The 65,912-nt window shown below is 39.8% G+C and overlaps 3 non-coding genes across 3 annotated transcripts; all 3 read left to right on the top strand.

Annotated features, from left to right (window-relative positions):
• Positions 1-3,438: 3,438 nt before the first annotated feature.
• LOC112780261 (small nucleolar RNA R71) lies at positions 3,439-3,542 on the top strand. Its single transcript, XR_003191110.1, has one exon. It is a non-coding gene; the product is annotated as a small nucleolar RNA R71 (small nucleolar RNA).
• Positions 3,543-21,136: 17,594 nt separating this feature from the next.
• On the top strand, positions 21,137-21,244 carry LOC112780490 (small nucleolar RNA R71). Its single transcript, XR_003191323.1, has one exon. It is a non-coding gene; the product is annotated as a small nucleolar RNA R71 (small nucleolar RNA).
• Positions 21,245-38,012: 16,768 nt separating this feature from the next.
• Positions 38,013-38,120, top strand: LOC112781658 (small nucleolar RNA R71). Its single transcript, XR_003192422.1, has one exon. It is a non-coding gene; the product is annotated as a small nucleolar RNA R71 (small nucleolar RNA).
• The last annotated feature ends 27,792 nt before the right edge of the window (positions 38,121-65,912 follow it).

Raw genomic sequence — 65,912 nt, 5'->3', positions numbered from 1 at the left:
AAGGATCTACTTGGATGAATAAGCTCTTAGGGGTGCTTTATCACCTGGTAACTTGAGTTAACTAACCCGGGATTATCAGCTGAAAGTCCATTATCAAGAGTAACCCTCACCACAGAGCATTTAGTAACCCAAAGAGGTGCTGGACACCAAGGTCTCAAGAAGGAAAATAAATGAACTATATGCCTGTGGTGTGTATGTATGGGGGAGAGACTTGAGGGAGTAAGTCCTTAGGGGTGCTTCAACACCTAGCACCTTGAACCAACTGGTTCGGGAGTGTTGGCTGAAAGCTTATCTTAAAGAGTTGTCCCCTTACAGAGCACTTAGCCTAAGAACACCAATAAACTCTGAAATGACAATAAAGGGATCAATGAATAAAAGTCTCATGGGATGTAAGAAAAGTGAGTGTTTTAAGACATGATAAAGGTCTGAAAGCCAGGAATGAACCTAAGTTGCTATGCATGAAACCACCATAAAATCAGTGACATGACTTCCACAAGAATGACTCATTGCTCTTGGCATTCCATTCATCATTCTCTTGTTCTAGTACTTGCTTAGGGACAAGCAAGCTTTAAGTTTGGTGTTGTGATGCCAGGACATCTTGGCCAGTTTCACTGACCTTTTCTTTACTGTTTTTAGGTTAGTTTCATGCATTTCCTTAGGAAATAAGCTAGTTTTGGGTAGATATTCACTTACACCTTGATTCAAGCATACATTGTGCATTTTACATTATTTCATGAGGATTTTGCATAAGTTTAGTGACAAAATTGTATGTTGCATTGCCCATGACTTGGACTAGAACTTTGATGCGCTCTATTGCTTGATTTCAGGACCAAAGGAAGCAAGGAATGGGAGGCAACTTGCAAAGTTAATGAGAAAAGTGATTGCCAATAACGCTCTCAAAGCCACATTGACCACGTTAAGAGTCACGTTAACTAAGTTAATGTGAACTCTAACATGGAGAGGGGAAGTTGAGCCAACGTTAGTGACACTTAACATTGTCACTAACGTTGGCAAATGCTCATAAGTGGCCACGTTAGAGTCCACGTTAACTTAGTTAACGTGGCCTCTAACGTTAGAAAGGGGGAGAAATGCCAACGTTAGTGACATTCAACATTGTCACTAACGTTGGCCTAAGGAGCAACATACCACGTTAACTCCCACGTTAACTTGGTTAACGTGGGAGCTAACGTAAGAAGCAAGCATGGTCGACAACGTTAGTGACACCCAACATTGTCACTAACGTTGTAAGCAACCACACAACCCCCCAAGGAGCCACGTTAACTTCCACGTTAACTTAGTTAACGTGGAAGCTAACGTTGATGAGTGAAAGAATGGCCAACATTAGTGACACTCAACATTGTCACTAACGTTGGGGATGGCTAAGCATGGCCAGGTTAGAAGACACGTTAACCTAGTTAATGTGGACTCTAATGTGAGGCATAGGGGCACCTTGGAACGTTAGTGATAATGTTGAGTGTCACTAACGTTCTCGAAGGATGGCAAGCCCACGTTAAAGAGCCACGTTAACGTGGGCTCTAACATGGGAACAAAAGGGGCTTTTCAAAGTTATTGGAAATGTTAAGTCTTAATAACGTGTGCGAAGGACTTAGAGGCAACGTTAGTGGCAATGTTAATGCCACTAACGTTGAAGTTAACGTGGCTTTTACTTAGTAACGTTAGTGAGAAAGTTGATTGTCACTAACGTTCTCGAACTTATATTTTCACTAAACGTTAACACCTCTAACGTCCTGAGCTAAAGTCTCTGCCCACTTCACATTTTCTCTCTGCAAGTAAAGCCAAGCCCAAATGAAGAAGAGAACTGCTTCAAACTCAAGATCCAAAGGCCCAAGACTTGAAGAGCCAACTAGAAGCTGAGAGAAGCAGTATATATAGGAGTAGCTTTGAATTGTTGAGGAGTTCTGAAAAAGAGGGGAAAAAAGAGAACTACTCTCTGTATTCTCTGTAATTTCTAGTTCTATCATGTATTCTCCATCTTTGTTTTCATTTTCTAGAGCTATGAACAACTAAACCCCTTTCATTGGGTTAGGGAGCTCTGTTGTAATTTGATGGATCAATACTAATTTTCATTATTCTTCTTCTATCTTTTCTCTTGATTTTACTTGAAAGCTTTCGATCTTCATCCAATTGAGTAGTTATCTTGGAAAAGAAGCTATTCAAACTTGGATCTCTTTTGAACCTTGAAAGAGGAATGAAGAGATCAAGCTAGAAATGCTTTCTCATGCTGGACCAAATTGGGTTTGGATGGGTATGTGACTATAACCCTCTCAATACTTGATTTGGGAAATGCATGTGGTATAATCAGTGACCATACTTCATCTCTTCTCATGAGCAATTGACCAAGGAATTGGCTATTGATCAAGATTTGAGAGATTGAATTGCAAGAAATTGTAATTCAATCAATTAAGATTGCCAAGGAGATCAATGAGTGCATTGATTGAGGAAGAGATGAAAATGAACTTGATCCGGAGAATCGCAACATCTCCTAAGCCCAATGAACTCCCCATCTCTGATCTTTCCCATTCTCTTTAATTTCTGCCATTTACTTTTATAAGCAAATCCCCCATTCCCATTTACAATTCTGCAATTTATTTTCAGTCATTTACTTCCAGTCCTTTAATTCTAGCATTTACTTTTCTGTTATTTACATTCCCGCCATTTTATTTTCTGCAACTCTCAACCCAAATTCTGGATTCGCTCAACTAGAAGATTCTTCTAATTAAAGTTGCTTGATCAATCAATCCCTATGGGATTCGACCTTACTCTATTGTGAGTTTTTACTTGACAACAAATTCGGTACACTTGCCGAAGGAAATTTGTTGAGAGACTATGGCTGCTAAGCTAGAGAGACTCTGCTTAGAATTCTCTGTCTGTTGCTGAGAAGATGATGGAAAAGGCTTGCTATTGCTAAACCTATTTCTTCCACCATTATTGTTGTTGAAGCCTTGTTGAGGCTTCTGTTGGTTCTTCCATGAGAGATTTAGATGATTTCTCCATGAAGGATTATAGGTGTTTCCATAGGGTTCTCCCATGTAATTCACCTCTGCCATTGCAAGATTCACAGGATCATAAGCTTCCTCTTCAGAGGAAGCCTCCTTAGTACTACCTGATGCAGCTTGCATTTCAGACAGACTCTGAGAAATCATATTGACTTGCTGAGTCAATATTTTGTTCTGAGCCAATAAGGCATTCAGAGTATCAATCTCAAGAACTCCTTTCTTCTGAGTTGTCCCATTGTTCACATGATTTCTTTCAAAAGTGTACGTGAATTGGTTATTTGCAATCATTTTAATGAGTTCCTGGGCTTCTCCAGGCGTCTTCTTCAGATGAAGAGATCCACCAGCAGAGTTGTCCAATGACATCTTGGACAGTTCAGACAGACCATCATAGAATATGCATATGATGCTCCATTCTGAAAGCATGCCAGAAGGACACCTTCTGATCAATTGCTTGTATCTTTCCCAAGCTTCATAGAGGGATTCGCCTTCCTTCTGTCTGAAGGTGGGGACTTCCACTCTAAGCTTACTCAATTTTTGAGGTGGAAAGAACTTTGCCAAGAAGGCATTGACCAGCTTTTTCCAAGAGTTTAGGCTTTCTTTAGGTTGTAAGTCCAACCATGTCCTAGCTCTGTCTCTTACTGCAAAGGGGAAAAGCTTGAGTCTGTAGACCTCAGGGTCAACCCCATTGGTCTTGACAGTGTCACAGATTTGCAAGAATTCAGCTAGAAACTGATAAGGATCTTCCAATGGAAGTCCATGATACTTGCAATTCTGCTGCATCAAAGAAACTAATTGAGGCTTAAGCTCAAAGTTGTTTGCTCCAATTGCAGGAATTGAGATGCTCCTTCCACAGAAGTAAGAAGAGGGTGCAGTGAAGTCACCAAGCATCTTCCTTGCATCTCCACCATTGTTGTTGGGTTTGGCCATGTTTGTTTTGTCTGCTTCCTTTTCAAAAATTTCTGTTAGGTCCTCTCTAGAGAGTTGTGCTTTAGCTTCTCTTAGCTTTCTCTTCAAGGTCCTTTCAGGTTCAGGATCAGCTTCAACAAGAATGCCTTTGTCCTTGTTCCTGCTCATATGAAAGAGAAGAGAACAAGAAAGTATAGAATCCTCTATGTCACAGTATAGAGATTCCTTAAGGTGTCAGAGGAAAATAAGAATAGAAGGATGAGGTAGATAGAGAAGAATTCGAACATATAAAGAAGGAGAGCGTCTGAATTGCTAATTGAGGAGGAGTGTTAGTCCTTAAATAGAAGGAGGTGAGAGAGGAAATTTTCGAAAACAAATTTTTAAATAAAATTAAAAATTTTAAAATAATTAAAAAGAATTTTGAAAAAAGTGGTTGATGGTTTTTCGAAAATTAAAAGTGAGAAAGTGGTTAAGTAATTTTGAAGAAGATTTTGAAATCAGCAATAAAAAAGATATGATTGAAAATTATTTTGAAAAAGATATGATTGAGAGGATATGATTGAGAAGATATGATTGAAAAATAATTTAAAAAGATTTGATTTTTAAAATTAATGACTTGGCTAACAAGAAATTTAAAAGATATGATTCTAAAATTCAAATATTGAACCTTTCTTAACAAAGAAGTAACAAACTTGAAATTTTTGAATCAAATCATTAATTGTAGCAAGGATTTTCAAAAATATTGAAAAAAATTTAAAAGATTTGATTTTGAAAAAGACATTATTGTTAAGAGAGGATATGAAAAAGATAAGATTTTGAAAAATTAGTTTTAAAACTTTCAAAATTGAAAAAGATTTGAATTGAAAACAAATTACCTCCTTGCTGCTATCCTGGCGTTAAACGCCCAGAATGGTATCCATTCTGGGTGTTTAACACCCAAAATGCTACCCTTTTGGGTGTTTAACGCCCAGCCAGGTACCCTGGCTGGCGTTTAAACGCCAGTTTTCCTTCCTCACTGGGCGTTTTGAACGCCCAGCTTTTTCTCTGTAATTCCTCTGCTGCATGTTCTGAATCTTCAATTCTCTGTGCTATTGACTTGAAAAGATATATTTTTTAATTTTTAATGATGAGAGAGAAAAACAACAGAATGAAATTAAACATGAAAAACTAAGGTTAAATAAACAATGCATGCAAGAACACGTTTTTGAAAATTTTTCAGGAAAACAAGGACATGCAAGACACCAAACTTAGAAGTTTGTATACTAGGGACAATAACAATTTGAAAATGTATATGAAAAATAACAAAAGACACAAAACAAGAGAATTTAAAGATCAGACCCAATAAAATCACCAAGAACGACTTGAAGATCATTGAAGAACCTAATGCATATATTCAAAAAATACAGGAACATTAAAAAATTAAAAACATGCAAGACACCAAACTTAAAATGTGACACTAGACTTAAACAAGAAACATAAATTAATTTTTTTTATTTTTGTGATTTTATTAAAAACATTTTTTTTTGTATTTTTCAAAAATTATTTGGTAAAAAGAAAGATAAGGAATTCAAAATTTTTAATGAGAATTCCAAGAATCATGCAATGTTAGTCTAAAACTCCGGTCCAGGATTTAGACATGGCTTATTAGCCAGCCAAGCTTTCAGTGAAAGCTCCGGTCCAAAACACTAGACACAGCCAATGGCCAGCCAAGCTTTAGCAGATCATTACGTTCAACAGCAAGATTGATAGAAATCAACAAGCTCTTGTGATGATAAGTTGAAACCTCGGTCCAAAAGATTAGACATGGCTTCACAGCCAGCCAGACTTCAACAGATCATCATGAAACTCTAGAATTCCTTCTTAAAATTCCGAAGTCATAGAATAATTTATTTTTTTGAAAATTTTTCGAAAATAAAAATAATAAAAACAAAAAGCTTAAAATTAAAATAAAATTACCTAATCTGAGCAACAAGATGAACCGTCAGTTGTCCAAACTTGAACAATCCCCGGCAACAGCGCCAAAAACTTGGTACACGGAATCGTGATCGCACACTTTTCACACAACTCCGTGCAGCTGACCAGCAAGTGCACTGGGTCGTCCAAGTAATACCTTACGTGAGTAAGGGTCGATCCCACGGAGAATATTGGCTTGAAGCAAGCTATGGTCATCCTTGTAAATCTCAGTCAGGCAGATTCAAATGGTTATGGAATTTTGATAATTGAAATATAATTAAAACAGAAAATAAGATAGAAGCACTTATGTAATTCATTGGTGGGATTTCAGATAAGCGTATGAAGATGCTTTGTTCCTTCTGAACCTCTGCTTTCCTATTGCCTTCATCTAATCATTCATACTCCCTTCCATGGCAAGCTGTATGTTGGGGGATCACCGTTGTCAATGGCTACCGTCCGTCCTCTCAGTGAAAATGGTCTAAATGCGCTGTCATCGCATGGCTAATCATCTGTCGGTTTTCACTCATGTTGGAATAAGATCCATTGATCCTTTTGCGTCTGTCACTACACCCAACACTCGCGAGTTTGAAGCTCGTCACAGTCATCCCTTCCCAGATCTTACTCAGAATACCACAGACAAGGTTTAGACTTTCCAGATCTCGGGAATGGCCGACAATAATTCTAGCCTATACCATGAAGGTTCTAATCTTAGATTAGAAACCCAAGAGATATGCATTCAAGCTCGTTTTCAGGTAGAACGGAAGTGGTTGTCAGGCACGCGTTCATAGGTGAAAATGGTGATGAGTGTCACTAGTTCATCACATTCATCATGTTAAAGTGAGAATGGATATCTTAGAGAAGAAGTAGGCATGAGTTGAATAGAAAAATAATAGTAATTGCATTAATTCATGAAGAACAGCAGAGCTCCACACCTTAATCTATGGGGTGTAGAAACTCCACCATTGAAAATACATAAGTGAAAATAGGGTAGACATGGCCGAGTGGCCAGCCTTCCATGGAGGTCTCAGAACATAAAAACTACACAATGTGTTCCAGAGATGATCTGAAGATGAAAATACAATAGTGAAAAGGTCCTATTTATAATAAACTAGTAACCTAGGGTTTACAGAAATAAGTAATTAATGCAGAAATCCACTTCCGGGCCCACTTGGTGTGTGCTTGGGCTGAGCATTGAAGCTTTCACATGTAGAGACTTTTCTTGGAATTAAACGCCAGCTTTGGTGCCAGTTTGGGCATTTAACTCCAGCTTTTATGCCAGTTCTGGCGTTTAACGCCAGAATAGGGTAGAAAGTTGGCGTTTAAACGCCAGTTTGCGTTATCAAATCTCGGGAAAAGTATAGACTCCTATATATTGCTGGAAAGCCCAGGATGTCTACTTTCCAAAGAAATTGAGAGTGCACCAATTGGGCTTCTGTAGCTCCAGAAAATCCATTTCGAGTGCAGGGAGGTCAGAATCCAACAGCATATGCAGTCCTTTTTCAGCCTCTGAATCAGGTTTTTGCTCAGGTCCCTCAATTTCAGCCAGAAGATACCTATAATCACAGAAAAATACACAAACTCATAGTAAAGTCCAGAAATGTGATTTTTATTTAAAAACTAATAAAAATATAATATAAAGTAACTAAAACATACTGAAAACTACCTAAAAATAATGCCAAAAAGCGTATATATTATCCGCTCATCAGCGCCGTTGCCGGGGATGCAATTGAGTGCTATCTTTTGGTTGTTGTAAATATGTTGATAGTATAAATATCTTACTTCTTTGGTTGTTTGTTTGTTTTTGTTAATATTTAAATTCTTTTTTTTCTTGTTTACTCATGTCTTTTGCTTTTATTTCCTACTTTCTCTATGAGCTATCACCCTTGTTGTTTGGAACTTGGTTGTAAGTGTTTTGTAGGGTATGATGAATTCCAATTGGGATTGCTTCATGGAGTGAGAGAATCAATTTAGGGAGGAACCAATTGCGTATGAGCAACACTCATGGCTAACACCTCCTTTGTACTACAACGAGCCAAGCCCTCCCCTATGTGAATATCAAACCCATGGATATGAGAGATACCCCATACACAATCCTCAACCGCCAAACCTTCAAGCACTACCCTATACACCTCCATGGAATCAAAATATTTATACACCTTGTTACCAACCATATGAACCATCACTCCCTTATACAGGACCTCAATACCCTCACCTACATGATACACCTTCCCACTATACAATCTTTCTCCCACTCTTTGAACCTTCTTTTCCATCAAAATGTGATATTTTCTAACCCTTGCCCCAAGAACAACAAGACCTTCAAGCATTCTTCCAAGAGCAAAAAGGGTTCCGAAGGACACAAGGGGAATTCATGGCTATCATAGCCGAAGCGGTGAACCGCTTAGCCTCACTGCGCTCAAACAATCAAGACATTGCCCTTGTGGAATGTGAAGGAGCAACGAAGAAGTGTAGAGAGGAGGAAAACGTGGAGCCTCAAGAGAAAGAAGAAGAGCTAGGACAAAAATTGCAACATCAGGAGGAAGGTAGAGATAGTGTACCGGAAGAGGTAAATGGAGAGTTGAGGAAATTTGATCAAGAAGTGGATTGCATCAACAATGATTTTTTGTCCACCTTGGTCAACCTCCTCAATGATCTTGAGGAACCTTCCACTCTTGTGTTTGAGAGAGAAAGGGAAGAGCTAGAAGAGAGTGGTGAGCAAGAGGTAATCACCTAAGAAGTGGAAGCTTCCATGCAAGGGCTTGATAGGATAACTCCACCCCAAGGACAAATTGAGTGGGTAACAATAACCTCAATGAGCTTCATAGGCCCGCATCAATTTGCTCCCTTGGAAACGGATTATCAACTAAAGGTGCTTCTTGGAGTGTTAAATGGTGAAAGATTGGGTGTTAGTTGCCAATGGAATTTAAAGCACAATAGGTACAAGGTCCAATTGGGAGGATCACAAGGTTTCATTGGGCGCGTCAATGGTGATTCAAGAGGTTGTTCATCTAAGGGTACAAGTGAAAGTCAACAAGAGGATGATAAAGAAACCAAAGTGTGGGATCCGAGCATACAATTCTACAACCAAGAATTTTGGTTCCCAATCATTTGCTTGAGGTTGCTTGAGAGCTTGATGTACTTTGTATGGGATCCCGGAGGATTTCTAAAGAGCAAGCATGGTTAGCAACTCAAGGATGGATGGAAGCACAAGCCTCCTTTATGTGAGCTTCAACCAAGAGTCCAAGTTGAGGACTTTAAACCAAAGTGCTAGGTAGGAGACACTCCACCATGGTAATATCCTTTCAATCCTTCTTTCTTTTACTTTTTAGTTATTGAATTTTGTCACTTTACTTAGCTTAGTTTGATTAGATTCTATGTTGAATTTAGTTGAATTTTATGTTTGATCATGTGTTTTTAATGAATGATATGTTTTGGGCTTGAAAAACTTTGATTGATATCATGGTTGGTGCCTTAGAGGCTTTAAAAATTTTGCAGAAATAGTTCTGTACGTGCGCACAGCCTCGTGCGTACGCACAGTCCCCCTATTTTTCACAATCTGTGCATGCACACAGTAGTGTGCGTATGCACACCCGTTGTAACACGCTCTATTCGCAGCGCTCGCACCCTCTATGCACGCGCACCCCACCCATTTTCATTCTGTGCGCGCGCACGCTCGTCTGTGTGTACGCACACATGGTCATTTTACTATGTTAAAAAAATCATTTTCTATGCGTGCGCACAACCCTGTGCGCACGCACACTTCTTGACACCCTCTCTGCCAGCAGCGCTCGCACATCTTGTACGTATGAACGCCCCCAATTTTCGTTGGTGTGTGTATGCACACTTTGCTGTGCGTATGCACGGGTTGCATTCTAAGCGTTAATAAGAAAGGGTGCCCTGTTCAGCCAGCACTCTTCCTCTCTCTCTTCTCCTTGCTGTTGCTGCTTCTTTCTTCTTCTTTCTTCTTCTTTTTCTTCTTTCCTTCCTCTCTTTTTCCGGTGAAACTCCACCGTCGTGAGCCTCGTAGTGGCTAACACAAGTGCCACTGTTGCATATCCCTTTCTTTTCCATTTTTCATCTTTTTAATTTTCTTGATTTAATCTTCTTTGTTATGTTTAGTTGCTTCCTTAATTTATGTTTTCTTTAGTTAACTTTGGTAATTTAGCTTTACTTTTGCTTAATTGTTTGTTTGTTGAATTGCAAGTGTTCTAATTTTTGACTTATGGGTTGTTCATGCTTGAAATTTTGGCTTGAATTGATGAATATGTGCACCGCATACCATGTGTTTGTTTAAATGCCTGAATGAACTTTTTGTTTAATTCATATGTTGTCATGACCATATGTGTTAGACCATATCCTTGTTTGGCGTTCTAATCAAGAATTGTGCACTTTTGAATGATGATGATGTTATTTGGGATTGAAATTTCAATAATGTACATGTTTCTTGCTTTGAGTTGCTAGCACCAAATTGATATGAAAAGTGACATTTGACTTCTTTTTTGGTGCAATTTTTAACAAGTACATATTGAATTTAGTGAATTGAATGGAATTGCTTGTTCATCATGGTTTTTAAGTCAATACAATCACATCATAAGGTATTTGCTCCTTGTTAATGCTTTGCATTTGTTTGAGTTGACTTGACTTGATTTTTTATCAAGACTTGTCACTTTTTGTAGCAAGCACCTTCCCATGTGATTATTGCCTTATTCTTAAGGATGAATAAGTAGTTTCTCTTCATCATTGCATTGGTTATTGTTTGTTGTGCAATTTTATATAAATTTTGCTCTTTCACTTGTATACCTTCAATATCCAATATTTCCTAAATTCAATTCACTCTTGTTGTAATTGCCTAAGCTTGCTTCTGTTTAATTGATGCTAATCTCTTAGTTTCATCTTAGACCATTTAACTAAGGAACTCATTATTACTTGTGATTGTGTGGATGCCATTTTAACCGGCCGTTGCGTGTATTCTAACCGCGCACATAATTGGAAAATACACATGGATAATCCATTTTCATCATACCACACCACTATGTAAACTTCCTCAATTAGATGCTTATTTACATAACCCTTTACCTTTATGTGCTACTTGCCCTATGCTTCCTAATTATACTTTATTCATTCTTTTTGAAGATGAGACCTGAGGCAAGGAGCCGGGAGAGGAGGAAGAAACCTTGGATGGAGCTGTCGAGCATACATTGGACTTGGCAATTTCCACACAACCCAAACCCCCGCATCCGCCAACCAGGTGGAGGAACTTAGAGACACCCTCCCCGGATCGTGTTCGTGCACGGAGGACCGTGCAACGCTTAAGTGTAGGGGAGAATTCGTCATTTTGGGGCGTAAACTTTCTTTTCTGAACACTTCGCACTTTATTTTTGTTTCTTTTTATTATGTTTCTTGTAGATATTTAGAGTGCTTTTGATTGTTGCATTGCATTTTCTTCTCGTATATATATCTTAGCTTATGCATACTTTATTTCTAGTTATTGCATGTTGCATTTTTGCATCTTTTTCTTAGTATATATTTTATAGATAGAAGTTGTGATTGGGTGATATGAATAGTATATCACCTAGTTCAATTTTGTCCTAATTGTTCATGTTAATTTTTTCTTCTTGAAAATTAGGAAAGAACTAGGAAATTTTGAATTTTGCATCCATCACAACATCATACATACATATAGGAAATAATTTTGGTGAAAAACAATAGAAATTTTCAAGAATTTTGTTTTTAGGGCATTCTATTGAATTGATTTGAAAAATTGTTTTTAAACTTGCTTGAATGATTTTTGTGGAACATAGAAGAGAGAAAGAACAAATACCTTGTGAGTTGTTAAGCTTATATTGAGTGGTTACAATTTTTAACCACTATTTTTGTTCATTGTGTGCTATGCTCCTTCTATGATTGTGATCTTGGTTTTGCTTGGTTCTTTATTTCCAATATTTGATGTTTGAATGCATTTAGCATGATTGAGGCCATCTTTGAATTAAACTTACTCACCCATATAGCCTTACCTTTGCATCTACCTTTGTTAACCCCTTTGAGCTTTTTAATCCCCTTTGTTCAAATTATAACCACATCAAAAGCCTAAGCGTAAAACCATAGAATGACCTTGAATTTCATCTTTGATTAGCTTAGGATGAGGTGTGTGTGTCGTTTAAGTGTGGGGAAAATCTTGGGAAACATTGGTAGTGAATGAAAATATTTAATTTGGGTATTTCGTTGAAAATTTTGGAAAATGGGAACAATCATGTATGAACTACCAAAACCATATGCATTTTACTCTAAAAAAAAAAACACAAAATACATCATCATCATAAAAAGGGGATGAAAGTTACCCCTAAGAAAAATGAATAAGAGATGCATATGTGCTATGATTGAAAAAGGCATACATGAGTGTTTGTGAAAAAGAAGTGATGGAAGGTTAGGATTGCATTTTGTTTTTATTTGGTTGATATAGGTTGAGTTGGATACTTAAACTAATCAAAGATTCAATCATTTTAGTCCACCTGGCCATATCTACTCCACCTTGACCCTAACCCCATTACAACCATATGAAGTCCTCATGATAATTGCATTCATGCATCACTTGTTGTTGATTGTTAGATGAAAAGCAAATCCGTGAAAACATGATTAGAGGAAATTTGAGTGAATTGACCCTAGACACGGAGTGATTAGAGTGTATACACACCTAGTGAGGGTTCAATTACTCAACTCTATGTTTCCATATCTCTTACCATGTATTCTTGTGAGTTGCTTCATTTTGATGTCTTGAATCAATTCTTTAGATTTTGGTTGCATTGGATCATTTCCTTGCTTAGCCCTATTTGTATATATTTGCTTGAGAATTTGATTTTTTGTTTTCACCAATTTCATATAGATACTATAGATAGATATATAGGTATAGATAGTATATACATACTTGCATACATATAGGTAGTTTTTAATAAGTTGATTACCCCTTTTTGATTATTCTCCTTGTTGGTTTAGCATGAGGACATGCTATTGTTTAAGTGTGGAAGAATTGATGAGTCCATATTTGATGGTATATTTTGACTCAATTTGGATAGATTCTAGCACATGAACTCACACTTAAGCACCAAAATAGCATACTTTTGTGTTTTGTCCTCAAATTGATCCTAAATGTAAAAACATGCAATTTTGTGCTTGAAATGAGCAACTTAATTCCACTTTATCCCATTTGATGCCATGACATGTTTGCTGAGTGATTTCAGACTTTGTAGGCAAGAATGGATAGCCAAAAGTAGAAAAAAGCATGTACAAGAGAGAAAACATGAAAAAAATAAGGAAAAGCACACACAGCGAAGTGTGCGTGTGCACAAGTACTTGTGCTTACACACAGGTCAACATTCAGCCAAGTGTACGGACGCATACATCTATGCGTCCGCACAGGTCCCTGCACGTGATTTCAATAATGAAGCACGTGTTTCTCGAATTCTGAGGCCTCTTGGCCCATTTTGGAAGGCTTGAATGCTGAATTGGAATGCTATATCAAGGGGGATTGAAGCCATATGAAGGCATTAGAGTAGAGGTCACATTTTTACAATTTTTTAGCATAGTAATTAGGAGTAAGAGTAGTGTAGATAGTAGAATTCTCTCTTAGGGTTTACTTCATCTTCAATGTAGTATTTTATAGCAAGCTTTGATTTTGGATTTTGCTTCTTTAATTGTAAGTACTCTTTAATTCCTTTTTAATTACATTGTCTTTATTTTCAATTTCCTTTGGTTCAAGTTACTGTGTTCATATTTGCAATTTTGAGTTTCTTGAAGTTTTGGTTGATGAATTTTATGTTTCATGCTTCCTTTATGTTTGATTGCTTGTTTATGTTTGGTTTTGTTGATAGTTGGTTGTAGTTTTCCATTTTACTTTGTAATTTTCCATGTTTTACTTTTATGCACACAAGGTGTTTGTGAAAATGTCAACTTTAGATTTTAAGTAGATTTCCACACCTTGGCTTGGGATTTGAGTTTCTAGGATACTAGTGTCATAATGTCCGACATTTAGTGGTAATTCTTGGGTAGTTAGTTGACTCTTGTTTCCATTGACGCTAGCCTTTTATCAACTAGTTTGGTAAGTTGGCTAGGACTTATGGATTAAGGTCAATTATGCTTGCTTGACTTACTCCTCGATGTTTGGGGTTAACTAGGTGAGATTGACTCATCATAATTACCATAGTTGTGGTTATGGCAATGATAGGATTCTTAGACTCTCATTCCCAAATCAAGGCTTTCATTGCATTTATAGCATTTTCACTAGTTTTGATCTTGTTTTCTCTTTACTTGCATCAATTCCCAATTTTGATCATTGCTTAGTTCTTTAATTTTTTAGTTCTTTTAATCTTTTATTCTTTGATTGCAAAGCCCTTTTTGCCTCTACAACCGAAAGCGTAACACTTCCAATTGCATCCAAGGGAGAACGACCTGAGGTTTAACTACTCTCAGTTTATATGTTTTAAATGTGAAAATACTAAACATTGATTGAGAGAATTATTTGTTGGTCTAGGCTATACTTGTAACGAACCTATATATATGTGGTGCACGAAATTGTGATCTCAGGCAACGGCGCCAAAAACTCTGCACGCCCGTCTTAATAAATCATTTTTCATTCACAACTTCGATACAACTAACCAGCAAGTGCACTGGGTCATCCAAGTAATAAACCTTACGTGAGTAAGGGTCGATCCCACAGAGATTGTTAGTATGAAGCAAGCTATGGTCCCCTTGTAAATCTCAGTCAGGCGGATATAAAATAGTTATGGAGTTTTCGAACATAAATAATAAATAGATGGAAAATAAGGATAGAAACACTTATGTATATCATTGGTGAGAATTTCAGATAAGTGTATAGAGATGCTTTCGTTCCTCTGAACCTCTGCTTTCCTGCTGTCTTCATCCAATCAGTCTTACTCCTTTCCATGGCTGGCTTTATGTAAGGACATCACCGTTGTCAATGGCTACTTTTTATCCTCTCTGGAAAATAGTCCGATGCGCTGTCACTGCATGGCTAATCGTCTGGAGGCATCACCCTTGTCAATGGCTGCATCCCATCCTCTTGTGAAAATGGTCCAAATGCTCTGTCACAGCACGGCTAATCATCTGAGGTTCTCGATCATACTGGAATAGGATTCACCCTCCTTTTGCGTCTGTCACTACGCCCAGCACTTGCGAGTTTGAAGTTCGTCATAGTCATTCAATCCCAGAGTCCTACTCGGAATACCACAGACAAGGTTTAGACTTTTCGGACTCTCATGAATGCCGCCATCAATCTAGCTTATACCACAAAGATTCTGATTAAGAGATCCAAGAGATACTCATTCAATCTATGGTGGAACAGAAGTGGTTGTCAGGCACGCGTTTGTGGGGGAATGATGATGATTGTCACGTTCATTACATTCAGGTTGAAGTGCGAATGAATATCTTAGAAGCGGAGTAAGTTGAATTGAATATAAAAACAGTAGTACTTTGCATTAATCTTTGAGGAATAGCAGAGCTCCACACCTTAATCTATGGAGTGCAGAAACTCTACCGTATGAAAATATATAAGTGATAATGGTTCAGGCATGGCCGATTGGCCAGCCCCCATGAAAGTCTAAGATAGCATAAAACTAATCAAAGATGTCTAATACAATAGTAAAAAGTCCTATTTATAATAAACTAGTTACTAGGGTTTACAGAAGTAAGTAATTGATGCATAAATCCACTTCCGGGGCCCACTTAGTGTGTGCTTGGGCTGAGCTTGAATGTTACACGTGTAGAGGTCAATCTTGGAGTTGAACGCCAGTTTGTAACGTATTTCTGGCGTTCAACTCTGGCTTGTGACGTGTTTCTGGCGTTTAACTCCAGACAGCAGCGTAGAACTGGTGTTCAACGCCCTTTTATGTCGTCTAAACTCGGCTGAAGTATGGACTATTTTATAATTCTGAAAAGCCCTGGATGTCTACTTTCTAACGCAATTTGAAGCGCGCCATTTTGAGTTTTGTAGCTCCAAAAAATCCACTTTGAGTGTAGGGAGGTCAGAATCCAACAGCATCAGCAGTCCTTCTTCAACCTCTGAATCTGATTTTTGCTCAAGTCCCTCAATTTCAGCCAGAAAATACCTGAAATCACAGAAAAATACACAAACTCATAGTAAAGTCCATAAATGTGAATTTAACATAAAAACTAATGAAAACATCCCTAAAAGTAACCAGATTCTACTAAAAACATACTAAAAACAGTGCCAAAAAGCGTATAAATTATCCGCTCATCACAACACCAAACTTAAATTGTTGTTTGTCCCCAAGCAACTGAAAATCAAATAGGATAAAAAGAAGAGAATATACTATAAATTCCAAACTATCAATGAAACATAGCTCCAATTAAATGAGCGGGACTTGTAGCTTTTTGCCTCTTGAATAGTTTTGGCATCTCACTTTATCCATTGAAGTTCAAAATGATTGGCATCTATAGGAACTCAGAGTTCAGATAGTGTTATTGATTCTCCTAGTTCAGTATGATGATTCTTGAACACAGCTATTTTATGAGTCTTGGTCGTGGCCCTAAGCACTTTGTTTTCCAGTATTACCACCGGATACATAAATGCCACAGACACATAATTGGGTGAACCTTTTCAGATTGTGACTCAGCTTTGCTAAAGTCCCCAATTAGAGGTGTCTAGGGTTCTTAAGCACACTCTTCTTTTGCTTTGGACCTTGACTTTAACCGCTCAGTCTCCAGTTTTCACTTGACACCTTCACGCCACAAGCACATGGTTAGGGACAGCTTGGTTTAGCCGCTTAGGCCAGGATTTTATTCCTTTAGGCCCTCCTATCCACTGATGCTCAAAGCCTTGGGATCCTTTTTATTTACCCTTGCCTTTTGGTTTTAACGGTTATTGGCTTTTTGCTCTTGCCTCTTGGTTTTAAGAGCTTTTGGCTTTTTCTGCTTGCTTTTTCTTTTTTTTTTTTTGCCCATATTTTTTTTTCTGCAAGCTTTGTTCTTTGCTGCTTTTTCTTGCTTCAAGAGTCATTGTTATGATTTTTCAGATTATCAAATAACATGTCTCCTTATCATCATTCTTTCAAGAGCCAACATATTTAACATTCTTAAACAACAACTTCAAAAGACATATGCACTGTTCAAGTATTCATTCAGAAAACAAGAAGCATTGTCACCACATCAATATAATTAAACTAAGTTCAAGGATAAATTCGAAACTCATGTACTTCTTGTTCTTTTGAATTAAAACAGTTTTCATTTAAGAGAGGTGATGGATTCATAGGACATTCATAACTTTAAGACAAAGTTACTAAATACTAATGATCATGTAATGAAGACACAAACATGGATAAGCACTTAACATAGAGAAAATGGAAAATAGAGAATGTAAGAATAAGGAATGAGTCCACCTTAGTGATGGTGGCGTTTCCTTCTTGAGAAACCAATGATGTCCTTGAGCTCTTCTATGTCTCTTCCTTGTCTTTGTTGCTCCTCCCTCATTGCTTTTTGATCTTCTCTTATTTCATGAAGGATGATGGAGTGCTCTTGATGTTCCACCCTTAATTATCCCATGTTGGAACTTAATTCTCCTAGGGAGGTGTTGATTTGCTCCCAATAGTTTTGTGGAGGAAAATGCATTTGAGGCATCTCCGGGATCTCATGGTGATGAGTTTCATGCGTCTCTTGAGATCCATGAATGGGCTCTCTTGCTTGCTCCATCCTTTTCTTAGTGATGGGCTTCTCTTCCTCAATGGGAATGTCTCCTTCTATGAAAGCTCCAGCTGAGTAACATAGATGGCAAATAAGATGAGGAAAAGCTAGCCTTGCCCCAGGAGAGGGCTTTTCGGCTATTTTGTAGAATTCAAGGGAGATGACTTCATGAACTTCTACTTCCTCTCCAATCATGATGCTATGAATCATGATGGCCCGATCCACAGTAACTTCAGATCGGTTGCTAGTGGGGATGATGGAGTATTGGATGAACTCCAACCATCCTCTAGCCACAGGCTTGAGGTCCAGTCTTCTTAATTGAACCGGCTTGCCTTTGGAGTCAATCTTCCATTGAGCTTCTTCCACACATATGTCCATGAGGACTTGGTCCAACCTTTGATTAAAGTTGACCCTTCTAGTGTAGGGGCGTGTATCTCCTTACATCATAGGCAAGTTAAACGCCAACCTCACATTTTCCAGACTAAAATCTAAGTATTTCCCCCGAACCATTGTAATATAATTCTTTGGGTTTGGGTTCTTACTTTGATCATGGTTCCTAGTGATCCATGCATTGGCATAGAACTCTTGAACCATTAGGATGCCGACTTGTTGGATGGGGTTTGTTAGAACTTCCCAACCTCTTCTTTGGATTTCATGTCGGATCTCCGGATACTCATTCTTCTTGAGCTTGAAAGGGACCTCGGGGATCACCTTCTTCTTGGCCATAACATCATAGAAGTGGTCTTGATGAGCTTTGGAGATGAATCTTTCCATCTCCCATGACTCGGAGGTGGAAGCTTTTGTCTTCCCTTTCCCTTTTCTAGAGGATTCTCCGGTCTTGGGTGCCATCAATGGTAATGGAAAAACAAAAAGCTTATGCTTTTACCACACCAAACTTAGAATATTGCTCGCCCTTGAGCAAGAGAAGAAAGAATAGATGAAGAAGAAGAAGAAAATATGGAGGAGAGGGGGGAGGGGTGTATTCGGCCAAGAAAGGGAAGAGAGGGTTGTGTTGTGTGAAAATGAAGAAGAATGGAGGGCTTTATATAGGGAAGGGAGGGGGGGTAAGGTTCGGCCATAAGGGTGGGTTTTGGATGGAAAATTGATTTTGAATTTTAAAGGTAGGTGGGGTTTATGAGGTAGGTTTATGGGGAAGAGTGGATGGATGTGAGTGGTGAAGTGGTTATAGGGAAGAGAGATTGAGGTGATTGGTGAAGAGTTTTGGGGAAGAGTGTTTATGGGATTATGTGAAAGAGGGGTGAGAAGAAGTGAGTGGAGGTAGGTGGGGATCCTGTGGGGTCCACAGATCCTGAAGTGATCCTGTGGGGTCTACAGATCCTGAGGTGTTCAAGGATTTACAACCTTGCACCAAATTAGGCATGCAAAATGCCCTTGCACACAACTCTGGGCGTTCAGCGCCAGATTGGTGCTTGTAAAGGGCGTTGAACGCCCATTTGTTGCCCATTTCTGGCGTTGAACGCCAGAACCATGCTTGTTCTGGGTGTTCAGCACCAGCTCTTCTCCAGGGTGCAATTCTGGCGTTCAAACGCCCAGATGCTGCCCATTTTGGGCGTTCAGCGCCAAAACCATGCTCTGTTCTGGTGTTGAACGCCAGCCAAATGCTTCTTACTGGCGTTTAAACGCCAGTAAGGTCTTCCTCCAGGGTGTGATTTTTCTTTTGCTGTTTTTTATTCCGTTTTTAATTTTTATATTTATTTTGTGACTCCACATGATCATGAACCTAATAAAACATGAAAGAACAATTAAAATAAATTAAAATTAGATAAATAAAAATTGGGTTGCCTCCCAACAAGCGCTTCTTTAATGTCAATAGCTTGACAGTGGGCTCTCATGGAGCCTCACAGATGTTCAGAGCATTATTGAGGCTCCCCAACACCAAACTTAGAGTTTGGATATGGGAGTTCAACACCAAACTTAGAGTTTGGTTGTGGCCTCCCAACACCAAACTTAGAGTTTGACTATGGGGGCTCTGGTTGACTCTGTAGTGGGAGAAGCTTACTGTGCCTCTTTTCCATGTTTACAGAAGGATGTCCTTGAGTTTTAAACTCAAGGGAGTCCTCATTCAATTGAAGGACTAGTTCACCTCTGTCAACATCAATCACAGCTCTTGCTGTGGCTAGGAAGGGTCTTCCAAGGATGATGGATTCATCCTCATCCTTCCCAGTATCTAGGATTATGAAATCAGCAGGGATGTAAAGGCCTTCAACCTTTACTAACATGTTCTCTACTTGTCCATAAGCCTGTTTTCTGGAATTGTCTGCCATCTCTAATGAGATTTTAGCAGCTTATACCTCAAAGATTCCTAGTTTCTCCATTACAGATAGTGGCATGAGGTTTATTCCTGACCCAAGATCACATAGAGCCTTCTCAAAGGTTATGGTGCCTATGGTACAAGGTATTAGGAACTTTCTAGGATCCTGTTTCTTCTGAGGCAATCTCAGTTGATCCAATGCATTTAGTTCATTGGTGAACAGGGGAGGTTCATCTCCCCAAGTCTCATTACCAAATAAATTGGCATTCAGCTTCATAATTGCACCAAAGAACTTGGCAACTTGCTCTTCAGTAGCATCCTCATTCTCTTCAGAAGAAGAATACTCATCAGAGCTCATGAAGGGCGTAAGGAGGTTCAATGGAATCTCTACGGCCTCTAGATGAGCCTCAGAGTCCTTTGGTTCCTCAGAGGAAAACTCCTTATTGATCATTGGACGTCTCAAGAGGTCTTCCTCCTTGGGATTCACGTCCTCCCCTTCCTCTTTGGATTCGGCCATGATGGTTATATCAATGGCATTGCACTCTCCTTTTGGATTTTCTTCTGTATTGCTTGGGAGAGTACTAGGAGGGATTTCAGTGATCCTTTTACTCAACTGGCCCACTTGTGCTCCCAAATTTCTAATGGAAGACCTTGTTTCATTCATGAAACTCACAGTGGCCTTAGATAGATCAGAGACTAAGTTTGCTAAATTAGAGGTATTTTGTTCAGAGTTCTCTGTCTGTTGCTAAGTGGATGATGGAAAAGGCTTGCTATTGCTAAACCTGTTTCTTCCACCATTATTAAAGCCTTGTTGAGGCTTTTGTTGATCCTTCCATGAGAGATTTGGGTGATTTCTCCATGAGGGGTTATAGGTATTTCCATATGGTTCACCCATGTAATTCACCTCTGCTATTGCAGGGTTTTCAGGATCATAAGCTTCTTCTTCAGAAGATGCCTCTTGAGTACTGTTGGATGCAGCTTGCATTCCATTCAGACTCTGAGAAATCATATTGACTTGCTGAGTCAATATTTTATTCTGAGCCAGTATGGCATTCAAAGTATTAATTTCAAGAACTCCCTTCTTCTGAGGCGTCCCATTGCTCACAGGATTCCTCTCAGAAGTGTACATGAACTGGTTATTAGCAACCATGTCAATGAGTTCTTGAGCTTCTGCAGGCATTTTCTTTAGGTGAATGGATCCACCTACAGAAGTATCCAATGACATCTTAGCTAATTCAGACAGACCATCATAGAATATATCCAGGATGGTCCATTCTGAAAGCATGTCAGAAGGACACTTTTTGGTCAGTCCTTTGTATCTCTCCCAAGCTTCATAGAGGGATTCACCTTCTTTCTATCTGAAGGTCTGAACATCCACTCTAAGCTTACTCAGCTTTTGAGGAGGAAAGAACTTGGCTAAGAAAGCCTTGACCAGCTTATCCCAAGAGTTCAGGCTATCCTTAGGTTGAGAGTCCAACCATACTCTAGCTCTGTCTCTTACAGCAAAAGGGAAAAGCATGAGCCTGTAGACTTCAGGATCTACTCCATTAGTCTTAACAGTATCACATATCTGCAAGAATTCAGTTAAGAACTGAAAAGGATCTTCAGATGGAAGTCCATGAAACTTGCAGTTCTGCTGCATCAGAGAAACTAATTGAGGTTTAAGCTCAAAATTGTTTGCTCCAATGGCAGGAATAGAGATGCTTCTTCCATGTATATTGGAATTAGGTGCAGTAAAGTCACCAAGCATCCTCCTTGCATTATTATTATTTTCGGTTGCCATCTCCTCTTCTTGTTCGAAAATTTCTGAAAGGTGCTTGCTGGATTGTTGTAATTTAGCTTCTTAGTTTCCTCTTTAGAGTCCTTTCAGGTTCTGGATCTGCTTCAACAAGAATATTCTTGTCCTTGCTCCTGCTCATATAAAAAAGAGGGATAGAAAAATAATAATAATAGGGGCCCTTTTTACCACAGTATTGAGGTCCCTGTGTGAGTAGAAGAAAAGAAGAAGAAAAAATTCGAACACAGATGGAAGAGGGGGTTCGAATTTGGGTGAGATGAAGTGTTAGTAGATGAATAAATAAATAGAAGGAGATAAAAGAGAGAGAGAATTTTCGAAAATAATTTTTGAAAAAGAGTTAGTGATTTTCGAAAATAGTTTTTGAAAAAGGTTAGTAATTTTCGAGAATTAAAATCAAAAATTAAAATAATTAGTTAATTAAAAAGAAATTTTGAAAAAGAGGGAAGATATTTTCGAAAATTAGAGAGAGAGGGAGTTAGTTAGGTAGTTTTGAAAAAGATAAGAAACAAACAAAAAGTTAGTTAGTTAGTTGAAACAAATTTGAAAATCAATTTTGAAAAGATAAGAAGATAAGAAGTTAGAAAAGATATTTTAAAATCAAATTTTTGAAAAAGATATGATTTTGAAAAAGATAAGATAGAAAGATATTTTTGAAAAGATATGATTGAAATTAGTTTTGAAAAAGATTTGATTTTTAAAATCACAATTAATGACTTGATTCACAAGAAATCACAAAATATGATTCTAGAACTTAAAGTTTGAATCTTTCTTAACAAGTAAGTAACAAACTTGAAATTTTTGAATCAAAACATTAATTGATGATGTTATTTTCGAAAATTAGGAGATAAAGATAAGAAAAATATTTTTGAAAAATATTTTTAAAATTTTCGAAAATAAATAAGAAAAATGAAAAAGATTTGATTTTTGAAAAAGATTTTGAAAAAGATAAGATTTTTAAATTGAAAATTTGATTTGACTCATAAAAACAACTAGATTTTAAAAAGTTTTGAAAAAGTCAACTCAAATTTTCGAAATTTATGAGTGAAAAAGGGAAAGATATATTTTTTTTATTTTTGAATTTTTAATGATGAGAGGGAAAAACATGAAAAAGACTCAATGCATGAAAATTTTGGATCAAAGTATGTGATGAATGCAAGAACACTATGAATGTCAAGATGAACACCAAGAACACTTTGAATGTCAAGATGAACATCAAGAACATATTTTTGAAAAATTTTTAATGCAAAGAAAACATGCAAGACACCAAACTTAAAAATTTTTCATGTATAGACACTATGAATGCAAGAATGCATATGAAAAACAAGAAAAGACACAAAACATGAAGACATCAAGATCAAACAAGAAGACTTACCAAGAACAACTTGAAGATCATGAAGAACACTATGAATGCATGAATTTTTTGAAAAATGCAAGATGAATATGCAATTGACACCAAACTTTCAACTTGACTCAAGACTCAAACAAGAAATATGAAATATTTTTTATTTTTATGATTTTTTTATTTTTTTGGATTTTTGTATATTTTTTTTCGAAAAAACATATAGGAAAAAGAAAATAAGGATTTCAAAATTTTTTTAATATGAATTCCAGGAATCTTGTATTCTTAGTCTAAAGCTCCAATCCGAGGGTTAGGCATGGCTTAATAGCCAGCCAAGCTTTAGTATGTAACTCAGACATGCCACGGCTGACATTCCAATTAACTTGCCTCTATGCTGATGGTTGGAAGCCCCTATCCAAAAGAATTAGACATGGCTTTACAGCCAGCCAGGCTTCAACATGCTTCATGAAACTCTAGAATTCATTCTTAAAAATTCTGAAGAAAAATATATTTTTGAAAAGATTTATTTTTTTTTTCGAAAACAGATGAGAAATTTTTGAAAGGTTTTTGAAAAATTTTTGAAAATAAAACAAAAAGAAAATTACCTAATCTGAGCAACAAGATGAACCGTCAGTTGTTCAAACTCGAACAATTCCCGGCAACGGTGCCAAAAACTTGGTGCACGAAATTGTGATCTCAGGCAACGGCGCCAAAAACTCTGTACGCACATCTTAATAAATCATTTTTCATTCACAACTTCGATACAACTAACCAGCAAGTGCACTGGGTCGTCCAAGTAATAAACCTTACATGAGTAAGGGTCGATCCCACGGAGATTGTTGGTATGAAGCAAGCTATGGTCACCTTGTAAATCTCAGTCAGGCGGATATAAAATAGTTATGGAGTTTTCGAACATAAATAATAAATAGATGGAAAATAAGGATAGAAACACTTATGTATATCATTGGTGAGAATTTCAGATAAGTGTATAGAGATGCTTTTGTTCCTCTGAACCTTTGCTTTCCTGCTGTCTTCATCCAATCAGTCTTACTCCTTTCCATGGCTGGCTTTATGTAAGGACATCACCGTTGTCAATGGCTACTTTTTATCCTCTCTGGAAAATGGTCCGATGCGCTATCACTGCATGGCTAATCGTCTGGAGGCATCACCCTTGTCAATGGCTACATCCCATCCTCTTGTGAAAATGGTCCAAATGCTCTGTCACAGCACGGCTAATCATCTGAGGTTCTCGATCATACTGGAATAGGATTCACCCTCCTTTTGCGTCTGTCACTACGCCCAGCACTTGCGAGTTTGAAGTTCGTCATAGTCATTCAATCCCAGAGTCCTACTCGGAATACCACAGACAAGGTTTAGACTTTTCAGACTCTCATGAATGCCGCCATCAATCTAGCTTATACCACAAAGATTCTGATTAAGAGATCCAAGAGATACTCATTCAATCTATGGTGGAACGGAAGTGGTTGTCAGGCACGCGTTCGTGGGGGAATGATGATGATTGTCACGTTCATCACATTCAGGTTGAAGTGCGAATGAATATCTTAGAAGCGGAATAAGTTGAATTGAATAGAAAAACAGTAGTACTTTGCATTAATCTTTGAGGAATAGCAGAGCTCCACACCTTAATCTATGGAGTGCAGAAACTCTACCATATGAAAATACATAAGTGATAATGGTTCAGGCATGGCCGAATGGCCAGCCCCCATGAAAGTCTAAGATAGCATAAAACTGATCAAAGATGTCTAATACAATAGTAAAAAGTCCTATTTATAATAAACTAGTTACTAGGGTTTACAGAAGTAAGTAATTGATGCATAAATCCACTTCTGGGGCCCACTTGGTGTGTGCTTGGGCTGAGCTTGAATGTTACACGTGTAGAGGTCAATCTTGGAGTTGAACGCCAGTTTGTAACATATTTCTGGCGTTCAACTCTGGCTTGTGACGTGTTTCTGGCGTTTAACTACAGACAGCAGCGTAGAACTGGTGTTCAACGCCCTTTTACGTCGTCTAAACTCGGCCAAAGTATGGACTATTATATATTTCTGGAAAGTCCTGGATGTCTACTTTCCAACGCAATTGGAAGCGCACCATTTTGAGTTATGTAGCTCCAGAAAATCCACTTTGAGTGCAGGGAGATCAGAATCCAACAGCATCAGCAGTCCTTCTTCAACCTCTGAATCTGATTTTTGCTCAAGTCCCTCAATTTCAGCCAGAAAATACCTGAAATCACAGAAAAACACACAAACTCATAGTAAAGTCCAGAAATATAAATTTAACATAAAAACTAATGAAAACATCCCTAAAAGTAACCAGATTCTACTAAAAACATACTAAAAACAGTGCCAAAAAGCGTATAAATTCTCCGCTCATCAATATGTATTTTGATTAATTCTAGATCGACAATAGTCCACTCATCAAATACCACACCGAAGGATACACCTCAAAACAAAGGAGACAAAAAACCCCCAAATACTGAAATTTTGGAGGCCATCCGTGAACAACAGAATCGCCTTAAACAGCTAGAACAAGAAGCCGACCGGCAGAGGGAGGTTGAGCGAGATTTATGAAGAGAAACCAAGAGGCTTCGAGAGCTAGAAGATAAGCTCCTCAAACTCGAGGCCGACTTCAAAACAAAAGCTACTCGGCCTAATCGCAAAGATAGCAAGGACCAAGATCCATTCACAAAGGAAATCATGAAAGCTAAAGTCCCAAAAGACTTCAAAGCCCCTGATACGACTTCCAAAGATGGTACGTCCGACCCAAGTCATCATCTCAGCAACCTTAGAAGTTGGAGGTATCTTACGGATGCCTCAGATGCAATTCGTTGTAAAGCCTTCCCGACTACCTTGACCAAAACAGCAATAAAGTGGTTCGACAGCTTGCTGCCAAGATCGATTGCAAGCTTTGATGACCTTGCCAAGAAGTTCCTGGCTAGGTTCTCCATCCAGAAGAATAAAGCCAAGCATGCTCCAAGCCTATTGGGAAATAAGCAAAGAGATCGGGAAAGCCTCCCTAGTTACATGGAGAGATTCAATAAAGCATGCCTGGACATACAAAATCTCCCAACAGAAGCAACAATTAAGGGACTTATCAATGGTCTGCGAGAAGGACCCTTTAGCCACTCCATATCCAAAAAACACCCGACATCTCTGAATGAAGTACAAGAACGGGTGGAAAAATACATCAATATGGAGGAGAACTCCCGATTAGGAGAAGCCTCAAAGACTAGATTCTCCTACCCATCTCGGGGCAAGGATAAAGATTCCAGAAAAAAGGAAGACCAACCCACTGAGAAACCTAGAAAATACCACAACTACACCCCTCTTCGGGTGTCTCTTGTGGACGTTTACCGAGAGATATGCAACACTGAGAAGATTTCACCACCTCGCCCAATTAAACACAAGAGAGGAGGAAGTCAGACCGAGTATTGCGAATACCACCGAGTTTATGGGCATTCTACCAATGAGTGCTATGACCTAAAGAATGTCATAGAGAAATTGGCACGAGAAGGGAGATTAGATCGATTCTTAGCCAACAGAGCTGATGAAACAAAAAAAAGAAGAAGGGATGAAAAGGTCGAACGACCTGAACGTCCCCCTCACACCCCTGAGAGACATATCTACATGATAAATGGTGGATTCGTAGGAGGAGGGATCTCTAAGTCATCCTGCAAAAGACACCTTAAAGAGGTGTACCATGTCGGAGAAGGGGACAGGTCACCTGTAACAACCCTGATTTTCGAGTACATGAGATCTTTTCTGAAAGTACGGATTTCTCCGGAAGATCAGTAAAGGGAACACCTCTGCTATATCATCAAGTATCTCAATCCTCATTATCATTATATCATCCTTAAGCTAGAACCTCCTCTGAGGCAAGCTCGATAATGCAATCGCGAAGAACCTAGTTTTTGAACCGTATCGGTTGGCAGTTTTGATTCTGATTTTCGTAAATAGTCTCTGTTTGACAAACCGGACTCGATTCATGAGAGGAGAGAGATAATAGTATAATATTATCATTATATTAGTATTAGAAAATGCTTGAATGATATTATAAGGTTACCTGGTCTGTTTTTGTTAAAAACAGAAAATCGGTTTAACCGGGTTTACGGTTTACTGGTATAGCTTAGCACCAGCACTCTCTGATGACTTTAGCAATGCTAAGGCCTCATTATACATGTTCTATTCTCATAATAAATATGTTACTAGTGTCATTTATGCTAGTAGCTCAGAAAATAATTTTTAGAGATGTTTTTACGAGTGTTCCGATACACCTAGTTTTAGTAGTTGTACACCAGAGATATTTTAATATTATTTTAATCCACCTCCAAGCCAACCAATCACAACTCACCTTACACCCCCAAGACCTCAAAGGCTGTCTCATTTCATCATTTTGGCCGAAAATAACAAGAGAGAAAAGAGAGAAACTTTCATGAACACTTAATCTTCAAAGCTTGATTTCTTCTTAACTAAAACTCAAATCAAAACTCCGATTTCACCAAAATGATCCTCTCTTCTTCCTCTACATAACCATATAACATATCAAGGCTGGAAATAAGGTGAGATGGCTGTCTCCCTCCCATTTCAATTCGGTTTTCAAGGAAAATCATGCAAAACATGTGTTTTCTTGTTGTTCTTCCTTAGGAATCATGCTTAACTTGACTTGAGGGCCAAGAAACGTGAATTTCCAGCAAGTCTAAGGTGAGATATCTCTTCCTAACATACTGAGTGAGATTTGGTCAGTTGGGAGTTTTTGGGTTTAAAGTTGTTCTTGATGTGATTTAAGAGGAAAAAGTGCTTAAGGACCACCTGAAAGTTTAACCGAATTAGGAGCAGCAAAACCAGGTAGGGATTGACGAATTTAATCTTGATTGATTGTGTTTGAGTTGTGTGATTATGATATGGTTTGGCTGTGCTTGAAATTGATTGTTTGTATGAGTAATTCTTGTTGAAATTTTGGTGAAAATTTGATGAAATTTGATGAAATTCAAGCTATGAATGTGTGTTCTTGTGGCTGCTGGAAAACGAAACCCTAGAGCTTAAATTGAGGTTCAATTTGTGTTAAAATCATGTAGAAAATATGGGGTTTTAGTGGCTGGAAATTTATTTTGAATTATGGTAAAAATCGGTTGCTGAAAAGACTGAAAAACGGGTAAAAACAGAGAAAGAATCTGAAGAATATACGAAGAACACGAAGAACACTTTGAGTGTGGTGAAGAACATCGAAGAACACCTTTTAGATCTTAGAAAGGGCAAGGAAGTAAATATTTTGGTGTTTGAGGGGTTATTTTGTAATTTCTGAAAGTTAGGGTGGTTAAAGTAGAAATATTAAAAGTTACCGGGGTAAAAAGTTAATTTTAAAGGTTAAAAGGTAAAGGCAAGGTAATTTTCGAAAATTTAATAATAAAATAATAAATAATAATAAAATATTAAATAATAATATTTAATTTAAAATAATATTTTAATAAAAATAATAAAATAATGCGGAAAAGGCAGTTTTCTGTAAAAGTTTTAGAAAGACAACTTTAAGCGCAGAATCTCATAATTACCCTCATAAAATACTTAGGGAGTGGTAAGAACATATTAGTGAGGCAAAGATAAAAGAAAGATAAAAAGTTGAAGAAAAGATAAAAACTAAAGAAAAGTCTGTAAGGTTTTAATAACAGAAAAACAGACAGAAATTAGTGAACGAACTAGGGCAACATAGTTAGTCCTTGAGTTACGACTAGGGTTAGGTATTATATGAAAAGTTAAACTGTTTCAGTATAGACTTAATGAACCTATACTTGGGACAGGCGAACTATTCATACCGAAATTTACATAAACTTTAAATACATACGTTAAGCAAAGTAATCAGAGAAGAGAAAAGAGATACAGAGAACAGAGTAATTAAAACAGAGTAAAGAGATACAGAGAAAAGAGAAACCAGAACAGAGTAAAGAGATATAAAGAGAAGAGTAATATAATATAAAGAGCTATATTTATATATATATATATATATATATATATATATATATATATATATATATATATATATATTAGTTGCTTGATGCAACCCAGAGCTATATTTATATATATATTAGTTGCTTGATGCAACCCAGAGCTATATTTAATATATATTAGTTGCTTAATGCAACCCAGAGCTTCTGTAGGGAAACTAAGTTACCTACAGCTATTTTCCGCTTCCCCAGAGCAGAGCAGAGTATATATATTTTCCTGCAGTAAGCAGAGGCTGTCTCAAATGAGCGGCTATTATTATATGCGCATTTATTTAGGAACGGAAAATCGTATTCGGGAAATCGGGATTACTCGTGACCGGATAAATGTCGGGATTGCGGGTAGCCAACCGACACATGAGCTCATGGCCTGCGCTAGGGCTAGACATGCATCATTCTTGTCTGCGCATCATTCTCTGTTGCATTCCTTTCTGTGTGTGATCTATTTCTTTGTGTTTGTCTGCTTGTATGCTATTTTTATGTTTTATTTTCTTGTATTCTTTTGTTTGTGTTCTGCTTTCTATTGTCTCTACTTTCTCTTTCTGTCTTTATCTTTTGTTTACTGCTTCGCTATATTCTATTATTCGTCTGCTAATCGACCCCAAATAAATGAACGTAACTAATAACCCCGACCCTACTAAGGACTCCCCAGTTCTTACCCCTTCTCTCTCTCTTTCCCCTTCAGATGGAAGTAAGAGTTCCTTTCCGTAGTTCGCTGACGATTGTACGCAAAAAGGGATTCCGCTCTAGGCAGTCTTCTGAGTCTAGGGTGAATATCGTTCTCTGATTATATGTATAACTGTGAGACCAGCCAACGTCTGCACCCCCGTTCGTATGTGCACTTTAACCTAAATCCGGTGTACGAGATTCCTATTGTGTAGCTACTTTATGAGGTACCAGAGAGACGTCCTGTGGAAAAGTCTGATCATGCAGAGGAGTAGCAGATGATGTTCTATCTTCTGATGACGTTCCACCTGACTTGAGTTTTGAAGACCTAGAACGTACTTTCCCTCGCTTTAGTAGTTTAGAGGGACTAGGTGAGTATAGAGTCTAGGCTAGCCTAGGTGCCAGCTTAGAGACCTTTGAACAGGTCAGGACCTGGGATGTTGTATGTATGTATATGTATAAAGTTATTATCTAGCTATATCTAGGGGTGTTCTAACTAAAGGTCTATACTCTAATAAAAGCTAGATAACTGAATGTTGCTAGCTACTCGTGATGTATTTATGTGTGGTTGTTTATAGCTGTTTTATCTGTTATTACTTGTGAATTGATTTTGAGTGATTCCGTCTATTAATCCAAATGTTTTCAAAAAAAATACACCTCACAAATTAACTACGCGTTTAACAACGAATCAGGCTCATATGATAAATAATAGATTATAATTAGGAAGACAAATTGGTAGTGCTCAGTTTCCGGTATGATCTAGACATATTGAAAATTGGGTCGTTACATCACCCGACCTCCCCACTATTACCTTCACTCAAGAAGATGCTGCAGGCATCATCCTAGGGCATGATGACCCCGTAGTCATTACCATCATACTAGCCAATGCTAATCTCCACCGAACATTGGTAGACCAAGGAAGCTCCACAGATATTCTGTTCAAATCCGCCTTCGACAAGCTCGGCCTACAAGAAAAAGAGCTCAGAGCATATTCAAATAGTTCATTCGAGCTCGGAGATGCTCCAATCCAGCCACTTGGGTACATCCCACTGCACACAATATTTGGAAAAGGAACACGGTCTAGAATGTTAAGCATAGACTACATTATAGTCGACGTGAACTCAGCATACAATGCCCTTATAGGTCGGACGACATTAAATCAGCTCGCCGCGATGGTCTCCACTCCACACCTATGTATGAAGTTCCCAACTACAGAAGGGATTGCTACCATAAAGGGGAACCAAAAACTCGCGCGACGCTATTACAACGAAAGCCTTAACTTTAAAGGCGACCCTAGAGGAAAGGAAACTAATACTATAGAACTCGGGGCAATCCGAGCTCACGAGGAACTCTGCCCTCAACCGGAAGGTGAGACAAGAACTTCAAATTGGAGACACACAAGACAAAACATCATTCTTAACCCCAAAAGCAAACTATTGCTACATAGTCATGCCCTTCGGACTCAAGAACGCAGGGGCTACATACCAAAGACTGATGAACAAAGTCTTCGCCAAGCACATTGGGAAGCTAATGGAAGTTTATGTCAATGACATGTTGGTAAAGACGCAAAGGGAGGAAACGTTGCTATCCAACCTCACTGAAGTGTTCAATACCATAAGAAAGCATGGGATGAGACTTAATCCCGCAAAATGCACTTTTGTGGTAGAAGCTGGCAAATTCTTGGGCTTCATGCTCACCCAAAGAGGAATCGAAGCAAACCCAGATAAGTGCTAGGCCATACTTCGCATGAAAAGTCCGACCTATGTCAAAGAGGTCCAACAGCTCAATGGAAGACTAGCGGCTCTGTCTAGGTTCCTTGCTGGATCAGCCTTAAGATCTCTCCCCTTCTATGCAACATTAAGGAAAGGAAAGAGGTTTGAGTGGACCTCAAAATGCAAACAAGCCTTCTAAGATTTCAAGAAATTTCTGGGGCAACCATCCATCCTTACTCGTCCTCGGGAAGGCGAAGAACTCATGCTATACATCGCCGTAGGAAGTCGGGCAATAGCTTCAGCACTAGTCAGAGAAGCCAAAAGTGGGCAACAACCCATCTACTTCATCAGTAAGGCTCTACAAGGGGCTGAACTAAACTATCAAAAGATAGAAAAGTTCGCCTACGCCCTCATATTCACTTCTCGACGACTTCACTCATACTTCCAAGTACACACCATCAGAGTATGGACTAATCAGCCCATAGAAGGTATTTTATAGAAAACAGATTTAGCTAGAAGAATCCTACAATGGGCAGTCGAGTTATCAGAATTCGACCTCAAATATGAAGCTCGGACAGCTATTAAGTCATAGTATCTATCCGACTTCATCATAGAATATACTGACTCCCCGGGTACCCCCATAGAGTGGAACCTTTACGTTGACGACTCCTCAAACAAAGCCGGGAGTGGAGCAGGTGTGATCTTAGAAAGTGATCAAGGAACTCAACTCGAACTCTCCTTAAAGTTCGAATTCCCTACTTCAAATAACTAAGCCGAGTACGAAGCTCTGTTGGCTAGTTTGAAACTGGCTAGGGAAGTGGGAGCTCAAAGGCTTACCATCTTTAGCAACACACAAATAGTCACCTCGCAAATAGAAGGGAGCTACCAGGCCAAGGATCCCACTATGAGGAAGTACTTAGACAAGACCAGAGAATAACTCGGACAATTCATGGGATATGAGATCCGACATATACCCAGAGAATAAAATGTCCGAGCTGATGCACTTTCGAAACTAGCCAACACCAAACCAGGGGGCAATAATAGAAGCCTCTTCCAAGAAACACTGTAAAATCCGTCAACCACGAAAGAGAAAAAGGTCCTAAGCATATTGGTGCACGAAATTGTGATCTCCAGGCTCGAACAATTCCTGGTAATGGCTCTAAAGCTTGGTGCTCTGATCTTAATTCATAATTGTCACAACTTCGATACAACTAACCAGCAAGTGCACTGGGTCGTCCAAGTAATACCTTACGTGAGTAAGGGTCGAATCCCACGGAGATTGTTGGTATGAAGCAAGCTATGGTCACCTTGTAAATCTCAGTCAGGCAGATATAAAACAGTTATGGAGTTTTCGAAATTAATATTAAAATAGGGATAGAGATACTTATGTAATTCATTGGTAGGAATTTCAGATAAGCGAATGGAGATGCTTTTTGTTCCTCTGAACCTCTGCTTTCCTGCTATCTTCATCCAATCAATCTTACTCCTTTCCATGGCTGGCTTTATGCAAGGGCATCACTGTTGTCAGTGGCTACATCCCCTCCTCTCAGTGAATAATATGCTCACGCACCCTGTCACGGCACGGCTATTCATTTGTCAGTTCTCGATCATGCTGGAATAGGATTCACCCTCCTTTTGCGTCTGTCACTAACGCCCAGCACTCGCGAGTTTGAAGCTCGTCACAGTCATTCAATCATTGAATCCTACTCAGAATACCACAGACAAGGTTTAGACCTTCCGGATTCTCTTGAATGCCGCCATCATTCTAGCTTACGCCACGAAGATTCTGGTTAGGAGATCTAAGAGATACTCATTCTAGCTTATTTCATGTAGAACAGAAGTGTTTGTCAGGCACGCGTTCATAAGGGAGAAGGATGATGAGCGTCACACATAATCATCACCTTCATCACGTTCTTGGGTGCGAATGGATATCTTAGAAGCGAAATAAGAAGAATTGAATAGAAAACAGTAGTACTTTGCATTAATCTTTGAGGAACAGCAGAGCTCCACACCTTAATCTATGGAGTGTAGAAACTCTACCGTAAAAAATACATAAGTGAAGGTCCAGGCATGGCCGAGATGGCCAGCCCCCTAAAACGTGATCAAAGGATCATAAGGTAATCCAAAGATGAACAATGGAATAAAACTGAGACCAAAGATGCCTCATACAATAGTAAGAGGTCCTATTTATAATAAACTAGCTACTAGGGTTTACATGAGTAAGTATTTGATGTATAAATCCACTTCCGGGGCCCACTTGGTGTGTGTTTGGGCTGAGCTTAAGTGTTCCACGTGCAGAGGCCATTTGTGGAGTTGAACGCCAGTTTCTGTGCCAGTTTGGGCGTTCAACTCTGGTTTTGGATCCTTTTCTGGCGCTGGACGCCAGATTTGGGCAGAAGGCTGGCGTTGAACGCCAGTTTACGTCGTCAATTCTTGGCCAAAGTATGGACGATTATATATTTCTGGAAAGCCCTGGATGTCTACTTTCCAACGCAATTGGAAGCGCACCATTTCGAGTTCTGTAGCTCCAGAAAATCCACTTTGAGTGCAGAAAGGTCAGAATCCAACAGCATCAGCAGTCCTTTTTCAACCTCTGAATCTGATTTCTGCTCAAGTCCCTCAATTTCAGCCAGAAAATACCTAAAATCACAGAAAAACACACAAACTCATAGTAAAGTCCAGAAATGTGAATTTAACATAAAAACTAATGAAAACATCCCTAAAAGTAACTAGATCCTACTAAAAACATACTAAAAACAATGCCAAAAAGCGTATAAATTATCCGCTCATCACAACACCAAACTTAAATTGTTGCTTGTCCCCAAGCAACTGAAAATCAAATAGGATAAAAAGACGAGAATATACTATAAATTCCAAACTATCAATGAAACAGAGCTTCAATCATATGAGCGGGACTTATAGCTTTTTGCCTCTTGAATAGTTTTGGCATCTCACTTTATCCATTGAGGTTCAGAATGATTGGCATCTATAGGAACTTCAGATTTCGAATAGTGTTATTGACTCTCCTAGTTCAGTATGATGATTCTTGAACACAACTTCTTTATGAGTCTTGGCCGTGGCCCTAAGCACTTTGTTTTCCAGTATTACCACCGGATACATAAATGCCACAGACACATAATTGGGTGAACCTTTTCAGATTGTGACTCAGCTTTGCTAAAGTCCCCAATTAGAGGTGTCCAGGGTTCTTAAGCACACTCTTTTTTTTTTGCTTTGGACCTTGACTTTAACCGCTCAGTCTCAAGCTTTCACTTGACACCTACACGCCACAAGCACATGGTTAGGGACAGCTTGGTTTAGCCGCTTAGACCAGGATTTTATTCCTTTAGGCCCTCCTATCCACTGATGCTCAAAGCCTTGGGATCCTTTTTATTTGCCCTTGCTTTTTGGTTTTAAAGGTTATTGGCTTTTTCTGCTTGCTTTTTCTTTTTCTTCTTTTTTTTTCTATATATTTTTTTTTTCGCCTACTTTTTTTTTCTTTTTTTTTTTCTGCAAGCTTTGTTCTTTGCTGCTTTTTCTTGCTTCAAGAATCATTTTTATGATTTTTCAGATTATCAAATAACATGTCTCCTAGTCATCATTCTTTCAAGAGCCAACATATTTAACATTCTTAAACAGCAACTTCAAAAGACATATGCACTGTTCAAGCATACATTTAGAAAACAAGAAGCATTGTCACCACATCAATATAATTAAACTAAGTTCAAGGATAAATTCAAAACTCATGTACTTCTTGTTCTTTTGAATTAAAACAGTTTTTATTTTAAGAGAGGTGATGGATTCATAGGACATTTATAACTTTAAGACAGAGTTACTAACTACTAATGATCATGTAATGAAGACACAAACATAGATAAGTACATAACATAGAAAATGAAAAACAGAGAAAGTAAGAACAAGGAATGAGTCCACCTTAGTGATATCCTTGAGCTCTTCTATGTCTCTTCCTTGCCTTGGCTGCTCCTCCTTCATTGCTTTTAGATCTTCTCTGATTTCATGAAGGATGATGGAGTGCTCTTGATGTTCCACCCTTAGTTGCTTCCAATAATTGTGTGGAAGAAAATGTATCCCCTGAGGTATCTCAGGGATCTCTTGATTTGCAGTCAAATGTTCTACCACTGAGCTATAGACCCTTGATGGAAGCTTTTGTCTTCCCTTTCCTCTTTCTAGAGGTTTCTCTGGCATTAGGTGCCATCAATGGTTATGGAAAAAACAAAAAAGCTATGCTTTTACCACACCAAACTTAGAATGTTGCTCGCCCTCGAGCAAAAGAAGAAAGAATAGAAGAAGGAGAAGAGGATATGGAGGAGATGGATGGAGGTGTGTATTCGGCCATATGGGTGGGATTGGGTGGGAGAGAGATGTTGAATTTTGAAGGTAGTGGTTGTATGGATGTGAGTGATAAATGGAAAACAGAAGGGATGATCATGAATGGAAAGAGAGATGATGAGGTAGGTGGGGATCCTGTGGGGTCCACAGATCCTGAGGTGTCAAGGCATTCACATCCCTGCACCAATTTAGGCATGTAAAATGCCCTTGCACACAACTCTGGGCGTTCAGCGCCAGGTTGGTGCCCATTTTGGGCGTTCAACGCCCCTTTGCTGCCATTTCTGGCATTGAACGCCAGAACCATGCTTGTTCTGGGCGTTCAGCGCCAGGATGCTCCCATTCTGGGCATTCAGCGCCAGAACTATGCTCTGTTCTGGCGTTTGAACGCCAGACAGATGCTCCTCCAGGGTGTGATTTTTCTTCTGCTGTTTTTGATTCCGTTTTCAATTTTTCTATTTATTTTGTGACTCCACATGATCATGAACCTAAGAAAACATGAAAAACAATGAAAATAAAAGTTAGATAAACATTGGGTTGCCTCCCAACAAGCGCTTCTTTAATGTCAATAGCTTGACAGTGGGCTCTCATGGAGCCTTACAGATGTGCAGAGCTTTGTTGAGACTCTCCAACACCAAACTTAGAGTTTGGATATGGGAGTTCAACACCAAACTTAGAGTTTGGTTGTGGCCTCCCAACACCAAACTTAGAGTTTGACTGTGGGGGCTATGGTTGACTCTGCTTTGAGAGAAGCTTTTCAAGCTTCCTCTCCATGGTTGCAGAGGGAGATCCTTGAGTTTTGAATACAAGGGAGTTCTCATTCCATTGAAGGACTATTTCACCTCTGTCAACATCAATCACAGCTCTTGCTGTGGCCAGGAAAGGTCTTCCTAGGATGATGGATTCATCCTCTTCCTTTCCAGTATCCAGGACTATGAGATCAGCAGGGATGTAAAGGCCTTCAACCTTTACTAATACGTCCTCTACTTGTCCATAAGCCTGTTTTCTAGAGCTGTCTGCCATCTCTAATGAGATTTTAGCAGCTTGCACCCCATAGATTCCCAGTTTCTCTATTACAGAGAGGGGCATGAGGTTTATTCCTGAACCAAGGTCACACAGAGCCTTAAAGATCATGGTGCCTATGGTACAGGGTATTATGAACTTTCCAGGATCCTGTCTCTTCTGAGGCAATGTCAGTTGATCCAGATCACTTAGTTCATTGATGAACAAGGGAGGTTCAACTTCCCAAGTATCAATGCCAAATAATTTGGCATTTAGCTTCATGATTGCACCAAGAAACTTGGCAGTTTGCTCTTCAGTAACATCCTCGTTCTCTTCAGAAGAGGAATATTCATCAGAGCTCATGAAGGGCATAAGGAGGTTCAATGGAATCTCTATGGTCTCTAGATGAGCCTCAGAGTCCTTTGGTTCCTCAGAGGGAAGCCCCTTATTGATCACTGGACGTCCCAGGAGGTCTTCCTCCTTGGGATTCACGTCCTCTCCTTCCCTTACAGGTTCGGCCATGGCGCTTATGTCAATGGCCTTGCACTCTCCTTTTGGGTTCTCTTCTGTATTGCTTGGGAGAGTACTAGGAGGGATTTCAGTGATCCTTTTACTCAGCTGGCCCACTTGTGCTTCCAGATTTCTAATGGAAGACCTTGTTTCATTCATGAAACTTACAGTGGCCTTAGATAGATCAGAGACTAGATTTGCTAAATTAGAAGCATTTTGTTTAGAGTTCTCTGTCTGTTGCTGAGTTGATGATGGAAAAGGCTTGCTATTGCTAAACCTGTTTCTTCCACCATTATTAAAGCCTTGTTGGGGCTTTTGATCCTTCCATGAGAAATTTGGATGATTTCTCCATGTTGAGTTATAGGTGTTTCCATAAGGTTCACCTAAGTAATTTACCTCTGCTATTGCAGGGTTCTCAGGATCATAAGCTTCTTCTTCAGAAGATGCCTCTTGAGTACTGTTGGATGCAGCTTGCATTCCATGCAGACTCTGAGAAATCATATTGACTTGCTGAGTCAATATTTTGTTCTGAGCCAATATGGCATTCAGAGTATCAACCTCAAGAACTCCCTTCTTTATAGGCGTCCCATTACTCACAGGATTCCTTTCAGAAGTGTACATGAACTGGTTATTAGCAACCATGTCAATGAGTTCTTGAGCTTCTGCAGGCGTTTTCTTTAGGTGAATGGATCCACCTGTAGAAGTGTCCAGTGACATCTTTGATAGCTCAGATAAACCATCATAGAATATATCCAGGATGGTCCATTCTGAAAGCATGTCAGAAGGACACTTTTTGGTCAACTGTTTGTATCTTTCCCAAGCTTCATAGAGAGATTCACCTTCTTTCTGTCTGAAGGTTTGAACATCAGCTCTAAGCTTGCTCAGCTTTTGAGGAGGAAAGTACTTGGCTAAGAAAGCCGTGACCAGCTTATCCCAATAGTTCAGGCTGTCTTTAGGTTGAGAATCCAACCATAATCTAGCTCTGTCTCTTACAGCAAAAGGGAAAAGCATGAGCCTGTAGACTTCAGGATCTACTCCATTAGTCTTAACAGTATCACATATCTGCAAGAATTTAGTTAAGAACTGAAAAGGATCTTCAGATGGAAGTCCATGAAACTTGCAGTTCTGCTGCATCAGAGAAACTAATTGAGGTTTCAGCTCAAAGTTGTTTGCTCCAATGGCAGGAATGGAGATGCTTCTTCCATGTAAATTGGAATTAGGTGCAGTAAAGTCACCAAGCATCTTCCTTGTATTATCATTATTTTCGGCTGCCATCTCCTCTGCCTGTTCGAAAATTTCTGAAAGGTTATCCCTGGATTGTTGTATTTTAGCTTCTCTTAATTTTCTCTTCAGAGTCCTTTCAGGTTCTGGATCTGCTTCCACAAGAATGTTCTTATCCTTGCTCCTGCTCATATGACAAAGAAGAAGGCACAGAAAAATAATAATAATAATAATAGAGATCCTTTATACCACAGTATAGGGATCCCTTTGTGAGTGGAAGAAAAGAGGGGGAGACAAAGAATGTGATGTAAAGGAAGAAACACAACTGTACGAATGGAAGAGATGTGAGATGAGATGTTAGGATATGAATGAATAATTAGAATGAGATGGGGGAGGAATAATTTTCGAAAATTATTTTGAAAAAGAGTTAGTGATTTTTGAAAATAGTTTTTGAAAAAGTTTAGTATTTTTTTCGAAATTTTCTTTTTCGAAAATTTTTGAAATTAAAAATAAAAATAATTAGTTAATTAAAAAGAAATTTTTGAAAAAGGGGGAGATATTTTCGAAAATTAGGGAGAGAGAGTTAGTTAGGTAGTTTTGAAAAAGTTAAGAAACAAACAAAAAGTTAGTTAGTTAGTTCAAACAAATTTTGAAAAAGATAAGAAGTTAGGAAGTTAGAAAAGATATTTTGAAAAGATATTTTTGAAAAAGATAAGATGAGAAGATATTTTTGAAAAGATATGATTGAAATTAGTTTTGAAAAAGATTTGAATTTTAAAATCACAATTAATGACTTGATTCATAAGAAATCCCAAGATATGATTCTAGAACTTAAAGTTTGAATCTTTCTTAACAAGCAAGTAACAAACTTCAAATTTTTGAATCAAAACATTAATTGTTATGTTATTTTCGAAAATTTATGAAAAAAATTAAGAAAAAGATTTTTGAAAAATATTTTTTTGAATTTTCGAAAATAACTAAGAATTTTGAAAAAGATTTGATTTTTGAAAAAGATTTTGAAAAAGATAAGATTTTCAAATTGAAAATTTGATTTGACTCATAAGAAACAACTTGATTTTAAAAATTTTTGAAAAAGTCAATCCAAATTTTCGAATTTGATGAGAGAAAAAGGGAAAGATATTTTTTTGATTTTTGAATTTTTATGAAAAACATGAAAATTATGCAATGCATGAAATTTTTAGATCAAAACAATGAATGCATGCAAGAATGCTATGAATGTCAAGATGAACACCAAGAACACTATGAATGTCATGATGAACATCAAGAACATATTTTTGAAAAATTTTTAATGCAAAGAAAACATGCAAGACACCAAACTTAGAATTCTTTAATGCTTAGGCACTAAGAATTCAAGAATGCATATGATAAACATGAAAAGACACAAAACAAAAAATCATCAAGATCAAACAAGAAGACTTACCAAGAACAACTTGAAGATCATGAAGAACACTATGAATGCATGATATTTTCGAAAAATGCAAGATGCATATGCAAGTGACACCAAACTTATGATATGACTCAAGACTCAAACAAGAACACAAAAATATTTTTGATTTTTATGATTTTCTAATTTTTTTTTGGATTCTTTTTTTTTTTCGAAAATTAATATGAAAAAGAAAAATAAGGATTCTAAAATTTTTAATATGAATTCCAGGAATCTTGCATTGTTAGTCTAAAGCTTCAGTCCAGGAATTAGACATGGCTCACTAGCCAGCCAAGCTTTCAAAGAAAGCTCCAGTCCAAAACACTAGACATGGCCAATGGCCAGCCAAGCTTCAGCAAACATATGAATGTAATTCATTCAATTTTAATCCAAAACCTTAGTCCAAAAGAATTTAGACATGGCTTTACAGCCAGCCAGGCTTTGGCATGCTTCATGAAACACTAGAATTCATTCTTAAAAATTCTGAAGCCATAGAATAATTTATTTTTGAAAACATTTTTAATTTTTTCGAAAACAGATGAGAAAATTTTAGAAATATTTTTGAAAAATTTTTGAAAAGAAAACAAAAAGAAAATTACCTAATCTGAGCAACAAGATGAGCCGTCAGTTGTCCAAACTCAAACAATCCCCGGCAACGGCGCCAAAAACTTGGTGCTGTTGCCGGATTAAACTTGGCACTGATGTTACCGGACCAAAAGCTTGCCGAAAACTCAAACAATCCCCGGCAACGGCGCCAAAAACTTGGTGCACGAAATTGTGATCTCCAGGCTCGAACAAATCCTGGTAATGGCTCCAAAGCTTGGTGCTCTGATCTTAATTCATAATTGTCACAACTTCGATACAACTAACCAGCAAGTGCACTGGGTCGTCCAAGTAATACCTTACGTGAGTAAGGGTCGAATCCCACGGAGATTGTTGGTATGAAGCAAGCTATGGTCACCTTGTAAATCTCAGTCAGGCAGATATAAAACAGTTATGGAGTTTTCGAAATTAATATTAAAATAGGGATAGAGATACTTATGTAATTCATTGGTAGGAATTTCAGATAAGCGAATGGAGATGCTTTTTGTTCCTCTGAACCTCTGCTTTCCTGCTATCTTCATCCAATCAATCTTACTCCTTTCCATGGCTGGCTTTATGCAAGGGCATCACCGTTGTCAGTGGCTACATCCCCTCCTCTCAGTGAATAATATGCTCACGCACCCTGTCACGGCACGGCTATTCATCTGTCGGTTCTCGATCATGCTGGAATAGGATTCACCCTCCTTTTGCGTCTGTCACTAACGCCCAGCACTCGCGAGTTTGAAGCTCGTCACAGTCATTCAATCATTGAATCCTACTCAGAATACCACAGACAAGGTTTAGACCTTCCGGATTCTCTTGAATGCCGCCATCATTCTAGCTTACGCCACGAAGATTCTGGTTAGGAGATCTAAGAGATACTCATTCTAGCTTATTTCATGTAGAACAGAAGTGTTTGTCAGGCACGCGTTCATAAGGGAGAAGGATGATGAGCGTCACACATAATCATCACCTTCATCACGTTCTTGGGTGCGAATGGATATCTTAGAAGCGAAATAAGAAGAATTGAATAGAAAACAATAGTACTTTGCATTAATCTTTGAGGAACAGCAGAGCTCCACACCTTAATCTATGGAGTGTAGAAACTCTACCGTAAAAAATACATAAGTGAAGGTCCAGGCATGGCCGAGATGGCCAGCCCCCTAAAACGTGATCAAAGGATCATAAGGTAATCCAAAGATGAACAATGGAATAAAACTGAGACCAAAGATGCCTCATACAATAGTAAGAGGTCCTATTTATAATAAACTAGCTACTAGGGTTTACATGAGTAAGTATTTGATGTATAAATCCACTTCCGGGGCCCACTTGGTGTGTGTTTGGGCTGAGCTTAAGTGTTCCACGTGCAGAGGCCATTTGTGGAGTTGAACGCCAGTTTCTGTGCCAGTTTGGGCGTTCAACTCTGGTTTTGGATCCTTTTCTGGCGCTGGACGCCAGATTTGGGCAGAAGGCTGGCTTTGAACGCCAGTTTACGTCGTCAATTCTTGACCAAAGTATGAACTATTATATATTTCTGGAAAGCCCTAGATGTCTACTTTCCAACGCAATTGGAAGCGCGCCATTTCGAGTTCTGTAGCTCTAGAAAAGCTACTTTGAGTGCAGGGAGGTCAGAATCCAACAGCATCAGCAGTCCTTTTTCAACCTCTGAATCTGATTTCTGCTCAAGTCCCTCAATTTCAGCTAGAAAATACCTGAAATCACAGAAAAACACACAAACTCATAGTAAAGTCCAGAAATGTGAATTTAACATAAAAACTAATGAAAACATCCCTAAAAGTAACTAGATCCTACTAAAAACATACTAAAAACAATGCCAAAAAGCGTATAAATTATCCGCTCATCACATATCAGACCAGGACCAATGGTGGATGACTCCTATAGTCAGCTATCTCAAGTCAGAAATACTTCCCGCAGACAGATAGGAGGCGAAAAGGCTAGTATGAGGTAATTCAGTGAAGCTTCACCACCAACGATCTCATCTTAATCCGAAATGATATCGGAGTAAGTCGGTCAGGAGAAGGGAAGCTAACAGCCAACTAGAAAGAATCATACCGAGTTACAGAAGTATTGGGGAAAGGTTACTACAAGGTGTCCGACTTCGAAGGGTGAGAGCTACTAAGGTCATGGCATGCCTGTAACCTAAGAAGGTACTATAGCTAGAATATAGTAAAGATCTTAGGTCAAGGCGCACTCTTTTTCCTAAAAATGTTTTTTAATGAGGCGCCAGGCCAAGATCTAAGAAGCTGCCCGACCTAGAAGGGTAAGCACTCTCATGTACATTCTTATTTATGTTTTTATCTCATTATTATTTGAATGAAAGTCGTCAAATCCCTAAAAATTTTCCTACCAAGACGTATTACTCTAAGCTCATAAAACACAAAAGTCATCGCCCGATTAAAAAAAAGGTCGGCAAGGTGAAGCGATAGAAGCAAGAGAATGCAAGAAGTTATAAAAAGTAACCCAGAAAAAGTGGCCTGACGAGTCTAACTAAAATGGAATTATTAAAAATAACTTGGAAAGGCTTGACAGAGAAGTCAGACCAGTGAAAGGATCACTAAAAAGGAACAAAAAACACTTTGCAAAGGCCAAAGAAGGGTTAAAAAATCAAGGCCAGAAATGCTTCGCTGAAAGGTACAAGTCTTGCAAAAAAGATGCTACTTAAAAAGCTAAAATCACAATTTGAAACAGCGCTAAAAAGTCATCCAAACAAACTATAAAGAAAAGGTTCCTCATCGGAACACTACCTAAAAAGTTGATGGAACATGACTAAAAAGCCCGGGTAAACAAAATCGTACGGGTCGACGCCAGCTAAGAAGAAGCGCAAACACGACCTTGAGAAAAGAATAAGTCGAAAGCCAAAAAGATTGAAAACAACTTAAGGGTAAAAAATGCTAAGCTAAAAAGGGAACAACTCAGCCCAGAGAAGGCACGATTTCAAAACAGGGCTACAAAGGTCATTCAAAACTAAAAAGGTTCTATGTGAAGAACACTAAAAAGTTATCGGATAAGTCACTAAACTCTCAGACCCCAAGCCGCAAGGATAACTTTGCCAAAGCAAAAGTGTTCCGAGGGTTACCTGAAACTGAAGGTCGATCTTGGAGGAGATCTGCTGTTGGGGAGACCGCCTTATCTTTCTAGGTTTTGCCACCTTCAGAATAGGTTTTTCCTCTATGGCGATTTGGCCGAACTCTTTTAAGGAGAGGTCGGGTGCGACTCAACCTGAAGAGGTCGGTCGCTCTTGTCTTCAGTCGACCTGGGTTGCATAGCTCGACCCGGGGTATGAACAGTGCCCCTGCTTGAGCTCGATCTTTACTCTTAAGGTTGTGTCTTCAGACTTCGACCCCTTTGAAGAAGTCGAGCTCAAGCATTTTGCTGGGACTCCTTGAATGCTTTCCATTTTTTCTTTTTAATTATGGCACGTGTTGTGCTTTCTTGGGAATGGCGAGGGTTTAAAAGCTCATTAATTCCCCTTTGCCGTTTCCTTCTCTCCCTCTTTCGCCTTTCATTTTGAATTTTAAAGAATCACTTTTCAGTTTCTCTTCTCCTTTCTCTTTGTTCCTTGCTGGTTATTTGCTGAGGTGCTCCATTCGTCTGCTTCCTCTGTCTTCGCGTTCTCAAGCCTTCCACTTTTTTTTTTGCGTGAAAGCAATTATTTGGCGCGGATTTCGTCGTTCTTTTGAGCAGTTACCGTTTTTCTCCTCTACAGGTTGGTTTTTCCTCTTTTTACTTTCGTCAGTCGTTCTTCTTGCATGCTTTCATTGTCGTGCATTTTTGCAAAGTTTTGATTTTTGCTTGAGTTTGATTTTGAAAAGTTTGAGTCTTTCCTGCAAAAGATTGCATCTTTGTGCCTGTTTATTGTGGTGATCCCCGTTTTCTGGTAGTTTTGCTTTTGCGGAGCTTTTTTGCTCGTTGCCGCTTCTGTTTCTTTTCATGGTTGCATAACCCTATCTTTGTGCAAAGCTTTTGTTTGAACTGTTGGTAGAGAAAGGTTGTAGCTTTGATAATGAACCGTTGGTAGAAAAAGGTTGTAGCTTTTGATGATTTTTGCGTGGTCTGTTGATGATGATAGCTTTCTTGCTGTTTGTATGGAGTGACGTTACCAGAAAAGAATTGATCTCTTTGTATTTTCTATTGAGAGGTGTTAGGGCATAGACTGTCGACTTTCCATTTTTTGAATTCTTGCCTTGTTTTTGCCTCCAAAGGGTGCCCCTGGACTTTAGCATGAGTCCTGGGGTTTCTCTTTTACTGCCATATCTGACACTTGCTGATTAATTTTTATTGTCAAAGTTGTTTCCTTATTTGCCCGAGTTGTTTGGTAGTAATCCATTTCTTCTTTTTCTTTCTGTAGGGATAGTTGGCCTATGTCTTCCCGAAAAAATATTGTTGAGATGTCTACTAAGATCCCTGACGACATGTCTGACTGGCTGGACTCCATAGTCTTAATGTGTGTTACCGTGGCTGACCCCGAGTACTGTGTGAGACTTAGGAGGTTCCATAGGATTTGTAGTGATAGGGACGAGGAGAAGAATTATGAGTTGGTGTCGCCTGACCCTGAGGAGAGGGTTAGTTTACCTCCCTTGACTCAGGGGGAACGACCATTCTTCTATGCTTATGAGTACTTTTTTAGTCAGTTGAATATCACCATCCCTTTTACCACCTTCGAGACCGACATGTTGTGGTCTTGCAATGTAGCCCCTTCTCATCTCCATCCGAACTCATGGGGTTTCATAAAAAATTTCCAACTGTTGTGTTAGGAATTGGGTGTCCGACCTACCCAAACTCTCTCTTTATCTTTTTGTGTTGACAAAGCCTGGGATAGCTAAGAAGAAAGCCTCTTGGATTTCTTTCTGAGCTATTCAAGGGAAGAAAGTTTTTTCTATGTATGATGAGTCCTTTCGCGACTTCAAGAATTATTACTTCAAGGTCCGAGCTATTGAGGGAGCTTGGCCCTTCTTTTTAGATGAAAATAATGAACCCACCTTTCCGTTGTCATGGCAAAAAGATCCAATAGTCGTTAAGTATTCTTGGGAGAGCTTGAGTGAGTTAGAACAAGATGTTGTTGGCATTTTAGAGGAGAACTGGGGGGAGCCTCCTCACCTAGATACAAAAAAGTTTCTGGGAAATCCTTCCTTCCTTCGTGCAGAGCTGGGTAGTGGCCAACTTCTTTCTAGCTTTCCTTTTTTTATTTGTTTGCTGATTTATGCCTTTCTTACCTGTAACTGGATTTTGTTGGTTTCTTTTTCAGAAATGGTGAAGTCTACGGACTCCATGAAGGCCTTCTATAGGGCAAAGAAGGCGACCGCTGCACAGAATCTGCAGCGAAGACTTCTGGGGAGGGGTCTTCCTAACTGCCTCCGAAGATGCTGACCTCAGATGCTTCTGGGCCGATGAAGATCATTCCGACTCCTCAAGTTTGGACTGTTCCTTCTGACCCAGTTCAACCATCTTCTGGTGCTGCCTCCTCTCCTACTGCCGCTGGTCCTCTCCCAAAAAGACGAAAAACTGTGGGTTCTTTTGATCTGAATAGTAAAGATTTTGACGCTGTGGGGTTTACTGATGAGCTGATTGCCCCTCACGGTCAAATTCCTCTGGACGATGTGTCCCTTCTCCACCATGTAGACTTTATTGTCGGTAGTAGTATCCGGGTTGCTAACATCGGTGCGGCCCTTTTCCGAATCATTAAAGAGTCTTCTATTCATGCCACCAGGGCTTTTATAGAGGAGGCGAAGTCTGAATATGACAAGGTTATGGGCTTGAAGGATGAGCTTGATGGCCAGGTTGCAAAGCTGGAGATTGATGTGGAGAAGGAAAAGAAGCGGGCTACTAGGGCGGAGGCTGCTGCCAACTTGTCTGATGAAGCTGCCAAGTAGTATAAGGAGAGCTATACTCGGACCTATGGCGAGCTGCTGGAAACCAAGGAGAGGCTTCAATCGGCCTATGATGATTATGCCGAGCTTCAGGGTCACATGGTGACTAGCATGACTGACATGTTCGAGATCCTGAAGGCTCAGGTTCGAGTTATTGCTCCTGAGGCCGACTTTTCCTTGTTCAGTATGGACAATATAGTGGTGGATGGCAAGATTGTGCCAGCCCCTGATGATGAAGATGAAGGTCCTCCTTCTGTGCCACCAGCCAAAGCTTCTGCAGCCTCGACTTCTTCAACTCCTTCAGCTGAGGTCGACCACCCCGAGCTTGAGCCTGATGTCCAAATCCTGAATCGGAAGGATGGGACTGTGGATGCTACTCCAATCTCAACTGTTCCTCCACCTTCAGCCAAGGATGCTACTACTGGGGAGAATTTGGACCCCTTATGATTTCTATATATTTGCATAGTCCGGCTTGTGGACTTTTAAACTTTTATTTTTTGTATCTCTTCATGTGGGTGATTTTTCTGATACTTTGGTTGCTTCTTGGCAACTTTTATTTTGCAAAAAAAAAATGCTTTAAACTCCTGGGCTGCCTTTTTAAGTAGCCTTTGAGTCTTTAAAGTTTTATTGTGATGAATATGTTTTGCTGATATGTTGATCATACCTTTGCAACCTTTGGATTTTTATGGATGGTGGATACTTTTCTGTTCGACCTCTTTATTTTGTCTGTTTTCTGTTGAGGCGAAGTGATCTCTTGGTGTCCAGGCTAACTTGTCCGATGACTTTCTAGTGTTCTTATAGAACCTTTTTAGTCATCGACCTTTATAGAACCTTTTTAGCTGACGTCGACCTGTAGGACTTTGATACCCGGGCTTTTTAGTCACATTCCAACAACTTTTTAGGTAGTGTTCCGATAAGGAACCTTTTTTTTTATAGTTTGTTTGGATAACTTTTTAGCGCCGTCTTGACTTGTGCTTTTGCTTTTTAGGTAATGTCTTTTTGCAAGACTTTGTACCTTTATAGCTAAGCAGCTCGAACCTTTTGAAGGTGCCTTTGTCCCTTTTTAGTGATCCTTTCGTTGGTCCGACTTCTCGGTCGGGCCTTATTAAGTTAATTTTAGAAATCTATTTTTAGTCAGACCTCGCCAGTTCACTTTTTATGGGTTACATTTTATAATTTCTTGCATTAATCCGCTTCTATCGCTTTCACCTTGCCGACTTTGTGTAATCGGTAGATGAATTTGTTCTCACCTTGCCGACCTCTTTGTAATCAGACGATGAATTTGGTTATCACCTTGCCGACTTCTTCGTAATCGGACGATGAATTTGGTTTTCACCTTGCCGACCTCTTTGTAGTCGGACGATGAATTTTTGCATTTTAGATTAATGCGTCTTGGTAGGAAACTTTTTAGGGAATCTAAAAATTTTATTCAAATGATAATAAAAAATAGAAATATGAACAAGAATATATACATATGAGTGCTTACCCTTTTAGATCTCGGCCTGGTGCCTCATTAAAAAACCTTTTCAGGAAAAAGAGTACACCTTGACCTAAGATCTCTTATTGTTTTCTAACTATAGTACCTTCTTAGGTTACAAGCATGCCATGACCTGGGTAGCTCTCGTCCCTCGAGGTCAGATACCTTGTAGTAACCTTTTCCCAGTACTTCTGTTACTCGGTATGGTCCTTTCCAGTTAGCTGCTAGCTTCCCTTCTCCTAACCGACCTGCTCCGATATCATTTAAGATTAAGATGAGATCATTGGTGGTGAAGCTTCGCTGGATTACCTTTCGATTATACCTTAGAGCCATTCGACGCTTTAAGGCTTCTTCTTTAATCCAAACTCTTTCTCGGATTTTTGGAAGTAGGTCGAGCTCTTCTCTTTGAGCCTGGGAGTTGGTATCTTCATTATAGAGGATCATTCTAGGAGATCGTTCTTCTATCTCTAGGGAATCATTGCCTCCATTCCGTAAGCAAGTTGGTATGGTGATTCTTCAGTAGTTGAGTGTGGTGTTGTCCGATATGCCCATAGGACTTGCGGGAGCTCTTCAGCCCAAGCTCCCTTGGCGTCCTGTAACCTCCATTTTAACCCGGTCAGTATGACTTTGTTGGCAGCTTTCGCTTGTCCATTGGCTTGTGGGTTCTCTACAGAGGTGAACTGGTGCTTGATTTTTAGATCAGCTACCAGATTTCTGAAGCCTGTGTCAGTGAATTGAGTACCATTATCTGTGGTGATGGAGTATGGGACCCCAAACCTTGTGATAATGTTTCTGCATAGAAATTTCTGACTTCTTTGGACTGTGGCATTAGCTAATGGCTCTGCCTCAATCCACTTTGTGAAGTAGTCTATGCCTACAATGAGAAACTTGACTTGTCTAGACCCCTGGGAAAAAGGTCCAAGGAGGTCGAGCCCCCACTTTGCAAATGGCCAGGGTGAAGTAACGCAGATGAGCTCCTCAGGCGGGGCTATATGGAAGTTGGTGTGCTTCTGGCATGGTGGGCATGTTTTGAGAAACTCTGTTGCTTCCCTTTGCAAGGTCGGCCAGTAGAAACCAACTCGGAGTACCTTTTTAGCAAGGGCTCGTGCCCCGAGGTGATTGCCGCACATGCCACTATGAACTTCTTCGAGAACTTCCTTTGTAGCGGAGGTCGGGATGCATTTTAAGAGAGGTGTAGAGAATCCTCTCTTATATAGGACGTCTTGTATTATGGTGTAGTATTGAGCTTCTCGTACTAGCCTCTTTGGCTCCTTTTTGTCTGCTGGGAGTGTTTCTGACTTGAGGTAGTTGATTTTGGCAGTCACCCAACCTTGATCCTGTCTTGATATGGCTAGGATTTTTTCTTCCTCCAAGGTTGATGGATTTTGGAGAGTTTCTTGGATGAGGCTTCTATTGTTGCCCCCTGGTTTGGTGCTAGCTAGTTTTGAAAGGGCATCAGCTCAGGCATTTTGTTTCCGGGGTTTGTGTCAGACCTCATATCCTTTAAATTGTCCGAGCTATTCTTTGGTTTTGTCAAGGTATTTTCTCATTGTGGGATCCTTAGCTTGATAGCTCCCTTCTATTTGTGAAGTGACTACTTGGGAGTCGCTAAAGATGGTAAGTCTTTGAGCTCCCACATCCCTAGCTAGCCTTAAACTAGCCAGTAGTGCTTCATATTCAGCTTGATTATTCGAGGCAGAAAACTCAAACTTTAAGGAGAGATCGATTTGGGTTCCCTGATCGCTTTCTAAAATGACGCCTGCGCCACTCCTGGTTTTGTTTGAGGAGCCATCTACATAAAGGCTCCAATTTGGGGGGGTACCCGGGGTGTCAGTATACTCTACGATAAAGTCGGCCAGGTACTGGGATTTAATAGTTGTCTGAGCTTCATATTTGATGTCGAATTCGGACATCTCGACTGCCCATTGTAGGATTCTTCCAGCTAATTCTGTTTTCTGTTAGATCCCCTTTATGGGTTGGTTGGTCCATACTCTGATGGTGTGAGCTTGAAAGTATGGTCGGAGGCATCGGGAAGTGAGTATAAAGGCATAGGCAAACTTTTCTATCTTTTGATAGTTTAATTCAGCCCCTTGTAGAGCCTTACTGATGAAGTAGATGGGTTGTTGCCCACCTTCGTCCTCTCTGACCAGTGCTGTGGCTATTGCCCGACTTTCCACGGCGAGGTATAGTATGAGCTCTTCACCTTCCCAAGGTTGAGTAAGGACAGGTGGTTGCCCCAGAAATTTCTTAAAATCATGGAAGGCTTGTTCGCATTCTGGGGTCCACTCAAACCTCTATCCCTTTGATGCCAGGGCATTTTGGTCAGTTTCACTGACCTTTTCTTTACTGTTTTTAGGGTAGTTTCATGCATTTTCTTAGAAAATAAGCAAGCTTTGGGTAGATATTGACTTACATCTTGATTCAAACATACATTGTGCATTTTACATAATTTCATGAGGATTTTGCATGAATTTTATGACAAATTTGATGTTGCATTTCCCATGACTTGGACCAGAACTTTGATGCACTTGATTGCTTGATTTCAGGACAAAGGAAGCAAAGAAGAACCACATTAGTGGCTACGTTAGTTACACTAACGTGGGCACTAACGTGGAATGGGAGTAACTTGCAAAGTTAATAAGAAAAGTAATCGCCAATAACGCTCTTGAAGCCATCATTGCCCACGTTAAGAGTCACGTTAACTAAGTTAACGTGAACTCTAACGTGGAAGAAAGGAAAGGGAGCCAACGTTAGTGACATTTAACATTATCACTAACGTTGGACCAAGCTCATAAGTGGCCATGTTAAGAGTCACGTTAACTTACTTAACGTGGCCTCTAACGTTAAGAAGTAAAGGGGAAGCCAACGTTAGTGACATTCAACTTTGTAACTAACGTTGGCCAAGTCACAATAAACCACGCTAACTCCCACGTTAACCTAGTTAACGTGGAAGCTAACGTGAAGAAAGTCGGTGGTCGACAACGTTAGTGACACCTAACATTGTCACTAATGTTGGGATTAACCCACACAAGCCCCAATAAGCCACGTTAACTCCCACGTTAACCTAGTTAACGTAGAAGCTAACGTGAAGAAAGAAGGTGATCGCCAACGTTAGTGACACCTAACATTGTCACTAACGTTGGAGGGAGCCCACACAAGCCACAATGAGCCACGTTAACTCCCACGTTAACTTAGTTAACGTGGAAGCTAACGTGAGGAGGAAAGATGATGAGCCAATGTTAGTGACATTCACCTTTGTCACTAACGTTGGAGATGGCTAGCACAGCCACGTTAGAGGCCACGTTAACCTAGTTAACGTGGACTCTAACGTGGGAGCTAAGGGCACATTGGAACGTTAGTGACAAAGGTAAGTGTCACTAACGTTCTCGAAGGTTGGCAAGCCTATGTTAAAAGAGCCACGTTAACTAAGTTAACGTGGACTCTAACGTAAGAAAGGGGGAGACTTCTCAACGTTACTAGGAAAGGTGAGTCCCAATAACGTGTGTGAAGGACATAGAGGCAACGTTAGTGGCAACATTTGTGCCACTAACGTTGAAGTTAACTTGGCTCTTACTTTGGTGAGGAACATTAGTGAAAAAGGTAATTGTCACTAACGTTCTCGAACCCATATTTTCACTGAACGTTAACACCACTAACGTCTTGAGCTAAAGTCTCTGCCCACTTCACACTTTCTCTCTGCAAGTAAAGCCAAGCCCAATGAAGAAGATAACTGCTTCAAACTCAAGATCCAAAGGCCCATACCCAAGACTTGAAGAGCCAACTAGAAGATCAGAAGAGTAGTATATATAGGAGTAGCTTTGAATTGAAAAAGGAGTTGGAAATTATAGGGAGCCTCTTGGCATAGAACTACTCTCTGTATTTTACTTTCTCTGTACTTCTAGTTTCATCTGTATTCTCCATCTTTGTTTTCATTTTCCAGAGCTATGAACAACTAAACCCCTTTCATTGGGTTAGGGAGCTCTGTTGTAATTTGATGGATCAATACTAGTTTTCATTATTCTTCTTCTATCTTTTCTCTTGATTTTACTTGAAAGCTTTCGATCTTCATCCAATTGGGTAGTTATCTTGGAAAAGAAGCTATTCAAACTTGGATCTCTTTTGAACCTTGAAAGAGGAATAAAGAGATCATGCTAGAAATGCTTTCTCATGCTGGACAAAATTGGGTTTGGATGGATATGTGACTATAATCCTCTCAACACTTGATTTGGGAAATGCATGTGGTATAATCAGTGACCATACTTCATCTCTTCTCATGAGCAATTGACCAAGGAATTGGCTATTGATCAAGATTTGAGAGATTGAATTACAAGGAATTGTAATTCGATCACTTAAGATTTCCAAGGAGATCAATGAGTGCATTGATTGAGGAAGAGATGAAAATGAAATTGATCCGGAGAATGCAACATCTCCTGAGCCCAATGAACCCCCCATTTCTGATCTTACCCATTCTCTTTAATTTCTGTCATTTACTTTTATGAGCAATTACCCCATTCCCATTTAAGATTCTGCAATTTACTTTCCGTCATCTACATTCAGCTCTTTATTTCTAGCATTTACTTTTCTGTTATTTACTTTTTCGCCATTTAATTTTCTGCAATTCTCAATTCAAATTCTGATTCGCTCAACTAGAACATTCCTCTAGTTAAAGTTTCTTGATCAATCAATCCCTGTAGGATTCGACCTCACTCTATTGTGAGTTTTTACTTGACGACAAATTCGGTACACTTGCCGAAGGAAATTTGTTATGAGACAAGTTTTCCGTGCATCAAGTTTATGGCGCCGTTGCCGGGGATTGATTGTGCATCAACAATGATTAAATTGGAAGATAACTAGATTGAGCATTTTAATTTTGTTTGATTTAATTTTCTGTTTGAGTAATTTACTTTCAGTTATAGTTAATTTCTTCCCTTCCCCCTACTTTTTTGTTTTTTGTTTATTTACAATTCAGTTCACTAACCCACTAACTGTTTGATATATTTCATCACTCACACTAATAGTAACTCTAACAGAATACTTTCCTTCCTTGTGCTTTGTTGGTTGTATGACAGGGAGAAGAAGCGGGGCTTTAACTTCCTTTGATTCTGAACCTGAGAGGACATTCCTTAGATTAAGGAGGGAAGCAAGAGGAAAGAGAGTAGTTGGTGCTGATGAAGAGGAGGAATACTTTAAACTAAATATGGATGAAAATATGGAGAACCATCATGAAGAATAGGTTCACAACCATGGTGGAGGAGGTCGAGCAAATCATGCTGGGGAGGATAGAAGAGTTTTAGGCTCTTACATCAATCCAAACCCAGGAAACTGTGGAAGTAGCATTCAAAAGCCAACCATCCACGCCAACAATTTTGAACTGAAGCCACAGCTCATCACCCTTGTTCAGAACAACTGTTCGTTTGGAGGAGGTGTCCAAGAAGACCCCAATCAACATCTAACCACCTTCCTGAGAATATGTGACATAGTGAAGTCTAATGGTGTTCATCCTGACGCTTATAGACTGCTCTTATTTCCATTCTTACTCAAGGATAAGGCAGCCAAGTGGCTGGAGTCTTTTCCAAAGGAGAGCTTGACAACTTGGGAAGATGTGGTGAACGAATTCTTAGCAAGATTTTACCCCCCTCAACGAATCAATAGGCTGAGAGCTGAGGTCCAAACTTTCAGGCAACAAGATGGTGAGACTCTTTATAAAGCATGGGAGAGGTTTAAGGACCTAACAAGGAGGTGCCCACCAGATATGTTCAACGAATGGGTGCAGCTGCACATTTTTTATGAAGGCCTGTCATATGAATCAAAGAAGCAGTAGACCATTCATCCGGAGGATCTTTGAACAAGAAGAAGACCATTGAGGAAGCCATAGATGTCATTGAAACAGTAGCAGAGAATGATTATTTCTATGCTTCTGAAAGAGGCAACACTAGAGGAGTAATGGAGCTAAACAATGTAGATATTCTGCTAGCCCAAAACAAGCTCATTACCCAGCAGCTGGCTGACCTTACCAAGAAGATGGAGAGGAACTAAGTAGCAGCAATCACCACTTCATCAATAACCCAAGAAGGAGTGAATGAAGAAGCAGAGGGAAGTCAGGATCAAGTCAACTACATTGGGAATTCACCTAGGCAAAACCATGATCCATACTCTAAGACCTACAACCCTGGTTGGAGAAATCACCCAAACTTTGGGTGGGAAAATCAACAAGACCAAAGCCTTGATCAAAGACGCCCAAATCCCAACAATACAAACCACCAACATTTCACATCTAGACCATATCAACACCCCATAACAACACCTCTCCACATCCACATCAAAACCAAAATAACTTACCTCATCCTTCCATCTATAATCCCGATCTACAATCATTTGATGACAGACTCTCAAGGATTGAGAATCTACTTGAAGGCATAGGCAAAGAGATTCAAGATAGTAAAGCGTTCCGAGAAAAAGTGATGTCCAATATGCAGAATCAGGATGCTGCCATCAAGAAACTTGAGACACAAATTGGCTACTTATTCAAGCAAATTTCCAGCCACAACCTTCGCAGCAATACTAGCTCAACACAAAGGGAGGAGTGTCAGGCTATCACCCTTCGGAGTGGGAAGGAACTGAAGGAAACCCCTCAGAAACCACAAGAAAAGGACTCAGATAAAGAGGAAGAAGAGCAGGATGGAGCTCAAGTTCCTAATCTGAGTTCACAAAAAGGGGAAGGAGTACTGAAGCCAGACGTACCAAGAGTCCCATATCTTCAGCAATTAAAGAAGAAGGGGGATGACAACCAGTTTTCGAGATTTTTAGAAATCTTCAAGAAACTACAAATCAACATACCCTTTGCTGAAGCAATAGAACAAATGCCACTCTACGCCAAGTTTTTAAAGGAGCTAATGACTAAGAAGAGAAGCTGGAAGAACAACGAGACTGTGATATTAACCGAAGAATGTAGCACTATCATTCAGCACAAACTACCCCAGAAATTGAAGGATCCCGGGAGTTTTCAGATCCCTTGTATTATAGGAGAAATCACAGTGGAAAAGGCTCTTTGTGACTTACGAGCCAGCATCAATTTGATGTCGGTAGCTATGATGACAAAGATGAAGATTGAGTAGGCTAAACCAACAAAGATGGCCTTACAATTGGCAGACCGATCGTTCAAGTTCCCGCATGGCGTCGTAGAAGATTTGCTGGTGAAAGTGGGAGATTTTATCTTCCCAGCAGACTTTGTAGTGCTGGACATGCAGGAGGAAGCCAAGGCTTCCATCATCCTGGGAAGGCCATTCTTGGCCACTGCTGGAGCTGTCATTGATGTACAAAAAGGAGATCTCACCCTGAGATTACATGATGAAAAGATGACGATCAATGTGTTCAAGGCCATGAGTTACCCACAAGAACAATTGGGGGAATGTATGAGGTTGGACTCACTCGAAGAGGAGGTGCAGGAGAGTTTTGAAGAAGAAGAGTTTGAAGAGCCCGAAAGAATAATAGAGGAAGAGTGTACATCAAGTGAAGAGGTTGCAACAACAGAAATTAGCATACCAGGTGCACCAAAGGAAGTGAATGAAAAGTCAGAAGCACCTAAACTTGAACTCAAAGCACTGCCACCCACTCTCAAATATGCATACTTAGGAGAAAATAAAAATTACCCAGTGATCATAAGCTCATGCCTCAGCAAAGATCAAGAGGATGAACTGATCAAAGTACTGCGACAGCACAAGGATGCCATTGGTTGGACACTTGCTGACCTGAAGGGGATAAGTTCGGCCATATGCATGCACAAGATACTGCTGGAAGATGATGCCAAACCATCCATTCAATCCCAAAGGAGGTTGAACCCAATCATGAAGGAAGTGGTACAGAAGGAAGTTATGAAGTTATGGCAATGGGGGTAATTTACCCAATCTCAGACAGCCCCTGGATTAGCCCCGTGCATGTCGTCCCAAAAAAAGGAGGAATTACCGTGGTTCCCAATGAGAAGAACGAACTAATTCCTACAAGGACGGTCACAGGATGGCGGATGTGCATAGACTACAGGAAGCTTAATGAGGCTACACGAAAAGATCATTTCCCCCTTCCATTCATGGATCAGATGTTGGAAAGACTTGCAGGGCACGCATATTATTGTTTTCTCGACGGTTATTCAGGATATAACCAAATAGTGGTTGATCCCAGGGATCAAGAGAAAACCTCATTCACTTGCCCATATGGAGTGTTTGCCTACAGGCGCATGCCATTTGGGCTATGTAATGCACCTGCGACTTTCTAACGCTGCATGCTTTCTATCTTTTTAGATATGATAGAAAAATTCATTGAAGTTTTTATGGATGATTTTTCGGTATTCGGAGATTCCTTTCCTAGTTGCCTACATCACCTCGCCCTGGTATTGAAAAGATGTCAAGAGACCAATCTGGTCTTGAACTGGGAGAAATATCACTTTATGGTGACAGGAGGAATAGTCCTTGGTCACAAAGTTTCTAACCAAGGCATTGAGGTTGACAGAGCCAAAGTAGAACTTATTGAAAAACTGCCTCCACCCAGAGATGTCAGGGCAATTAGGAGCTTTTTAGGGCATGCTGGTTTTTACAGAAGGTTTATTAAAGATTTTTCAAAGATAGCCAAGCCCTTAAGCAATCTCCTTGTATCTGATACACTATTTATCTTTGATGAAACATGCATGTTAGCCTTTGAAAATTTGAAAATGAGGTTGTCCTCTTCTCCTATCATTTCCCCCACCTGATTGGAATTTACCATTTGAATTGATGTGTGACGCATCTGATTTTGCAGTTGGGGCAGTGTTGGGACAGAGGAAAGATAACTTAGTCCATGTGATATACTATGCGAGCAAAGTCCTTAATGATACTCAAAGAAATTATACCACTACTGAAAAGGAGTTGCTGGCAATAGTTTTTGCATTTGACAAGTTTAGATCGTACCTCATTGGTGCTAAAGTGATTGTTTTTACAGATCACACAGCACTTAAATATTTGTTTGCCAAGCAAGAATCAAAGCCAAGACTAATAAGATGGATCTTATTGCTGCAAGAATTCAATATTGAAATCAGAGACAAGAAAGGAGTGGAGAACAAGATAGCAGATCACCTATCCAGGATTCCTCAAGATAAAGGTGGAGCACATGATACGAGTGTGAACGAGCTCTTCCCTGATGAGCAGTTGATGACAGTTCACAAAGCACCATGGTTCGCAGACATTGCCAACTTCAAGGCAACTGGGGCCTTACCTCCAAAGATCAATAAACATCAAAAAAGGAAGCTCATGAATGATGCAAAATACTTTGTCTGGGATGAGCCATATCCCTTCAAGAAGTGTTCAGATGGAATCCTTAGGAGATGTGTTTCAGAAGAAGAAGGACGAGAGGTCCTATGGAATTGCCACGGCTCATGCTATGGAGGCCACTTTGGAGGGGACAGAACTGCAGCAAAGGTGTTACAAAGCGGATTCTTTTGGCCCACCCTTTTCAAGGATGCCAAAGAACTAGTAAAGAGCTGCAATAAATGCCAAAGATCTGGAAACTTGCCCAAAAGAAATGAGATGCTACAAAATTTCATCTTGGAACTGGAATTGTTTGATGTGTGGGGAATCGATTTCATGGGACCATTCCCAACCTCATATGCAAACAAGTACATCTTGGTAGCAGTGGATTACGTTTCTAAGTGGGTAAAGGCTATTACAACCCCAACGAATGATAACAGGGTGGTCATGAACTTCCTCAGGAAGAATATCTTTAGCCGGTTTAGAGTCCCACGAGCACTCATCAGTGATGGAGGGAGCCATTTTTGTAACAGACCACTAGAAGCTCTTCTCCTACGATATGGGGTAAAACACAAGGTAGCCACGCCTTACCATCCCCAAACAAGTGGACAAACTGAGATATCCAACAGAGAGCTAAAGAGGATCCTGGAAAAGACTGTGGGCACATCAAGAAAGGATTGGTCGAAGAAGCTGGATGATGCTCTTTGGGCATACAGAACAGCATTCAAAACACCACTTGGAATGTCCCCATATCAACTAGTGTATGGGAATGCTTGTCATTTACCACTGGAGCTGGAACACAAAGCTCTCTGGGCTATCAAGATACTAAATTTTGACAGCACTGCTGTTGGTGCAAAGAGGATCTTGCAGCTGCAAGAGATGGAGGAATTCAGGTCACAAGCCTATGAAAATACCAAGATGTATAAAGAGAAGGCAAAGAGAAGACATGACATGCATCTGCACCCAGGAGTTTCGAAAAGGGGCAGCGAGTACTCCTTTACAATTCCAAATTGAGACTATTCCCAGGAAAACTCAAATCAAGGTGGTCCGGACCTTTTCTTGTCACAAAAGTTTTGCCATATGGAGACATCAAAATCATGGATGAAGGTTCAGAGAGGACTTTTACAGTGAACGGACAAAGACTCAAGCATTATCTGGGCAACATGGGGGAAAACCCCAGAGTAAATTACCATCTCAAGTAAAGGAGGAACCGTCGAGCTAGCAACAATAAAAGAGCGCTCTGTTGGGAGGCAACCCAACCTCAGGTAGTTTCCTTTTCATCTTTATTTCAATAAGGATCACAAGTTGTTTCCCCTGTGTTGTGAGGAGCTAAGTTTGGTGTTCCACACCAAAACAATTCAAGAGTGAAAGTGTGATTCTAAGTTTGGTGTTCCACCAAAGGAATTTAGTTAGAATCACACTCCATTCCCAAAGCACATTGCTAGCTCCAATCAATCAATGGAAACCACTTAGATTTAGTTAGATTTTAGTTGATAATTGTTTTGTTAAACAACAAGATATGAGGTTCTCTGCATATATGCAAGGTTCTGTACTGGGCAAGGAACTAAGTTTGGTGTTGACACACCAAATTAAGTTCAGAAGTCACAAGCATACATGCAAGCTAACTATTTCTCAAGTGCTTTGGGAACAAGCAACTTCCGATAACTTTGCAGGAATCTTATGAGGAAATGGTGCACCTTCACCCACGGAAGTGAGGTAGCAAAGACCAGGATGATGACAAAAAGGGGGCAACTAGAAACCATCCCCTAAAGATTGTATTGTCACTTAATTCCAAGTACTTAGAATGTTAAAAATTGGAAGTCCAAATGCAATCTTGATTAATAGTTAAATGTTAGTTTGAACCTTTTTAAATTCTGTCTTTTAAGTTTTTTTTGTTGAAGAGGTCTATGTTTGCTAGTCTTCATGTCACTGCATCCTTACTTTGCTTACTTGTATGCTTGTCCTTTAGAATCAAATGAAAGGAGTATGAGTGTTTTATAAGACTAGAGAGGAGTTCATACTATGGAGTAAGTTCATGAGTTTATGGTATAGTAATAAGTTAGCTAAGTTGGTTTAACTACCAGGTGGGAGAACAAATATCTGTCATGAATACTATGCTTGAGACACACCCCATGAGACTAGCTAAATAAGAAGATCCTAATAAGAAAAAGGGAAAGAACAATAAAGGTTGAAAAATAAAAGAAAAAAGAGTAAGCAATAAGGCTAGGCACCAATGGTTTTAATCTTAAGGCATGTGTCTGTGGTGCTCCTGTGTGAGGGATCTACTTGGATGAATAAGCTCTTAGGGGTGCCTTATCACTTGGTAACTTGGGTTAACTAACTCGGGATTATCAGCTGAAAGTCCACTATCAAGAGTAACCTTCACCACAGAGCATTTAGTAACCCAAAGAGGTGCTGGACACCAAGGTCTCAAGAAAAGAAAATAAATAAACTATATGCCTGTGGTCTGTATGCATGGGGGAAAGAGACTTGAGGGAGTAAGTCTTTAGGGGTGTCTTAACACCTAGCTCCTTGAACCAACTGGTTCGGGAGTGTTGGCTGAAAGCTTATCTTAAAGAGTCGCCCCCCTACAGAGCACTTAGCCTAAGAACATAAATAACCCCTGAAATAACAATAAAAGGATCAATGAATAAAAGTCTCATGGGATGCAATCACAGTGAGTATTCTAAGACATGATAAAGGTCTGAAAGCCAGGAATGAACCTAAGTTGCTATGCATGAAACCACCATAAAACCAGGGGCATGACCTCCACAAGAATGACTCATTTCTCTTGGCATTCCATTCATCATTCTCTTGTTCCAGTACTTGCTTAGGGACAAGCAAGCTTTAAGTTTGGTGTTGTGATGCCAGGGCATTTTGGCCAGTTTCACTAACCTTTTCTTTACTGTTTTTAGGGTAGTTTCATGCATTTCCTTAGAAAATAAGCAAGTTTTGGGTAGATATTCACTTACATCTTGATTCAAGCATATATTCTACATTTTACATGATTTCATGAGGATTTTGCATGAATTTTATGACAAATTTGATGTTGCATTTCCCATGACTTGGACCAGAACTTTGATGCACTTGATTGCTTGATTTCAGGACAAAAGAAGCAAAGAAGAACCACATTAGTGGCTACGTTAGTTACACTAACGTGGGCACTAACGTGGAATAGGAGTAACTTGCAAAGTTAATGAGAAAAGTAATCGCCAATAACACTCTCGAAGCCATCATTGCCCACGTTAAAAGTCACGTTAACTAAGTTAACGTGAACTCTAATGTGGAAGAAAGGAAAGGGAGCCAACGTTAGTGACACTTAATATTATCACTAGCGTTGGACCAAGCTCATAAGTGGCCACGTTAAGAGCCACATTAACTTAGTTAACGTGAACTCTAATGTTAAGAAGTAAAGGGGAAGCCAACGTTAGTGACATTTAACTTTGTCACTAACGTTGGCCAAGTCACAGTAAACCACGCTAACTCCCACGTTAACCTAGTTAACGTGGAAGCTAACGTGAAGAAAGTAGGTGGTTGACAACGTTAGTGACACCTAACATTGTCACTAACGTTGGGATTAACCCACACAAGCCCCAATAAGCCACGTTAACCTAGTTAACGTAGAAGCTAACGTGAAGAAAGAAAGTGATCGCCAACGTTAGTGACACCTAACATTGTCACTAACGTTGGAGGGAGCCCACACAAGCCACAATGAGCCACGTTAACTCCCACGTTAACTTAGTTAACGTGGAAGCTAACGTGAGGAGGAGAGATGATGAGCCAACGTTAGTGACATTCACCTTTGTCACTAACGTTGGAGATGGCTAGCACAGCCACGTTAGAGGCCATGTTAACCTAGTTAACGTGGACTCTAACGTGGGAGCTAAGGGCACATTGGAACGTTAGTGACAAAGGTAAGTGTCACTAACGTTCTCGAAGGTTGGCAAGCCTACGTTAAAAGAGCCACGTTAACTAAGTTAACGTGGACTCTAACGTAAGGAAGGGGGAGACTTCTCAACGTTACTGGGAAAGGTGAGTCCCAATAACGTGTGCGATGGACATAGAGGCAACGTTAGTGGCAACGTTTGTGCCACTAACGTTGAAGTTAACGTGGCTCTTACTTTGGTGAGGAACGTTAGTGAAAAAGGTAATTGTCACTAACGTTCTCGAACTCATATTTTCACTGAACGTTAACACCACTAACGTCCTGAGCTAAAGTCTCTGCCCACTTCACACTTTCTCTCTGCAAGTAAAGCCAAGCCCAATGAAGAAGATAACTGCTTCAAACTCAAGATCCAAAGGCCCATACCCAAGACTTGAAGAGCCAACTAGAAGATCAGAAGAGTAGTATATATAGGAGTAGCTTTGAATTGAAAAGGGAGTTGGAAATTATAGGGAGCCTCTTGGCATAGAACTACTCTCTGTATTTTACTTTCTCTGCACTTCTAGTTTCATCATGTATTCTCCATCTTTGTTTTCATTTTCCAGAGCTATGAACAACTAAACCCCTTTCATTGGGTTAGGGAGCTCTGTTGTAATTTGATGGATCAATACTAGTTTTCATTATTCTTCTTCTATCTTTTCTCTTGATTTTACTTGAAAGCTTTCGATCTTCATCCAATTGGGTAGTTATCTTGGAAAAGAAGCTATTCAAACTTGGATCTCTTCTGAACCTTGAAAGAGGAATGAAGAGATCATGCTAGAAATGCTTTCTCATGCTGGACAAAATTGGGTTTGGATGGATATGTGACTATAATCCTCTCAACACTTGATTTGGAAAATGCATGTGGTATAATCAGTGACCATACTTCATCTCTTCTCATGAGCAATTGACCAAGGAATTGGCTATTGATCAAGATTTGAGAGATTGAATTACAAGGAATTGTAATTCGATCACTTAAGATTGCCAAGGAGATCAATGAGTGCATTGATTGAGGAAGAGATGAAAATGAAATTGATCCGGAGAATGCAACATCTCTTGAGCCCAATGAACCCCCCATTTCTGATCTTACCCATTCTCTTTAATTTCTGTCATTTACTTTTATGAGCAATTACCCCATTCCCATTTAAGATTCTGCAATTTACTTTCCGTCATCTACATTCAGCTCTTTATTTCTAGCATTTACTTTTCTGTTATTTACTTTTCCGCCATTTAATTTTATGCAATTCTCAACTCAAATTCTGATTCGCTCAACTAGAACATTCCTCTAGTTAAAGTTGCTTGATCAATCAATCCCTGTGGGATTCGACCTCACTCTATTGTGAGTTTTTACTTGACGACAAATTTGGTACACTTGCCAAAGGAAATTTGTTATGAGACAAGTTTTCCGTGCATCACCCTTCCTTAATGTTGCATAAAAGAGGAGAGATCTTAAGGCTGATCCCGCTAGGAACCTAGACAGAGCCGCTAGTCTTCCATTAAGCTGTTGTACCTCTTTGACACAGGTCGGACTTTTCATGTGAAGTATAGCCTGGTACTAATCTGGGTTTGCTTCGATTCCTCTTTGGGTGAGCATGAAGTCCAGGAATTTGCTAGCTTCTACCGCAAAAGTACACTTTGCGGGGTTAAGTGGCATGTCGTGCTCTCTTATGGTGTCGAACACTTTAGTGAGGTCGGGTAACAACGATTCCTCACTTTGTGTTTTTACCAGCATGTCGTCTACATAAACTTCCATTAGCTTTCCGATGTGGTCGGCGGAAGACTTTGTTCATCAGTCTTTGGTAGCTAGCCCCTGCGTTCTTGAGTCCGAAAGGCATAACTATATAGCAATAGTTTGCTTTTGGGGTTAAGAATGATGTCTTCTCCTGGCCGGGTTGATACATTGGGATCTGGTTGTATCCCGAGTAAGCGTCTATGAAGGAGAGGTATTGATAGCCTGACGAAGCGTCAACTAGTGTGTCGATGTTTGGGAGCGAGTAGGGATCTTTTGGGCACGCTTTATTGAGGACGGTGTAATCGGTCCACATCCGCCACTTCCCATTTGACTTTTTGACCAACACCACATTGGCTAGCCATAATGGGTATTTTATCTCCCTTATGAACCCTGCCTCCAACAAGGCCTGTACCTGCTCCTCTACAGCTTGCGACCTTTCCGAGCCAAGCTTCCTACGTTTTTGCTGTATTGGCCGGGACCCTGGATATACGACTAACTTATGACACATTAGTCCGGGATCAATGCCAGGCATGTCGGCGGCCTTCCATGAAAAGAGGTCGGAGTTATCTTTTAGGAGCTTTATTAGCAGTTCCTTTAAGTCTTCTCTCAGATTTGCTCCTATATTTGTTGTTTTGCTTGGATCGTCTCCAATTTGAACTTCTTGAGTCTCACCTTCTGGCTGAGGGCGGAGTTCTTCGCGAGCTTGGATTCCCCCGAGTTCTATAGTGTTGGTTTCTTTTCCTCTGGGGTCTCCTTTAAGGTTCAAACTTTCGTTGTAACAATGTCTCGCGAGTTTCTGGTCTCCTTTTATGGTAGCGATTCCTTCCGGAGTGGGAAACTTCATGCATAGGTATGGAGTGGAGACCACGGCGGCGAGCTAGTTTAACGATGTTCGACTTATTAACGCATTGTAGGCCGAGCTCACGTCGACTACAATATAGTCTATGCTCAATGTCCTGGACCAAGTTCCTTTTCCAAAGGTTGTATGAAGGGAGATGTATCCTAGTGGTTGAATCGGGGTGTCTCCAAGTCCGAACAAGCTATTCAGATACACTCTGAGCTCTTTTTCTTGTAGGCCGAGCTTGTCAAAGGCGGTTTTGAATAAGATGTCCGCGGAACTTCCCTGGTTGATTAGTGTTCTGTGGAGGTTGGCGTTGGCCAGTATTATGGTAATGACTATGGGGTCATCATGCCCTAGGATGATACCCAGAGCATCTTCTTGGGTGAAGGTGATACTGGGGAGGTCGACCGACCTCTCTCCTCCTCTAACATGGTACACCTCTTTGAGGTGTCTCTTACGTGATGACTTAAAGATCCCACCTCATGCGAATCCTCCATTTATCATATGAACATGTCTCTTAAGGGTGAGGTGGGCGTTCGACTCGTCCGACCTCTTCATCCCTTCTTCTTTTCCTTGGCTCGTCCATTTTATTAGCTAGAAACCGATATAGTCTCCCTTCTCTTGCAAGTTTTTCAATGACATTCTTTAGATCAAAGCAGTCGTTGGTAGAATGTCCACAGATTCGGTGATATTTGCAATACTCTGTCCGATTTTCTCCTCCTTTTTTATGTTTAATCGTACGAGGTGGCGGGATTTTTTCAGTGTTGCATATCTCTCTGTACACATCCACAAGTGATACTCTGAGCGGGGTGTAGTTGTGGTACTTTCAAGGTTTCTCACCAGGCTGATCCTCCTTTTTCCTGGACTCTTTATCCTTGTCTCGAGGTGGGTGGGAGAATCTAGATTTTGAGGTTTCTCCTGGTTAGGAGTTTTTCTCCATATTAATATACTTTTCTGCACATTCTTGTACCTTGTTAAGAGATGTTGGATGCTTTTTTGATATGGAGTGGCTAAAGGGTCCTTCTCTTAGGCCATTGATGAGACCCATGATGGTTGCCTCTGTAGGCAGACTTTGTATGTCCAAACATGCTTTGTTGAATCTTTCCATGTAGCTGCGGAGGCTTTCCCGATCTCTTTGTTTAATTCCTAGCAGACTTGGGGCATGCTTGGCTTTATCTTTCTGGATGGAGAATCTAGCTAGGAACCTCTTGGCAAGGTCGTCGAAACTTGCTATCGATCTTGGCGGCAAGCTGTCGAACCACTTTATTGCCGTCTTGGTCAAAGTGGTCGAGAAAGCTTTACATCGGATTGCATCTGAAGCATCCATAAGATACATCCGACTTCTGAAATTGCTGAGATGATGGCTTGGATCAGATGTACCGTCGTACAGAGTTATGTCAGGGGCTTTGAAATCCTCCGAGACTTAAGCTTTCAGGATCTCCTTTGTAAACGGGTCTTGGTTCTTGTGGGAGTTATCTTCATGACCAAAATGAGTAGTTTTGGTTTTGAGATCGGCCTCGAGCTTTGTGAGTTTGTCCTCTAGTTCTCGGCGGCATTTGGTTTCTTTTCAGAGGTCTCTCTCAGCCTCTCGCTGGTGTTTGGCCTTCTGTTCGAGATATTTAAGGCTATTCTGCTGTTCATAGAAGGCCTCTAAGATTTCCGTGTTTGGAGACCGTTTATCTCCCTTAGTTTGAGGCACATCTTTTGATGTGGCATCCGCATTTTTAAGCGGGGTTCTTGTTGAGCAGATAATTTATACGCTTTTTGGCATTGTTTTTAGGTAGTTTTTAATATATTTTAGTTACTTTTTATTATATTTTTATTAGTTTTTGTTCCGTGGGTTACCTGAAACTGTAGGTCGATCTCGGATGAGATCTTCTGTACTGGTCGGAGATGATGTGTCCGGCTGGTTGGTTGCAGCCGAAGCTGTTGTGTCTGACTTGTTGGACTGACTACACCTCTGATCCTTGGTCACCGGAGGGTGGGGGGTACCTGCAAGAGACTCCGATGCTTAAGTTAGCATGGGTATTAAACAGGTTTTTAGTAGAATCAGAGTATGAGTTATACCTGGGTGCTCCAGTGTATTTATAATGGTGTGGAGTGACCTTTCTAGATAAGATAAGTTAGTTATCTTATCTTATCTTATCTTTGGGTGAGGTCAGCTTATCTTCAAAGGAACCGCCCTTATCTCTGTAGGTTCGGACTGCCTGTGGGTTTGGGTTGTGTTCCTCAATTTGGGCCCTTTATTGGGCTTTCCTGTCGATTTGGCCGACCTCTTTGAGAAGAGGTCGG

Source organism: Arachis hypogaea, chromosome 19 (assembly GCF_003086295.3).
Source record: "Arachis hypogaea cultivar Tifrunner chromosome 19, arahy.Tifrunner.gnm2.J5K5, whole genome shotgun sequence".
NCBI classification, from domain to species: domain Eukaryota; kingdom Viridiplantae; phylum Streptophyta; class Magnoliopsida; order Fabales; family Fabaceae; genus Arachis; species Arachis hypogaea.
This window is presented reverse-complemented; position numbering and strand designations above follow the sequence as displayed.